We start from the raw sequence: 72,089 nt of genomic DNA on the forward strand, positions 1-72,089 counted from the left end.
CATATTTATTGCATTTTATTCTTATGATGTCTTGTATCATATTTTTAGGTACATTATTTCTGCTTTGATGTTTGGATCACTTTAGTCTTTATATTTGAGGTTGGTTTAATTTGAGTCATGTTTTATTATTTACAGTGTTTCCTGCGAGGGAGCCCTCTCGATGGTGGGCCGTGGTCATAGTCCTGCCTTGTGTGACCCCCAGTTGCTGTGCGTACAGTTTTTCTCTTTCTTTCTTTCTTTCTTTTTTTTTTTTTTTTGTTGTCCTGGTCAAGCAGAATGGAGGATCTGTGTCCCCTGTTATGTTTTACTGTGTCACAGTGGAGTTTTTAAGCTGCCGCTGTGGTTTCTTAGTATTATAATGGATATTTATTGAGTATACTGAGTCGAACAGAACAAACGTTTCCAGAGGGGAGTGAGAAAAGAAGACAAAAGACAAAGCACTAACTGAAAACAAGATGAGAAAAGTCAATCCTTATATACCTAGAACAATGACATATTAGATATGAGTGTTGTATGGGGCAGTAGTGACAGGACAAGATAGGACAGGACAAGGACAGGAGAAGAAGCATGCAGGACAAGGGTCGTGAACCCGGCTGTACAACTGAAGTGTGGTGGGAGTGGCTATGTAAATTATGAAAGTTGATAGGACGAGAGTGTGAGTGAGGGGATACCCAAGGAAATTGCATATTCATGAGTTATTTGTCGCAATAAGTGAGTGGCCCCAGACCCAGCGAAAATGTCCCAGCGGTGTGTGCCTTTGGACACATGCAAGTGAGTTGACACTGTTTTGCATGCACAAGGACTGACAGAAGTGTCCTGCAATTGCTGTGCCTACACCGCGGTGGCAAGAGACCCCACCCGATCAATGGAGAGGCGGGATTGGGCCCAGTAGTCCACCCGAGAGCAGCCCGGCGGATGGGACACGTCCCACACCGAGGGTCCACCGGCCCCACCGAGGCGCCTCAATAACCGGCCAACCGGCGGAGGCCGCAGGGACCCAATGCCACCAACCCAACCACCCCTCCACCTCCAGGAGAGCGCCCAACCTGCAGGGGCCACAATGCAGCCAGTCCCCGCCCAGCCTGAGGGTGGGACGGTCTCCCTTGTTTGTTTGGACAGGAGGGCGGATAGGGGCGCCTGAGAAGAGAACGATAGGGGGGTCATGTGACCCAGGGAGCAGCCGCAGGGCATGAGAGGGGAGGCCGAACGCCAAGCACTCATCCGGCCCGGGGGGCCTGGCCTTATTGGAGCTCTGCCATGAAGCTAGTGAGAACCCACCTCCTCCCCTGTTACTATGGGTCCCAGGTCCTCGACTGGCAGTCACTGGCCCTACCTGTTTCAGTCACCCCCCCCCGTGACGTGCTCAAATCCGGTCCGACACCCGCACCCTCCTGATCCCATACCAGTTCCCCAGGAACTGGATGTATGTGAAAAAATCAAACAAATATGCACTGGTGCTTCTGGTCACTAATTACACAGAAACTCTCCACAGCTTTGACCTGTAGGATCCCAATGTATCCTCATCTTTGTCAATAGGTTGATCTAAAAGGTATAGCCCTCCCAAATAAACATGTTCAACTGGAAAGATAAACAAGCCACCAACATCAACCGATGGCAAAATCTTGTCATTGAGTATATAACACTACAAAATACATCTGCGAAACATAATAACCAAATGGATAACTTTAAGAAAAACGGGTCACCTTTCATTAAAATGGTGAACCTTGATCCTTGATTCTTGCCTACATGGGAATGAATGTCACACAGAAATCCAATGGAACCAAATCATAACTTCTCATCTTTGACACGTGTGCATGCCATAGGGTCACTTACAGGTACTCGAACTCCTATCCTTTTGCTCCGGATCTGCGGTGTGGACCTCTGGGGGACCTGGGCCTGTTCCCCGTCCTCCTCGTGGGTTGGGTCTTTGTGCGTGCTGCCCTCCTGGAGGTGCCCGCTTGCCCCATTCCGACCTTGTCCTCCTCTCCCTTCTGCATGGGGTGGTGTGCCATTGTTGTCGTTCCTCTCTCACTCGGGTTGTGTGGGTCTCCCTCAACTTTCTGGTGTTTAGGCACTACAAAAGCATTTCACCACACCATTCATCATTAGCACTGCCTTGCTCATCTCCCATGTCCTGTTCTACTTGGCGCTTTTATGTCCTCTCTCATCTTGTCCTATTGGTTTGTCGCTGCATGTCCTCAGCGGGTGTCCCCCGTCCACATATCGGAACGCAATTTGACTTTGTAATGTTACTTTTAGTCAAATATCTCGATTGTCTATTGCCTTCTGCTGTGGTTCACACCCCTATTCCCCTTGTCTGTTCTGTCCCTCTGCGTGTACCTGTCTGGACAGGTTTAAGAAAAACAAAAGTATTCAACGATTTCATCTGGAAGATGAGGCCTTCAGTCAGCTGTTCAGGCTTTTCGAGTCTAAACCCCTCAGTTGGACCAATCACAAACATGCGTTACCAGTGCATATTAAGGCAACAAGTGCTTTGACACTACTACGTGTGGCTATATCCAGAAGGTGGGGAGTCTAGGTAAAATCTAGTTAGAAGCAGTGCTGAACAGGTGAGGTTTTAACCTTGATTTAAATGAATTCAGTGTCTCAACTGCTCTCCGGTTTTCTGGGAGTTTGTTCCAGAAATGGGGAACAAACTGAACGCTTCTTCTTCATGTTTAGCTCTGACTCTGACAGAGAGCAGACCTGTCTCAGATGACCTTCGTGCTCTGAAGAAGAAATCTGTGATATACTGTACTTTGGCCCGAAACCATTTCAAGCTTTATAGATGAGCAAGTGTATTTTGAAATCTGTCCTCTGACTGACAGGGAGCCAGTGCAAGGATCTCATGACTGGAGTGACGTGATACATTTTCTTGGTTTTAGTAGGGACTTGACCAGCAGCTTTTTGAATAAGCTGCAGGTGTTTGATAGATTTTTTTAGTCAGACTTGTCATAGCTACTGTTACAATAATCAAGGACAGGTTTTGCCAGGTCCTGCTGAGACTATCTTTTGTTTTCATTTTTAATCCTAGATATGCTCTTTAAATGACAGTAGGCTGACCTTGTAATTTGTCTTCATATGCTTCTCAAAATTGAGGTCTGACTCCATGACTAAATCTAGATTTTTAGCCTGCTGTAGTTTGAAGGTTTACACACCCTGACAGTTTCTATCAGGTCACAGGTGTTTGCTGCATGATATGTAACATGCCACAGAGAAGCATCTCTCATTGCCATTGAAGACTAAATACCTGTAGAGAGGGAAAAGGTACACTAAAACGTTTGTCTATCAGCATTTCTAGGAATTATGTTTATTCAAATAAAAGAAATTATTGTGATTATATACAGAAATAAGAAATAAGTATTTAAAATGTCACCATTTTTCTCACGAAATATATTTCCAAAGGTGCTCTTGACAGGAACTTTTAAGCAGATGTTGGGAACAACCCAAGTAATCCATATATACAAAGAAAGTAGAGCAAATAAGATCAGAAAATGAATCATTAGAAGTGACACAGAAAAAGTATTGAACAAATGAAGAAAGGAACACCTCAACTCTATGAATAATCAAACAGCAATCCAGCCCCTTGTTAGTGCAAATGAATATCAGCTGGTTCAGTCCTAATTGATGGCCAACAAAAAGGTGTGAGTCAAGGCACATCTCATGATGGGTAAGAGCAAAGAGCTGTCTCAAAACAATCGCAAAGTTATTGTTGCAAAACATAATGGCATTGGTTACAGGCGCATATCTTAGCTTCTGAATGTTCCAGTCAGCGTGGTCGGGGCCATAATACGTAAGAGGAAAGGCAATAATACCGCCATAAATCAGGTGCTCCTTGCAAGATTTCTGACAGAGGAGTGCAAAGAATAATCATAAGAGTTGTCCAAGAGCGTAATGCAGTCATGGCCTGTATGAACGGTCATAGTCTGGTCTGATGAGAGCAAAATTGAACTCTTTGGATGCCATAATGCACACCGCATTTGGAGGAGAAGTGGCACTGCACATCACCCTAAAAACACCACACGAACAGTGAAGTTCGGAGGTGAGAACATGGTGTGTTATTGAAGGAAGGATGAATGGGCAAATGTGCCGAGACATTCTTGACAAAAATCTGCTGCCGTCTACGAGGATGATGAAAATGAAACGAGGGTGGACATTTCAGCAGGATAATGATCCAAAACATACTGCCAAGGAAACCCAATTGGTTTCAAAGAAAAAAAGCTGCGAGAACTCTGGGTGCCAGCCAATCGCAGGCCGCACGTAGACAAACAACCATTCACACTCACATTCACACCTATGGGCAATTGAGATTCTTCAATTAACTTACCATGCATTTTTTGGGATGTGGGAGGAAACTGGAGTACCCAGAAAAATCCCACGCAGATACGGGAAGAACATACAAACTCCACACAGGTGAGGCCGGTTTTGAATCCGAGACCTCAGAACCTTGAACCGTGTGCTAACCAGTGCGATTGGCTGGCGAATTTCAAATGATGTTTGACATAGTCAACCCAGAGGTCGGGTCACGCCACGTCTCCTATCATTAGTGCCGCTCCTTTTGCCTGCCACCAAATACATGGTGAAGTGATCAAGGAGCATATGGAACTTGACACTTTCCACAGGAGTTGATTACTGCCATTAGGGTTAGGATTGAATTAGTTGGCTGGGCTATGGAAACTATGGAATATCTAAAGCCAACATTTTCTTGTAAATAGTTACGCAATATCCAAAACGCTGGCTGAGGAAAATAAATTCCAAAACGTCCCCTGTGCGTACCTATATTGAATTGAATACACTACAAAGACAAGCTATTTAATGTTCAAACTGATCAACTTGATTGTTTTTAGCAAATGATCATTAACTTAGAATTTGATGGCTGCAACACGTTCCAAAAAAAGCTGGGACAGGGTCATGTTGACCACTGTGTTACATCCCCTTTTCTTTGAACAACATTCGATAAACGTTTGGGAACTGAGGACACGAATTGTTGAAGCTTTGTCGGTGGATTTCTTTCCCATTCTTGCTCGATGTACAGCTTCAGCTGTTCAACAGTCCGGGGTCTCCGTTGTCTTAGTTTACACTTCATAATGCGCCGCAAATTTTGAATGGTGGACAGGACTGCAGGCAGGCCAGTCTAATACTAGTAGTCTAGTCTAGTAGTCTCTTTTCCTACGAAGCCACGCTGTTGTAACACGTACAGAATGTGGTTTGGCATTGTCTTGAAGAAATAAGCAGGGGCGTCCATGAAAAAGACGTTGCTTGGATGGCAGCCTATGTTTCTCCAAAACCTGTATGTCCCTTTCAGCATTAACGGTGCCTTCGCAGATGTGTAAGTTACCCATGCCATTGGCACTAACACAGCCCCGTACCATCACAAATGCTGGCTTTTGAACTTTGCGTCCATGGTTCTTTTCCTCTTTGGCCCGGAGGACACGACGTCCACAATTTCCAAAAACAATTTGAAATGTGGACTCGTTGGACCACAGAACACTTTTACACTTTGCATCAGTCCATGTTAGATGAGCTCGGGCCCAGAGAAGCCGGCGGCCAGAGAAGCCGGCGGCTCTTGTCTCCGGACTCATCCGACCCTCCTCTTCCCCCGTGGGGGCAGGGTTCTTCTTTTTCTTCACGTGGAGTTCTTCTCTCCACCGCTGTATCGACTTCCAAGTTTCTCAACGACATTACTGTCAAAAACAAAGCTCCACTACCCCGCTTCGAACCCCTCTGCGACGGCCAAATATTCACAAAAATGGACCTGCGCAACGCGTATCATCTCATCCGCATTAGACGAATGGAAAACCCCCTTCAACACCCCTCTCGGACACTTTGAATACCTGGTCATGCCTTTTGGATTAACCAACGACACCGCAGTTTTTCAAACCTTCATCAATGACGTCCTCCGTGACATGCTCAACCGGTTCGTCTTCGTATATTTAGACGACATCCTCATCTTCTCCCGTTCCCCCGAAGAACATCGTCAGCAAATCCTTCAGCGCCTTCTTGAAAACCACCTTTTCGTGAAACCTGAGAAATGTGAATTCCATCTCTCCTCCATACACTTGTTAGGATACATTATTGCCTAGGGACAGTTACAACCGGCCAAGATCCAAGCAGTCGTCAACTGGCCCACTCCCTCCACCCGCAAAGCGCTACATTTCTTCAACTTCTACCGTTGATTCATCCGTGACTACAGCAAGGTTGTCATTCCTCTCACCAGTCTCACATCCACCAGCACCCCATTCCATTGGACCCCAGCCACATCGCAGGAATTCGAACACCTTAAGGGAGTATTTACCAGTGCCGCCATCCTGAGACACCCCGACACTTCCCTCCAGTTTGCGGTGGAAGTTGACGCCTCTGACACGGGAGCGAGAGCCGTCCTCTCCCAGCAGGCCCCGTTTTCCCAAAAACCTCACCCCTATGCCTTTTTCTCCCGTCGCCTTTCTACATCCAAGCGGAATTATGACATTGGGAATCGTGAGTTACTAGCCATTGTCTGGGCCCCAGAGGAGTGGAGGCACTGACTGGAGGGGACCTTTTCTCCCTTTATTTTATGGACTGACCCCAGAAATCCCGCTTATCTCCGTTCCGCCAAGCGCGTTGGGCATTGTTTCTGAGTAGGTTCAACTTTAGCCTCTCTTTCCGCCCTGGTTCCCGGAACGGCAAGCCTGATGCCCCCTCCAGCCCGGTGGAACCAGAGCCCATCCTTCCTTCTTCCTGCTTTGTGGGGGCGGCCAGGTGGAAGCTCGAACAAGTGGTTAAAGAGGCTCAGATGACCCACCCGGATCCCAAGACCGGACCTCTTAACCAGCGTTTCGTGCCCGATTCCGCACGCTCTGACGTCCTTCAGGGGACCCACAATTCCAAGCTCACTTGTCATCCCAGAATCACCCGTACCATTCAGTTCATCCAGCAACACTTCTGGTGGCCCAGTCTGGCTAAGGGCACCCGAGAGTTCATCCTAGCCTGCTCCATCTGTGCCCGAAGTAAAGCCTTGCATCAACCCCCAGCTGGTCTGCTGCGCCCCTTACCCATTCCGAACCGCCCTTTGTCCCACATTTCCCTGGACTTAGTTACCAGCCTGCACCCCTCTGAAGGTAACACCATCATGCTTACCATCATAGATAGATTCTCCAAGTGTGTCCATTATGTACCTCTTCCCAAGTTCCCCGATGCTTTTGAAACCGCTAACCTTCTGGTCCTCCACGTATTCAGACTTCATGGCCTTCCGAGGTCCTTTGTTCTCCTCCCAGGTTTGGAAGAGGTTTTGCAAGGCAGAGGGCGCAGCAGCCAGTCTGTCTTCCGGCCGCCACCCCCAATCCAATGGCCAGATGGAGCGGGTGACTGTCATGATCTCTATCATGCAGTTCCCTTTTTGGAGCTTGGGTGGTGCTTTGTGCCTCTCTCTCTCTCTCTCTCTCTCTCTCTCTCTCTCTCTCTCTCTCTCTCTCTCTCTCTCTCTCTCTTTTTTTTTTCCCCTCTCTCCCCAGCAATCAGCACCACCTTGGCCACGCATCTGTCATCAATCAGCACTCACCATTGCCTGCATATCAGCCTGCCAGGTGCAAGAGTCCGTTGCCAGAGTATTGACACTTTATTGTGGTACACAGGCCGATTCTCGTATTTCCAAGTTTTGTATTCAAGTGATTATCTGACGACTCGCACATGTACTCACCCAATTGTGTTTCTGTCCTCCTCCGGCGCTCCTCCCGTGCCGCTCCAACCACGTCGTCAAACTCTTCTACCACCTCACGTTCCCGCTTCCTGCAGCGTCCTTGTTTGTACGGACCATGATCATGCCTCGGACACCCGAACTCTAAGCTACAGACAAATAAACCATTTGCATCACGACCATAAGGCACATCGTATTAAAAGGCGCAGTCTCAGTTACGGGGTCTATTTCTGTTTACTATAAGGCGCCCCGTCCATTTTGGAGAAAATTGACGACTTTGAAGTGCGCCTTATGGTCGTGAAAACACGGTACTCCCTCCGCCTCGGTCTGCTCTTGGGTCCAACCAAACTGATACGATTTCATATCGCGACACATTCTTATCAGCATATAGTTCTTCAGACAGCATCTGTGACGGTATGGGGGTGTGTTAGTCCCCATGGCATGGGTAACTTCTGTAAACATCTGTAAAGGCACCATTAACGCTGAAAAGTACACACAGGTTTTGGAGCAACATATGCTGCCATCCAAGCAATGTATTTTTCAGGGATGTCCCTGCTTATTTCACCAATACAATGCTAAGCCACATTCTACATGTGTGACAACAGCGTGGCTTCAGAGTAAAAGAGTGCAAGTCCTAGACTGGCCTGCCTGCGGTCCAGGTGATGTAACACAGTGGTAAACTGTCCCAGCATCTTTTGGAATGTGTTGCAGGCATCAAAATCTGAAAAATGAGTGACGAGTTCCAGAAAATCGAAACAATACATTTGATCAGTTTGAAGATTGAATATCTTCTCTTTTTAATGTATTCAACGGAATATTGGTTGCATAGGATTTGCAAATCATTGTATTCTGTTTTTATTTAGATAAGATAACGTGTACTTTTCCATGTCGCGACCTTGTGATCCCTTGTATGATGTCCCAGCAAGTACTATATATTTACTTAATATATTATATTATATTTAGTTGTAGTATTCTTGTTGTTTTCTCAAGGCATTCGTGTGTGTGTGTGTGTGTGTGTCCTTTACCGTACATTGCTTGCAGCCCTATCGCTTTTAAAATGCACTCGTACAAACTTTACAGAGAGTGAAATTAGATTTGAACAATCCATAGTCGACGTGCATGTACAGTTACAGTATGGCGATACGCACAGCCCTTGATGCATGCAGTTGGTGCCAGCACACATCAGTTGTGAATATTGAGGGCGAGAAACCCCTCACAAGCATTTTCACTCGAGCATGAAATTTGCAGAAGATAAATCTGCATGCTGTGGCCAAGTGGAGTTCACCCCCAAAAAAAAAAACAAAACATTTTCATCCGGAGAGCAATATTTGCATGAGTGTATTTCTATTTTCGTTTTTTTTTTTTTTTTGTGAACATAACGTGTACATTGCTGGACTGGTTAGAGCGTCTGCCTCGCAGGTCTGAGGACCGGGGTTCAAATCCCGGCCCCGCCCGTGTGGAGTTTTGCATGTTCTCCCCCGTGAATGTGAGTGCGAACGGTTGTTTCGTTTGTGTGTGCCCTGCGATTGGCTGGCCACCGGTTCGGGGCGTACCCCGCCTCCTGCCCGACGACAGCTGGGATGGGCACCGGCGCGCCCGCCACCCGAGTGAGGAGAAGCGGCTCAGAAAATAAATGGATGGATAATGTGTGATTTTTCCCCCCCCCCCTTGAGTGAGTTATGTTTCTATTGACTACCGTCAATCAGAAGAAATGTTTTGGGATCTATTTCACCAATGTCTTGCTGCCACTGCCCCATCTTGTTCATCGAAAATTCCCCATGCAAAATGGCCTCATTCCTATTTTTTCAAACGAGTTGATTGCATCTGTTTGAATGCAAGAAAAGCTGCACCATTTCACCTCTCTGATTGTGGTTCCTGCCCAGTCGGCCTTCGCCATGTTGCCATTGCAGCGTTTTGTCTTCACTTTGTAATTGTTTTCAATATTAGCCAGGAAATAGGACAGGCCCATTACCAATCATCGAAATATAGTGTATCCATAATTGCGACGCCACGCGATAGCAGTGCAGCTGTACTGATTCTCGTGGGATGACAAGAATTATTATTCATAATCACAGTGTGATGAGTTTCAATCGTACCCTCACTAAATACCATTACGTTCGCGATTTAATGTTATAATGTAATGTATAATATCAGGGTATATTTTGTGTCTTCTTTTTGTTTTGCTTACTTTCACTTGGTAATAAAGGAAGAATGGAAGCCGACTGTATGCCGCAGCCTTGCTGGGGTTGCGTTCCGATTCCAAATCCCGGCGAAAGTGGAGTTTTTGCAAAATGGTGCGACGGCGCCGTTGTGCATTCCGCTCGCTGCAGTTCTGACCTAGATTTCATGCGGACGGGCGCGCGTTTCCGGCAGCTTTCGCAACGCATTTATCTCGGGCCGGCGGTCTGCACAAGCGAACCGATTAGGCCTGTTGGCGCTCGAGCACACCGGGAAAGATTTGCACGCGCTGCGTTTCGCTTTTTCAAAAACACAAAAGCGCCACAGACATTTTGTATTGGCTTATTATGGAGATTTGGAACATTATATGTTGGTGTTGTCTATTTATATATATATATATTTTTTTTTTTTTATTTTATTTTATTTGGGGGAGGTCAGTGATGCAGTTTGGGCCTTCGTATCCAGTAAAATGTATAATCAAAGCAACATGACAAATCAAAGTCACGGGAGCCGCAAATGCAGCACGCAATTATTATCTTCCAATTCATCTTGCTAGAAGTGGAAAATAAATACCGGTCGTCAATATTTCGACTCCAACAACTACTAATACTCAAAAGTCATTTTCGGCAAACTGACGTCATCCTCCATCTTTTCCTCAAAAAAAAAAACAACAACAACATTTTAATCAGTCAATTCTAAGAACTTTTCTTTCAGCTACTACTACAATATTATTATTATTATTATTATTAACAACAATAATAATCATACAAATACGCTGCAATAGCCAAGGCACTAAATAGAATTGTTCTTGTTTCTTTGTCGAAGAAATCTCGTAAAAGTGTTCGTGTTGATTTCGTTGGATTTGTTTTTGATTGAAATAATTTTGGGGCAGCTACTGTATATATATAGGGGGGGGGGCGTGCGTTGGCTCCTCGACGGACGCTTCCGTCGATACCAGCCCCTGAGGATCGTTGCAGTCTGACAGTGATAAATGAGCTCCTCTGTGCAGTTTAGGCGCTTATTTATTTATATTTCCCCCCCTGAAACCCGGGGCCGCCACACGAGCTATGGGAAACATGCTCATACAAAAAAAAAAGTGTTACAAAACAACAACAACAACAACAACTAACTTGCTCACTAACTAAAAGAATGATCTGTTTTATAAAGAAAGTATCACAAGACGACCACGATTTCGGGCATTCTTTTTTGTTTGTTTGTTCCCCTTTACACCGTGCCATGATCCTTCCTTACCCACAAAATGAAATACACACTGACTCAAACGAACAAACCCCCCCCCCCCACACACACACACGCACACACACACGCACACGCGCGCACTCGCACTCGTCAGCCTTCCCAAACAAAGACGCGTCGTGCAAAGCAGCTGCAGCCTTCTTTCTTCTTTTCCTGAATTTGGGAGTCGGCCCATCCATCACGGCTGTCACTATCAATCCAATAACAGCAGACAACTGCAATTCCGTCTCCGATCGAACCGAAGCTGCACACACGTGACCTGCTCCGACAACTCATTTTGCCCCCCCCAGCGCCCACACACGACCTCTCCATCCTTTTCTCTCTTCCCCAAAGGCCTTCTTCACACCAACACACCGCGCTTTGTCCTGTTTTCTTTATTTTGTCTCCATTTGGTTCTAGTGCAGATTTTGTCCCCCCCCCCCCCCCCCCCCCCACACACACCCACCCCACCCTCTGTGTTTTTGGTGACAGAAAAGCAATTAAAACATAATCCAAAAAGATTGAACCCTTTATAAATTCCTTCCGGTTGCGCACACACAGAGAAAAGCATGAAAAGAAAATGCAACAACATCAGTGGGGGTGGGGGGGTTGGGGGGGGGGGTGACATGGCTCAAGGTTGACGATGTTTGCTGGGCTCACAAGAGCATATTTAAAAAAAAAAAAAAAAGAAGAAGCACAAATGTATACAGCACGACAATTAAAATTATGATACATATTTTTTGAAATATGTGTGTGTGTGTGTGTGTGTGTGTGTGTCTATACATTGTTAATTGGACAGGTGAGTAAAGCTTGACAGACTGGAATAAAAAAAAAAAAAAAGAAGGAGGAAAAGGTGTGATCCCTGTGGTCCGCCGTGGTACAAAAATAAATAAATAATTTAAAATGAAAAAGGGGAACATGTGTGACTGCTGTTCGGAATGTCTTTTCTTTTTTTTTTTTCGCGTTGCAGCCACACGCCCCCCCCCCACCCCCCCTTTCTTCAAGTTCATACTAAAGTCTCTTTTCAAACGGCATATCCCCCCCCCAAAAAAAAAGTTCCCGACAGCAGGTGACGCTTTTCCCCACGCGTGATCCTTTCGACGCAACACAAAGATGAGGCGGTCGCGTGGATATGCGGCGGGCGGCCTCCAGCTCCACAAGCTGAATGAAGAAGGTCCCTGAGCCAACCATGGAGGCCTGGACACACAAAGATACAGTCGGTGTGTGCGTGCGTGTGTGAGGTCACAAAATGTCATTGTGTTTTCGATCGAAAAATGCCACACAATTAAAACAGCATATGTGCAAATACCCCTTATGCATGCGGTTACATTTTATTTTATTTTTTTTTATTTTTTTTTACACTGCGGAAAAATGAATTCGCCGTGGTTTGTTTCCATTTTTTTGTGGCTATTTGTTTTTTTTGGTTGTTTTTTTTTTTTATCGACGCAAGACAAAACGAAAAATGAGGACAAAGATATAGAAGATTGAAAAAAAAAAAATAATCCAAAATATCATTTGGAAAAGTCTTCACTTCCAGGATGATCGATTTTTATGGCCCCTCAAAATAAAAACGCAGCAAATATGGCGCCCTTTCTGGAAAGAATTTCAAACGCACCTGATCATTCTTAATCATTTAGATAAATACAAGTACGAGGTATGTGAAAAATTGAACCCCCCCCCCCCCCCCAAAAAAAAAAATCAATAAAAGCCTTATAATTGACGGGCTTTTATTTTTTGCGCTTGTTATCCATTTCAATCATCAACTTTGATTTCAATATTTCAAAAGTCATTGTAATGACATAGAAGTGGTGCTTGGCTAGAGGAAGAAATAACAAGATGGCCGGTTGTTTGTTTGTATGTGCCCTGCGATTGGCTGGCGACTGTGTAGGCGCCAGCACGCCCGGTAAAGAAGAAAGATGCATATTTATCTATATATATATGTATATATATATATATAGTTTTCGATCCATCTTTTTTCTTTATATATATATATATATATATATGGATGTTTCAACATTTTTCTTCTGTATTTTTTCCAATGTTACGCAAATGATTTTGTTTTATATCGTTTTTTTGTGTGTGTTTTTTTTTTTTTGCTTATTGTCGGAGTAAAATTATAGTTCACAGCAAGTTCGCTCTTGGCTTGAAGGTTGTTCTCAAATGACTTTTTTTTTTTTTTTTCCCCAAGGTGTGAATGAAAATACACCAACAACGCGGTTGTCCATTCATATATTTATGAAGCATTGTAAGACGATATTATTACGATTTAATTGCATGTCATAAATTAGCACAACTTCTCTCAGACCCCCCCCCCCCCAGGCTAATGATGTGTCAAAATAATGTTTACACATTTTTTTACACTTCAGCTTATGCGCTTATTCAACCCATTTTTGTCTCCTTTTTTCAGATTGGGTCCAATATAATTAGGTAAAGGTCGAGATGAAATATCCACATTCTGTTCGGCCTCCATCCAAGCAATAAATCATTTCCTATTTTCCCTCCTCCTTTTCTAAAGAGCAGGCAGCAATGCAGACTCACTGATGGATTCCATGCTGGTTCAACGTTATGGCTCTGGCTTTATTGTGCATGGGAAAAAGTGTAATGTTTCTGCAGTCCTGAGGAAATTTACTGCCGCTGTCAGCATATGCTCTCGCTGCAGATGAAATCGGGGGGGGAGGAAAATACACTAGGCTTCATTGAATTGCACTGTAGCTACCCACTCATAATTAAATAAGAATTCATTAGATTCAATCGCCGCCAGATGAATACGGTACAGTGTTTATTCCGGTCGCAAAGCCATGTCGAGCTTTATTTCATTTTGTTGTTGTTGTTGTTTCCCCCCCCCCCCCCACAAAAAGCATCACGATACTGTTTGAACTTCATGAGCAATATTCGGGGGATGATCAGACAAGGAATGAGGCAGCTGTGTTGGCAAAAAAAAAATTGGCCCACTGGATGAAAAATGAAGCAAATGCAGATCCTATTTACATATAAAGAGCTCTATTAATCAAGGTAAGTGTCATTACAGCGTGGCTCATTGAGCAGTGGAGTGTGGCTGTTAAATAAAATTCTCTGTGCTTGGATGCCTTCGGCAGGCAATATGTCTTGATTTGAGAAGTGGCAGGCGCAGTATAAAGCTCGATAGGCGCCGAAGGAGGAGGAAGAGAGGGGCAGGGGTGGCATCAGCCCGGTTCTTCATCGGATCGCAGGATGAGAAAAGATGGAGGGAGAGCAAAAAAAGGAGACGGAGAAAGGGAAGGAGGGCGCGGAAGTGGAGGAATGTGTTGCAATCGCACCGCTTATTATTTAAGAATCACGAGGATCTTTTTTTTTTCTTTTTTTTTTTTTTTAAACCTGGTGTTTCAAAGGGGCGAGGGTACTTTAAGGTAACAATTGTATTGTTATCACCTTTCCTTGACTTATATATATATATATTTTAAAAAAAAACACCTGTAAAAAAAAAGAATTCTATATTTTATGCAATGTTCACACATGCAATTTGTAAGAAGCATAATTATTAGCGGACACACACACACGTCATATTGAAAAACTACTATAAAATGAACACGACACTGGCATTGTCTTAGATCAGTGGTTTTAGACCACTGTTCTAAGACAAAAAAGATACAATATTTTTTTTTCGATAAAAATAATATTTTTTTAAATTATTATTATTTTTTATCTAAAAAAGCTCATCATTTTTGTTTTTAGATAATAAAAAAAAAAAGGTTTAGCTCTCCAAGTACCGCCCGAAGGACTACCATGAAAATACAGTAGTGTAGTAAGCTCAAATGTTCATCCAACATGAGGAAGATGTTTTATTCCCAAAGAAAACAATGTTATATTACTGTAAGCCACAATAACATTATGCAGAGTGTGAACATTCATTTTGGACTTACATCTAGGAAAATAACAATACTTAAATAACGATGCGACGAAAATGCACTGCACGTAGATCTCTTTTTTTTTTTTACCGACAGTAAATCAATGAAAACAAACTATTTAAGAAGATTCATCTATAAAAAAAAAAAAAAAAAAACTTTTTTGTTGAGCACCTTATTAAATTTGTAAATGTTCTAAATACGAATGTATAACCTGCACACACGAAAAAAAATGTTGTGGCAAATTATTTTATATGAAATGAAACACTGTTGGTTACAATACTGCACTAATTACATTTTAACTCTTTTTTTTTTTTTTTTTTTTTAGCACCACAGGCATAAACATTTGGGTTGTCTTGCTTAGAGGGGTTTGTATTTATAAACAGAACTTGAACATGTGCGCCCATGTTGTATTTTGAAAAAGTATATGCCGCCTTCTCAAATTCTTATTTTTCTCTGCATAGTTTCCCGACTTTAATGTTTAAGATCATTAAGCAATGTATGAAACAAAGATAACGCGCATAACTGTCAACGAGTCTCTCACGTCTCTGGCGAGATAGTTTGGCCCACTCGTCCTCGCGGAATTGTTTTAATTCAGCAATAATGGAGGCTTTCCGAGCATGAACAGCCTTATTAAGGTCTTTCCGCAGCATTTCAATTGGAATCAAGTACAGAGGCAACTCCGAAACCTTCCGGAAGGTATTTCCGGTAAAGGGCAGAATTGACGGTTCCATCAATCACAGCAAGTCGTCCAGGTCCTGAATGGGCAGAGCAACCCAGACCATCACCCTACCACAGTCATGCTTGACTGTTGGTATGATGTTGTTGCCCCCCCCCCCCCCCCCCGAAATGCTGTGTTCCATTAACGGCACATGTAACAAGACACACACATTCCAAAAAGTTCCTCTTTCGTCTCATCAGTTCAGAGACTACTCTTCCAAAAGTCTTTAGATGTTGTCCTAGGTTCCTTTGCGATGTCCTGGATGAGTCGTCGCTGTGCTCTTGGGGTCATTTTTCACCACACTTTCCACGTTTTATCCATTTGTGGATAATGGCTCTCACCATTGTTCGCTGGAGTCCTGAAGCTTTACAAATGGCTTCGTAACCTTTTCGAGATTGATAGATGTCAATTACTTGATTACAGATAGGTTCTGTTTAAGTGATTTCTCAGGTCTGGAGGTAGTCAGGCTTGGGTGTGGTCAGAGAAAATGAACTCAGCCTTCCAGAAAATTCATGAGCCACAGTTAATTTGTGATTTAACAATGGGTCAATTACCGTATTTTCACGACCATAAGGCGCACCGTACTAAAAGGCGCAGTCTCAGTTACGGGCTCTTTTTCTGTATTTAACACATACATAAGGCGCACCGTATTATTGGGCGCAGGCATGGTAAAACATACGCTAGCTTAGAACATACGGTAGCATGGATGCACGCTAAAACAATGTTTTTAAAAAGGCAGCGGGAGCAAAACTGATTGAAGTATTTAACAATGTACTCACGTTATTGTTTTGATCCATCCTCATCCACAAATCCATCAAAGTCCTCATGTTCTGCATCCGAAATGAACAGCTGGGCAAGTTCAAACACACCAGGTTCCCTTTCGTACTCGTCTGAGTCAGTCTCGTTGTCTCCTCAGAAATGATGCCGGCTTTTACGAAAGCTCGAACAACAGTGCAAGCAGACATGATAGCCCAAGCATCCAGAAGCCATTCCCAAATTGTGGCGTAACTCGCCCGGCGCTGCCTCCTAGTCTTAGTAAAGCTGGGTTCGTCGTCTGTCATCCATGGCTCCCGCGCCGCTCACAACTTCACTTTGAACGCCCAGCGGTTCGTCAAGCCTCCCGGAATGATGGCAAGCGCCGAGTTATGGTGACTTGAGACGCTTCTCCCGGCTGTTCTTTACTCATGAATCCATTGCCCGAGTTGGTTCCAACTCGGGCCACCTCGCCTTGTTTCCGCGGAAACTCAGCTTCGTCTTCTTGACTTGGCGAAGCTCGTTTTCCTGCTTCCTCCGTCTTGAATTCTCTCGCGGCTGATCGATTCCCATGTTCCTCCGCGTAACTGTTAGCTTGCAGTTTAAACTGTGCTTCGTCAGCGTGTCTCTTCGTAGGTGCCATTGTCAGGGGTCCTTAGCCAAACCGATGCACATACCGAAACTATATACCTACTGGGGGCGTGCCTTTAGCCTCCTCTGTCGAACGCACCCTTCCCCCTTTACGGCCGCATTCTGTCCTCAGTCACGTCCGGCTTTCCTCTATATAAGCATCGTGTCGGCAGGAAATGCTCCCAGTCAGTCAAGCGGAGTGCTCATCAAAGTCACACAACAACATTTACAGATTTTGGAACTCATAAGGCACGCCGCACTATAAGGCGCCCCGTCCATTTTGGAGAAAATGTAAGACTTTTAAGTACGCCTTATGGTCATGAAAATACAGTACTTTTCCCACACAGAGCCAGGTTGCTTTGAATAGGGCCATTTAAAAATTGCATGTTATGATTACTTGGGTTATCTTTGGGGCGGCACGGTAGCCGACTGATGAACTGTTCCAAGAATTCCAAATAACAGGCGGAAACGTTCTTCAATACTATTAGAAGCAGCAATAAAAAAAAAAAAAAAATACCAACACTCCAGAGCACCCTAGTGCGGTACTGGCTGGAATGTGTGTGTCGGGGTGGAGTGGGGTGGGCGTGTTGGTCCTGGTGTTGATGCTGCAGGGCTGGGTTGGGCGGCCCTCTTCGTCTGTGGTTGTCCTGCCTGATGGGCCCGACCTGCAGGAGCCATGCCTCTTAATCGCTCACTGTATATATTTTTCTCATGAGTCACATCTGGGCACACATACATATCCAGGGGATCCTGGCGGAGTGGTATGGGGTCAGGACGGTGCGGGTGTCGGACCAGGTTTCAGCGCGTCAGTGCTGTTTCCCGGTCTGGGTCCCCTGCCCCTTCGCCCTGTCTGCACCCCTGGATTTTAAAGCATCACACACACTCGTTGCCATGTGTTTTTTAATTCACCACATACACCCATCTCTGGGGTATGGTGGGTCTTGGGTGGCGGGGTTTGGTTGTTAGGCAGGAGTGGCTGGCAGACGCCCCCGGCTCACTGGCCTCTCCAGATTTTAATGCACCACACCATTCGGGGGGGAAGGGGGGCTTACAGTCGGGGACCTGGCAATCATAGAAACAGCGGGGAAGGTGGATTCTCACTAGTGTCAGGGCGGTGCTCCTGAGGCCGGGCCCCCGGCCTGGATGACTGCTTAGCGTTGGGGCTCCCCTCTCATGCCCCGTGGCTGCTCCCTGGGTCCACCCAGCCCTTATCGTTCCCTTGTCGGTCGCCCCTATCCGCCCTCCTTTCCAACAAACAAGGGACACCGTCCCACCCTCGGGCTGAGCAGGGACTGGCTGCATTATGGGCCCTGCAGGTTGGGGGGGGGGGGGGGGGGGGAGCGTCTTGCTCTCCTGTGGGTGGACGGGGGTGGCAGGGTGCCTGGGGCGGTGTGGGGGTGGAGGTTGGGGGTTGGCTGGGGTGGTGGCATTGGGTCCCTGCAGCCTCCTCCAGGTGGACGGTTGTCGGTGGGGTCGGCGGACCCCCCTTGGTCCCTCGGTGTGGGACGTGTCCCGTCCGCTGGGCTGCTTTCAGATGAACTCCTGGGCCCGATCCCGCCTCTCGATTGATTGGGTGGGGTCCTCAGCCACCGCGGTGCAGGCACAGCACTTACAGGACACTTCTGTCAGTCATTGTGCATGCGAAAAGGTATCAATTCACTTGCGTGTGTCCACAGGCACACACCCCTGGCACTTTTTCGCTGGGTCTGGGGCCACTCACTTATTGCGACAAATAACTCATGAATATGCAAATTGCTTGGGTATCCCGTCACTCACACTCTCGTCCTATAGACTTTTATCATTTACATAGTCACTCCCACTACACTTCAGTTGCACAGCCGGGTTCACGACCCTTGTCCTGCGTGCTTCTTCTCCTGTCCTTGTCCTGTCCTATCTTGTCCTGTCACTACTGCCCCATACAACACTCATATCTAATGTTTCATTGTTCTACATCTATATAATGATTTACTTTTCTCATCTTGTTTACAATTAGTGCTTTGTCTTTTGTATTCTGTTCTCACTCCTCTCTAGAAACTTCTTTGTGTTCGACTCTGATTCTCCATAAATTCCCATTATAATACTAAGAAACCACAGCGGCAGCTTAAAAATCCCAAACTTGTATCACATTTGTACAACATAAAAACAAAGAAGTTTGTTATTGTTAGGTTTGCGGCTAGGGTTGGGGCAAAAGGTGGTTTAGGATGGGTTAAGTTTAGGATTAGGGGGGGGGGGGGGGGGGGGGGGGGGTTAGGGTTCATGGGAAATATATTAACGCAGCCACACATAAGTCGCGATACTTCTTTTCGTGTCTGGAAGCAGTATGGCGGGTTCTACAGGCATACAACAGCCAACCATAGTGCAGTGCCGCTTGTCCTCTAGCCAGTAATATTGGAGCAGGACATGTCCTGTCTAGAATCAATGTGGGAATCCTAACAACGCGGCAAATACAAACCCCATTCCAAAGAAGTTTGGATGTTGTATATAATGTAAATAAAAATAGAATACAATGATTTGCAAATCCTTTTCAGGCTTTTTTTCAATTGAATACACTACAAAGACAAGATATTTAATGTTAAAAATGATGAACGTTAATGCTTTCTTGTTCCAGAAAAGCTGGGCCAGGGGCAACAAAAGACTGGGAAAGTTGAGGAATGCTCAAAAAACACCTGTTTGGAACATTCCACAGGTGAACAGGTTCATTTGAAACAGGTGAGTGTCAGGTTTGGGTATAAAAGGAGCATCACCGCAAGGCAGTTGTTCACAAGCAAGGATGGGGTGAGGTTCACCACTTTGTCAACAACTGCGTGAGCAAATAGTCCAACAGTTTAAGAATGTTTCTCGATGTACAATTGCAAGGAATTTAGGGATTTTATCATGTACGGTCCATAAAATCATCAAAGCATATAGAGAATCGAAAGAAATCTCTGCAAGTAAGTGGCACGGGCCAAAAACCAACACATAATGCCCGTGACCTTCGATCTCTTAGCATTAAAAACCAGCATCATTGTGTTAAGAATTTTGCCACGTGGGCTGAAAAACATTTCACAAAAACATTGTCAGTTCACACATTTCGTCGTTACATCTACAAATGCAAGTTTAAACTCCGCGATACAAAGTGAAAGCCAGACATCAACAACACCCAGAAACACCTCCGGCTTCTCTGGGAACGGGCTCATCTGAGCTGGACTGACGCAAAGCAGAAAAGGTGTGCTGTGGTCTGATGAGTCTACATTTCAAATTGATTTTAGAAATCATGGATGTCGTGTCCTCTGGGCCAAAAAGGAAAAGGACCATCCAGATTGTTATAGCACAAAGTTCAAAAGACAGCATCTGTGATGGTATGGGGGTGTGTTAGTGCCCATGGCATGGGTAACTTACACATCTGTGAAGGCACTATTAATGCTGAAAGGTACATACCGGTTTTGGAGAAACATGTGCTGCCATCCAAGCAACGGCTTCTTTAGTGATTTCCCTGCTTATTTCACCAAACCACATTCCGCATGTGTTACAAGAGGCTGGGTTCATAGTAAAAGAGTACGAGACTTGTCTGCCAGCAGTCCAGACCTTTCTCCCATTGAAAATGTATAGAGCAAAATTAAACGCAAAGTATGACAAAACGGAGCAACTGAAGTTGCACATAAGCAAGAATGGGAAGGAATTCCTCCTCCAACGGTTCAACAATTAGTGTCCTCAGGTCCCAAACACTCATTGAGAGTTGTTAAAAGGAAAGTTGATGCAACACAGTGGTAAACACGCCTCCGTCCCAGCTTTTTTGGAATGTGTTCAAATGTGCATCAAATTCAAAATGAGTAAATATTTGAAAAGAAAAAAAAAAGTTTTTGCGTTTGAAAATTAAAATATCTATCTGTATAAATGTCTTTGTAGTGTATTCAATGAAATATAGGTTGAAAAGGACATCATTGTATTCTGTTATATTTACCTTTTACGCAACGTTGTAACCGAATTGGAATCAGGGTTTGTACTTTTTATGGTACTGTACTTCTTAACCTTATGATGGATGGCCTTCAACCGCTTGTCAGAATATTTTGTGTAAAGAGATAAAATATGCACTAATGTACTTACTTCACCCTGTTGTTGAGGCTGGCCTCAGTGGTTTGGGCTTACATGTAGTGCCACTGCCCATCCATGCCCATGTTCATACCCATACCCCCCATTGGACCTGGAACAAGAGTGTGTAAAGCAATATAAAGGAAAACAAATAACACCCACACCTAGTTGCTATTTGGGTAAAAGTGCTTTTTCGGATTCCAGCTTAACTGCACAAACCATAACAAGGATACATTATCTCCCATGCATTTTGTATTTCTTTTCTTGAACAATATTCAGTAAGTCATTTGAGGAGGTAGTGGTTAGGAAGTAGACTAAGTGTATTTATCTTTACTGTGAATAGAAACAAATGTAATTTCAGCCATCACCTTATCGTGGTGGATGGGTTTGTGTGTCCCAGTGATCCGAGGAGCTAAGTTGTCTGGGGTTTTATGCCCCTGGCAGGGTCACCCATGGCAAACAGGTCCTAGGTGAGGACCATACAAAGCAGGGCTAAAAGACCCCCTATGATGAATAAATAGATGGTATCATGTTTTCCCTTGCCCGGTTGCGGGTAACCGGGGCCACCCCTCTGGAGCCAGGCCTGGAGGTGGGGCTCAAAGGCAAGCGTCTGGTGGCCGGGTTGGCCCACATGGGGCCCGGCTGGGCACAGGCCAAAAGGGTAACGTGGGTCCCCTTTTTCATGGGCTCACCAGGGGGCTATAATGGTCGAGTGCAGTGTGAGCTGGGCGGTGTCCAAATGCAGGGACCTTGGTGGTCCCATCCCCAGCTACAGGAGCTGGCTCTAGGGACGTGGACCGTCACCTCTCTGGCAGTGAAGGAGCCGAGCTGATGTATGAAGTCGAGAAGTTCCGACGAGACAGTCGGGCTCGTCGCCACACACAGCTTGGGCTCTGTTACCAGTCCTCTCGAGAGAGGTTGCGCTCTCTTCCACTCTGGAATTGCCCACGGTGAGAGGCGCCGAGCAGGTGTGGGTATACTTATTGCCCCATGGCTTGGCGCCTGTACATTGGGGTTCATCCCGGTGGACGAGAGGGTAGCCTCCCTCCGCCTTCGGGTGTGTGTGTGGGGAGGGGGTGGAGGGGGGGGGGGGGGGGGATTCCTGACTTTGCTCACGTTTCGGGGGACATTCAGTCTGAGTGGACCATGTTCCACACCTCCATTCCTGAGGTGGCAGACCGGAGCTGTGGCCGTAAGGTGGTCGGTGCCTGTCGTGGTGGCAAACCCTGAACCTGTTGGTGGATACCAACGGGCTTGGCGCCTGTACATTGGGGTTCATCCCGGTGGACGAGAGGGTAGCCTCCCTCCGCCTTCGGGTGTGTGTGTGGGGAGGGGGTGGAGGGGGGGGGGGGGATTCCTGACTTTGCTCACGTTTCGGGGGACATTCAGTCTGAGTGGACCATGTTCCACACCTCCATTCCTGAGGTGGCAGACCGGAGCTGTGGCCGTAAGGTGGTCGGTGCCTGTCGTGGTGGCAAACCCTGAACCTGTTGGTGGATACCAACGGTAAGGGATGCCGTCAATCCTATCAGGATTTTTTGGCTTGTGGGACTCCAGAGGCAGCTGATGTGTACTGGCTAGCCAAGCGGAACGCAGCTTTGGTGGTCGCTGAGGCAAAAACCCGGACATGAGAGGAGTTTGGCAAGGCCATGGAGAGCAACTTCCAGACGGCTTTGAGGTCCACCATCTGACGTCTCATGAGGGGGAAGCAGTTCACCATCAACACTGCATATAGTGGGAGTCCTGTGGAGGGTGCTCCGGGAGTTTGGGGTACCAGACCCCTGATAAGGGCGGTTCGGTCCCTGTACGATCGGTGTCAGAGTTTGGCCCGCATTACCAGCAGTAAGCCTATTTTCCAGTGAGAGTTGGACTCGGCCAAGGCTGCCCTTCGTCACTGATTCTGTTAATTACCTTCACGAACAAAACCTCTCGGCACAATCAAGGCGTTGAGGGGGTCCGGTGACGTCAGTATTACGTCTCTGCTTTTTGCAAGTGATGTGGTTCTGATGGCTTCATCAAGCCGTAATCTTCAACTCTCGTTAGCGGTGTTCACAACCAAGTGTGAAGCGGTTGGGATGAAAAATCAGGCACTATCGGGCATTTGTGACTACCTGTGGCACTCCTGAAAAACACGGCTGTGGGAGGAGTTCGGTGAGCCATGGAGAACGACGTCCGGACGGCTTTGAGGAAATTCTGGTCCACCATTCGGCCTCTCAGGAGGGGGAAGCAGTGCCCCATCAACACTGTGTATAGTGGGGATGAGGCGCTGCCGGCCTTTACTCGGGAGATTGAGAGTCGATGGGGAGAATACTTTGAAGACTTCCTCAATCTATTGACATGCCTTCCGATGAGGAAGCAGAGTCTGGGGTCTCTGAGGCAGGCTCTCCTATCTCTGGGTTTGAGGTCACCGAGTTGGTTAAAAAGCTCCTTGGGGGCAAGGCCCCGGGGGTGGATGAGATTCGCCCGAAGTTCCTCAAGGCTCTGGATGTTGTCGGGCTGTCCTGGTTGACACGCCTCTGCAACATCGCGTGGACACCTGGGACAGTGCCTCTGGATTGGCAGATTGGGGTGGTGGTCCCCCTTTTTCAGAAGGAGACCCGGAGGGTGTGTTTCAACTACAGGACGTTAACACTCCTCAGCCTCCCTGGTAAGGTCTGTTCAGGGTTGCTGGAGAGGATGGTTCATCAGGAATGATGGATGCCTACTGGACGCCTCCCTGATGAGGTGTTCTGGGCATGTCCCACCAGGAGGAGACCCCGGGGACTACCCAGGACACGCTGGAGAGACTAAGTCTCCCAGCTAGCCTGGGAACGCCTCGGGGTCTCCCCAGAAGAGCTGGATAAAGAGGCCGAAGAGAGGGAAGTCTGGGCTTCCCTGCTAACGCTCCTGCCCCCACGACCTGACCCCGGATAAGCAGAGGAAAATGGATGGATGGAAAATTGTTGGGGGTAATTACAGAGTGACTTCTTACCTCCGGGTCGGAGACCCATATGCTGCTGGCCATCGAGGACAAAGCCTCCCATTGGTTGGCCATCTGGACTGTAAGCTGTACCCTGACTCACTGAGAGAAGAACAGAAGAAAAAAGAAAAAAAACGTCAATCGGACAAAACATGCATTACACCTGTTTGTAGAGCCGTATGAACCTTCTCTGGCTCTGAGAACTTCAGGGAGTGGTCTCCTGCTGGTGCCCAGAGTCAGTAAACACGGTAAGGCTGTCTTTCAGTTTTATGCTGCTAAAATCTGAAAGAATCTTTCAGAAGATATGAGACAGGCCTCAACTCTGACAATGTTCAAATCCAGGCTAAAAACAGTTCTTTCCAGCGTGCATATGAAAACTGAAAGTATTTTATCGACACTCTCTGATTTTAATTCATTAATTCAATTTATTGTCATGTTACTGTAAAGCATTTAGAATTGCCTTGTGTAGCAGTTGTGCTTTACAAATAAACTTGCCTTGTCTTTTATTCGTACTAAATTACAACCCCAATTCCGATGAAGTTGGGACGTTGTGTTAAACATAAATAAAAACAGAATATAATGATTTGCAAATCATGTTCAACCTAGATTTAATTGAATACACTACAAAGACAAGATATTTAATGCTCAAATTTATCAACGTTATTGTTTTTAGCAAATCATCAGGAACTTAGAATTTTATGGCTGCAACACATTCTCAAAAAGCTGGGACAGGGTTATATTTAGCACTGTGTTACATCACCTTTTCTTTGAACAACATTCAATAAACGTTTGGGAACTGAGGACACGAATTGTTGAAGCTTTGTCGGTGGAATTCTTTCCCATTCTTGCTTGACGTACAGCTTCAGCTGTTCAACAGTCCGGGGTCTCCCTTGTCGTATTTTAGGCTTCATAATGCGCCGCACATTTTCAATGAGAGACAGGTCTGGACTGCAGGCAGGCCAGTCTAGTACCCGCACTCTTTTACTACGAAGCCACGCTGTTGTAACACGTGCAGAATGTGGTTTTGGAATTGTCTTGCTGAAATAAGCAGACGTTGCTTGGATGGCAGCATATGTTTCTCCAAAACCCGTATGTACCTTTCAGCATGAATGGTGCCTTCACAGATGTGTAAGTTCCCCATGCCATTGGCACTAACACAGCCCCATACCATCACAGATGCTGGCTTCTGAACTTTGCGTCCATAACAGTCCGGATGGTTCTTTTCCACTTTGGCCCGGAGGACACGACGTCCACAATTTCCAAAAATAATTTGAAATGTGGACTCGTCGAACCACGGAACACTTTTTCACTTTGTATAGCCCATCTTCGATGAGAGAAGCCGGTGGCGTTTCTGGGTGTTGTTGATAAATGGCTTTTGCTTTGCATAGTTTCAAGTTGCATTTAGGGATGTAGCGCCGAACTGAATTTACTAACATTGGTTTTCTGAAGTTTTCCTGAGCCCATGCGGTGATATCCTTTACACATGGATGTCGGTTTTTGATGCAGCGCCGCCTGAGGGATCGAAGGTCACGGGCATGTCGGTTGTCGGCCTTGCCGCTTACGTGCAGTGATTTCTCCAGATTCTCTGAACCTTTTGATGATATTACGGACCGTAGATGATGTAATCCCTAAATTCCTTACAATTGTACGTTGATGAACGTTGCCCTTAATTCTAAGTGAACTTGCTAAAAACAAAATCTTGTCTTTGTAGTGTATTCCATTAAATATAGGTTGAACATGATTTGCAAATCATTGTATTCTGTTGTTATTTATGTTTAACACAACGTCCCAACTTCATTGGAATTGGGCTTGTAAATTAAGATAAACTGTCTCAACATCTCGTACTGGTTTTAATAGCAAACTCAGTTCCATCATTTACTTTATGATCAGTTTAACGCTGTAGAAACTATATTTTACCTGCTCTGTTGGACTGGTCAATCATAGGCTGGACTATTCGCCTCCTTGCATTGATGAACCTGGAAATCAAATGTATGTCATAATAATTTCAATTTCCCCATTTCATAAGAGCATTGAACAAAATCAATTGCTTGAAACAAACTCATTTTCCTCAGTTAAGAAAAATCACAGGTTTTCATTTGAAAATATATATGTTTTAATTACTCAATTTGATGTAACAGTCATGCTGTCATTCATAGCTTTACATCGAGTAAAAAATATCATTTCAATTCAAACATTTGGGATCCATCCTTACATGTGGCAGTTTTCGAAGAAGTGAAAACCCACGCTGTGCCTCCGGGGACTTCTCTAATAATAAGCTTCACTTCCATAGATGAAATTTGGTGTATTAGAAGCTTGTCGCATAACTTTGAAAAATAATCCATCGATTCACATTTTGCCACAGGCTAAAATGTGACTAACTGCTTTGCCAATGCTTTTTCATGAACACATCCCCAAGGCAGCATAACGAGTCTAAATGCATTGACGTCTGCATTAGAGCTTCCCAAGCTTGTTGATCTGAATGTGTGTTGCTATTAAATGAAATCTGGAGAGCTGCCTTTACAATGTATGGTACATTTATGAGGGATTACACTATAGATGCCATAGACATGGAAGGAAAGCATTTCGATTTTGTTGAAATTGTGCGGATGTGTTGGGCAGCGGGGCAGCACCACCCTTCCTCAAAGCATCCCACCATACCACTCGTCAGTACGGGGGGAAATAAATCGTCCTAAGAAAATTGCTATTGTGGCAGGCTGAAACTTAATATATCGAGAGAGAGAGCAAGAGCAATGGCTAACACAAAAATATGGTACAAATTGTACAAATAAAATCTGCAATATAGGGGGACAGCGAAGCAACCACCGTCATAGAGCAGAAGATGTACTCCCTGACGATAAGTTGCAGGGACTCATTGCTCCAGGGCTGTTTCCAGACATGCGTATCCTGGGACTACAGAGTCTCCGGTCTAAAATGATCTATGAATTGAAATGCACAAAACCGCTTTTCGAGGCACCTACCAGTTGTTAACCTGTAGAATGGTGAGGCCTGTGTCTTGTGCAAGTTGTTTCTTCTGTTCCTCTGAGGGATACGGGTGCTGTGGGGGGATAAGAAACAGTGATTCATTTTAATATTCCCAATTAGCAAAAGTGAAACTCATACAGGCTGTCACATGCCCTAATTCCTAGATATGATTGTGCAAGTGGATTCTTAAAAAAACAACAACAACAGTGCCTGACCATTGCTTGGCCCCGTTAAGACTTCGGGCTAAAAGCACGTGGCTTTGTGTGACATTATTTGACATTATTCGACATTGCTTGACAAACGATCGGATGGGATGTAAAGAGGCACAATAGTGTCTTTTGTCCGGGGCCCTGGTAAGGCCAGGCCCTCCGTCACCCTTCAACCCCTCCCCACCTCACTCCATCCCCCTATCCTCTAGCCGAGTCGTGTGCCTGACTTTCTGTGTGTGAGAGACAGCGATGGAGATGGAGGGAGGAGGACGGCAGATGGCAGACAGAGGTGACCCATGTAGTGGGAACAGGGTCGTGGGCCAGTCACCATTCTGCTGCTGTCAGACCATCAGCTGCCTCCTGTGGTCATCAGTGAAGGATGAGCTTCCGAGCACTTCATTTTCAACTTCTTTTCGGGTTTGGTTAAAAAATACTGGATGTGCACACTCGTCGATAAGTCGACTTTTGTATTCTGCATCGACGTTTAACGCTTGAAAACGACTCATCGCTAATCACGTGTTTTTGGCAGCTCGTCTTTCAGTTGGCCAAATTACAGAAGACTTTCACATCTGCGGCCGTCGCCGGACTGGAATATAAAGCTCTGTGGAGCAGCAAAATGTCGTAGTAGACAAGAATAGCGGTTACCCTCGCTATCTTGGGCCGCTTCAATCGGCGCTAGTCTAAAAAAAAATTTAAAAAAAAAAAAAAAATATATATATATATATATATACATATCAGGCATGTTGGACGACCGGTTAGCACATCCACCTCACAGTTCTGGGGATCGGGCTTCAAATCCCGGCCTCGCCTGTGTGGAGTTTGCATGTTCTCCCCGTGCCCGCGTGGGTTTTCTCCGGGTACTCCGGTATCCTCCCACATCCCAAAAGCATGCAGGGTAGGTTAATTGAGGATTCTAAATTGCCCATAGGTGTGAACGTGAGCGAGAATGCTTGTTTGTTTATATGTGCTCTGCGATTGGCTGGCAACCAGTTCAGGGTGTACCCCGCCTCTCGCCTGAAGTTCATGTACAGGGCAATATCTCATATGGTCCAATAGTGCAAACCTGTTGTCAACTCAATGGGACCTAATCGAGATACAGTACCTAGACTGCACAAACATCACCTGAATAGACAAACACATCTTGGGAAAGAATCATTTTACCTTTCTGAGAGTGAGGCTATCAGTGGATTTCCAGGGCGTGATGATCCAAATCCAAAGTTTGGCATTGGTCTTTGAATGTAAGGTTGCATGGAAACCAACAGTTTGACCAGGCTAATGAGACGATAATGAACAATATAATGAATCGAAACCTTTACAACTGCTTTCTCTATAGCTTCCCCCGAAGGGGATCTTTCAAGTCTCTTCAGAATGGGCGACAAAAGCATGAGGCTACGACGGAGGAGCCCCGTACCCTGTGACCAACCGTAGGCCTCACACAGCAACCTCTGACAAAACATAATCCAGCTCCATTCACAACCTCAACAGCTGATGAATGCTTGATCGCTTGGGTGTTGCAATGGGCCTTTCAGAAGCCAAAGTCTCCTTGCACACTTTTCATTGGCACATCCTGCCACGGCGAACACTTTTGCTTAACAAATTAGACCTGAAAGAGGATGGAGAACAGAAAGGGGATAATTCAATTATCTTCCTTTTTTTTTTTATCTGGAAAATATAAAGGTGGGCTTTGGCAAGCTCGTGATTACTATTAGTACAGGATCCGTGTGGGCCTATGATAAACGAAAGAACTTAGAGCAGTGATTTGCAACCTTTATGGAGCCAAGGCACCTGTTTTACAATTGAGAAACCTCACGGCACACCAACAAACCAACATTTCACAGAAAGTGGATACATTCATTACTGTATGTACTTCCTGCCATCGAACAGAAGAGCATGTATTTGTTGTGTCTGTCACGATGCCTCGCTGGCAAAAACAGAATTGCATAACATTTTATAATTGCTCACGGCACACGGGTGTGACCCAGCACACTGGTTGAGAATCACTGACGTAGAGCTTACGACTCGACTCGTTTGAGAGCGTGAAGTATCGAAAAAGACTATCGATATCTGTATAAACCATGTAATAGTTGTTACAAAATGAACATTGACATGCCGGTCTTTTCTCCACTCTACAGTGGATCAAAGATGAACAACAAATTTGAAAAACAAACAAACAAAAACAAAAAAAAAGCCTGTCCACACCAACTACCTTGGAATAGGAAGAATTCGCATTTTTAAAAAATGTTGCGGACAAAGGCAGAGATTGATCCGTTTTGAACTGTATCACGTACTGTGTAGTAAAAAGTATGTATGTATGAACAAATCCAGCGTCGGGCTTGCCGTAACTCCGCAAGGAGGATGGCTAGACCTGGTTTTGGTCATTTTGTGGACCCATATAAAAGTGGGATGTATGCACCGGTGTCGGCGTCATCGAAGCCGACTTCAACCCTGTTCTTCTTTGGTTCCCTTAAAACGCAGCGCAATAGTCTTGCTTGGAGATGTCTCTACGTGCAGGAGAAGACACAGAGATCCGCGCGTGACTGGATCGTCGAACGTTAGCGGGTACCCTAATTAAATACAGAATGAGCCAGTAGAAACCACTCAAATATTTGCGGACCTCACGTATCTGTATCCCCTTCAACCATCGTTCGTTTACACCTCCCCCCATAGCGGCGTGCCGCCCAGTAAGTGGGATGATTGCAATAATAACATTGATGATAATACTAATAATGTGTTCAACGAATTGATTTCTACGATAATTAAGAGGGCTGGATGCCCGCTGTTGAAATAAGTCTGTCATCCACCACCGATGTCCGAGGAGCTTGCTTGCTTGTCTATCTGCCCCGATCAAATTCATGAAAATCGTGTTAGAGCACCGATGCCAAAACTTAGATGTGGTCCTAATAGGCGTAAATTCAGACAGACTTTCGGACAGCAAAATCTCACTTCGCCAATTGCATCTCCAAGGGCACGCCCTCGGTGTGCCAACACGCTGACAAACGGGCAAATAGGCTCACGGGTCTCGCGTGAAAATCAAAATGCGGCGGTTTTTACGCTGACGCGCACTTGCGCATTCTATGAAACCAGAGCCTTTGCGGTAGAAATGCTTAGCGGATAAGATTTTCCGATACAACGGTGAAGCGAACAGAACTGTGTTGTTTCGGTAGAAATGTGGCTTTAGTTTCAGGATGCCTTTGGGAAACACCGTGAATGCTCATTCAGGTCAGGAGGCGAGAAGCATGAGAATTTTCCGATGGAGAGCTCGAACCCTCTAGTGGCTAATCGTGATATAGACAGAAGAACAATTCTTACTGTAAGGTGCTGGAATAGCCACGCTCTCATTATGTTTGTAGCCACTTTCGGGAAGATGCCTCTTTTCTTCTGCCTCTTCTTGTCCTGGTCATCTTCATCTCCTGTTCCCGGTGATGCTAGGCTATTGTCGAGGCCATCTCCTACGATTAAAAAAAAACAAAAAAAACAAGAGGAGTCATGTTGCGAACTCGACATTTCATTTGCAACCTTATACCTCGACTTCATCCTCGTCTGCCCCCCCCAAAAAAAAAAACCCCACACAGAAGGAGGTTGTATTTTTGTGCGGAATGGGAACACAAGATTCTTCCTCTCACCTCTGTTTGACTCCCCCGGACATCGGATAATGAAGAGGAGTTTGTAGTGTGGGAGCTCAATAAGACCAAGAGCTATTAATACAATCTGAGTCACTCTCTTGACATGAAGTAATGACTGCAGGAGTTGTGCGCCCAACGTGAAATAATGAACGCTCATTCAGGCATTGCGCTACGTGTAATGTTATTGTAACCGCTATTTGAAATGAGACTAATGATTCCCTTAGAAGAAAAAGGGGAGTAACAGAAAGGAAGTGTGATTTGTGTGCAAAGTGCGAAGCCAATAACATCAAACGCTGTCTTGTTAGAAGTTGCGCACGAGGTGCATGTTTGGGTGCTGAGGCAAAATGAGGGTGGGTGAGTTGGCGGGGCCGGGGACAGTCAATTCATCGCCCTTGTATTCCCATGTGTTCAGTGAACAACAAAGCCCATCCCCCCCCCAACCCTCACCCCTGCGTCATAATCGTCTGTGTCTCTGGATCCCGCCATTAGCGGCATCCTCGTTTGATTTCGGAAGAAAGGTGGCACGGATCAAGGCAGGAGGCTTCCCTCTAAGCAAAGATTTCCGCCCCTGCTTGCCAACTCTCTCCATTTTGCAGCGCAAGGGCCACTCTGCTCCCTCTCTGGCATTAATTGTGTATCAGCCGAGATGATTTACTTTTAACAGTGGTGGTTATTTTTTCTTGCCCTCGGGGCAGAGTAGCCTTGAAAGCCTGCCTGGAGGGCATGTGAATAATGCATCTGAGAGACTCCTCCCCTGAGGCGGGACAGAAACCCTACTTTTCTTAAGATTTGCCTGAGCATGTCTTTTTGTTTTTAGCGATGCATCAATCAAGCGCATCTATATAAGCCATATTCATGAATAAATATTTCAGCTAATGAATATTGACATGAAAAAGGACGTGGACCATGGATGGGGGGCGGGGGGCATCGGGGATTGTGGGAGTTTTGACGGATGGCACGCATCTCTGAGTCACGGACAGTTAGCGAGATGACGTGGCCTCGGTCCTTTATTCAATACAATACAATACAATACAATATAGGCTTTTAAATAAAATCCATATCGAATGGATATTGGCTTTTTCTAAAAAAAAAAAAAATAAATAAAAATGTAATCAATAATTAAAACAATTTCAAAAAGTTATTGTCCCGTGCACTGCTTCAGTTTTGAAATGAAATATACACTGTGTTATTCTACAAATGACCAATTAATCAGCCAGACGATTTTATCGGCCCTTTTCAAATCGGTAAAAATCAGCCACATTTCTTTCCCGTTCTTTTTCACACATTACGACATAATAAAAATAACAAGACAATGACAATACAACAAACAAAGATACAGGAAAAACAGAACAAAACGAAAACAGACCAAAAGATCGCCGTCGAACTCTCTCATTCTATGACATCGTCATTGAAATACTCTACAACTCTTTCAAAGTTGTTTTTACATCTGACAAAGGTGTCTCTGGTTTTTATTTTCCATGTCATCACTTCACGGCAAAGACAAGAATGGAGTAGAAATAATGTGCTTCACTGTAAAAGGGCATCACGCCTCATGTTTACTCATTACTTTGCTTATTTATTGCATGCACTTATGGCTTAAATCTTAAGAAAAATGCATCCGTCAATGCTTTTTTTTTGCATGTTTTTGTACTTCAAAACTCCTCTGTTGCAAAATTCAACAAATACTAAAGGGCAATGTGTTGCAACACAGTCAAATGCTCTGCCTGTAATTCCTATGTTTGGTGTCAGAAGTGCGAAGGGATCAAAACAGAAGTCATTTTAGTCATATGTTTTCGAATTCATCGGAATTTCTTTCTGCCAAATATCGGAATCGGCATGGGTCTCAAAAATTCTATCTTGTTTGGCCCCTCCTCTGTATCGGCTTATCCATTGCGGCTCTTTGACTCCTTGTCAGTTGTCGTGTAAACCAAAACCAAAAAAACGTAAAGAAGGAAAGAAAGAGAGAGCCTTGGCTCAGACTAATTACCTCTATGTATGGCATGTCACCCCCCCCCCCTCCCCCTCCCCACTTCACCCTGGTCTACCTCCTCTTCTCTTCCTGCCTCATCCCTCTTTCTCGCGCTGCGGAGAGGAGAAAGCCGCAGGGCAGATCTTCTGCAACACTAATCGCTTCTGACTGCTCCCTGGCAACTCAGCCAATCTAAGCAGTGTGTGACGGTTCAGTCTCAAAGTCGTACACCCGTGCAATTCTGCCGAGCCCCTGCTCTCATCCCCCCCCCCCCCCCGCCTCCCATTACTCTATCTTACGCACCCACCCAATCAGGCGGCGCTCCACACTGCCTGCCAGTGTGGAGCGCGTGACACTGGAGGGTGGAGGTGAATGGGGTGGGCATGACTGCAGGCATGGCTGGAGTATTGCCCTGGGGCGATGAAGAAAAACATACACAAAAAAGCAGCACCCTAAGATATGAGGAAGAGTCTTGCCCTTTTTGCACCCTTTACCGCTCTTTTCAGCAGTGATATATCGACACTGTCTGCATAGCCTTTTATTCGACACAGCAAACATTCCAAAATATCGTGAGACTTTCGATCCTCCGGCTGACATTCGTGATGCTTTTTCCTGGAGACTAAACGGTTCATTTGGCAAAATGGAGGCAATTGTAACTGGGATGTGAGGAAGACAAAAGAGAAGAACATTTCATTTTGCATTATTATTTAATCATATCATATTACCAGTTCAAGGGTGTACGCCGCCACTCGCCCAGCATCAGCTGGGACAGGCTCCAGCATGATTTCTTCCTCTTTCAAACACTGCTACGGTGTGACGAGCGGTCAGTGGATAGGGTGTGAAAAAGACAAAGTGGGGAGCACTTAGCAGAACCGATTGCCGTACCCCATTTGCATCAGCGATGCAAAGCCAGCACGCCTATCTAATGAGCTCAGCAGGTCCCTGATCCATCATCAGTGACGCCAACCGGCTCTTTCCCTTATTAGGCGTGATGCACAGCTCCAAATGGAGCATTCTGGACTGTTTCCAAGTCTCAGGGAAAACCTCTGTGCTGGGATCTGACATTTCAAGCCAAGTCAAGCATTTTTTGCCAACTGGAATAAAAACGGGAGCAAAAGGTAAGCAGTGAAAACCTCGCATGATTAACGATATTAAAAAAAAAAAAAGAGAGAAGTCGTAGTTGAATTTGTGACGTGACCAAGCGCATAACTCAATTCAAATGTCCCCGTTGTAATGAATCGAAATGCCACGAATCCGTTCCAACCCCTTGAAAGCCAATAGCAATGTATTGTCCATCCATCCATTCTCAACACCGCTTATCCCGGTTAGGGTCACGGGGCGCCGGGGCCTATCCCAGCTGACTTCGGGCGAAACCGAACCCTACACCCCCCGAACTGGTCGCCAGTCAGCCGCCAGGGCGCATAACAGACACGGACAACCGTCACTGAGTGGGAACGGAACCCGCGCTTGCCCGCACCAAAGTCAGCCGAGTGGACCACGACGCCATCAGTGACTGCAATGTATTGTACAATATCAATATAAAAACATAATAAACGACAATGTCATTAGTGGTGTAATTAGGTGTTATTAAGCCAACAGTCTCACACGCACACACACACACGCACGTGTGTGAGAGTATCGAACCTAACAATAGAAATGTGACCACTAAACACGTATTTCTTTCCATCTCCCTCACCCTCAATCCCACCTCCTTCACTCAGACTCCCCCCCCACCCACCCTCCCCCTCCTTTTTAGAACACGCACGCAGCCAGGACATCAGCGCCGGGTAACAGTGACGCTGTGACGTCAATGACATGTCAGCACCCCTCCCATGACCCATTCCATCTTCCTTACTTCTGGCTTTGAGTCTGACAGAAAAATTCAACACATCCTGTTCCTCGCAATACATTTTTCAATAGAATTATACACAATCTTTTCGACCTGTCTCTGTTCTGCCTTTTGTTTGATCTCCCTCTTTGTGATGGACATTTGAAGCTGCTCCTTGTCCTCCCCCAGACTCCTTCCGAACATTCCTCAGATAGCTCAGCCCCCTTAGCTGCGGTCAACCCTGGGGGTTGAGGTATCAAAGGGAGTCCCCTTTGCATATCGCACAGTTTACAAGGAAACAACCGAAGGCTGGGAGGCCGCAGAGAAGCAGGCGGCCAGAAGCCCGACCACCAGCCACTCGTGGATGGGATCGTTCTCCTGTGGTTAAGCCAGGGCATTAAGCCAATTGCCACGACCGCCGCGGTCCCAAACGACATCACGCGTGGTCGGTCGGTGCTGGCAGAACATGGGGGGAGTTACTCCTCTCGGTGCTGTAAAGATAAGACAAGCATTTGCTGCAATAGTTACTCATAGGAAAAAAAAGATTTGGGAATTATTTTTATCGTTTGCCCTATTTTAGAGGAGGTCGTTGGAACCGGAGTTCGCTCTGAAAAAGGAATTCCTATGGAGAAACACAAACTTGAAAGTTTGCTTCATAGCTCGAACGATCACAAAACTGAATTCACATTGTACATTGTACATGTGAATGAATATAAACCATAAAATTTAAAAAACAACTATAAAATCTACCCAATAAATGCAGGGTAAGAGTTTGCAGTCACTTTAACTGGGTGACTCGAAATAATATCCAATATATTGTCAAAAGTATTCTCTTACCTGCCTTCACTCAGATAGGAATTAATCCCTTGAGTTTAAGATGACATTGAACCACCCTCTGCACTTATAACATCTTAAACTCTTCTGGAAAGGCTTCCACAAGGTTAAGGAGTGTGTTTATGGGAATCGATGACCTTTTTTTCCCCCCAGAAGCGTATCCGTGAGGCGACACACTGGCGTTGGACGAGAATGCGGTGCACCGCACATGCAGCCGAGTATACACACACACACACACGAGTCGAGTGTATGCGCGTTCGTCGTCAGGCGACACATCAGGCCATCAATGCGAGATGGCTCAGGTGGTAGAGTGGTCGACCTCTAACCTGAAGATTGTGGGTTTGACCCTCGCGCCAAATTTATTTGTAGTACTCATAAAATAATGTCATCAGAAATCCGAGGTCAACTTTAATCGATCGACTTAAGTATTTCATACCTAAGGGTGATCTTGACCCAAAATATATTATTTTAAATAAATATACCCAATCAAAGCGGCTGGAAATTCTTACCCTACATTTATTTGGTAGATTCTACAGGTTTTGTTTTTTTTATAGTATCGAATGAATATACAGTCGAGTGGACTCGAGTCACATGACTTGGACTCGAGCCATGAATTTGATGACTTTAGACTCCACATAATGTTAAAAGACTTGCAACTCGACTCGGACTTGAACATAATGTTGATCATTACAACGGACATTTCTCAGGTGACAATGTCCCACAATATTTATACTACAACTGAATTTGAGGTTATTTTCTATTAACAGTAAATCCCCCGATGGGCACATTCAAGTAGAGGAAATGCCTAGGAGGTCACTCTTTCCCACACTACCGAAAGTAATGGTTTCATTTTTTTAAAAACACAACAACAACAAAAACAGTGTAACATAAATCACAAATTAAATAGGACGGTTAAATCAGGAACAGATTCCACGAAGTGCTAGTAAAATACACAGAACAGACAAAGGCAATTAACGTAACAATAAGGACGTTAACGTCCTTCTTCCTCTTCTTTCCCTTCCGGCTTGTCGCCACAGCGCGTCAACCTTTTCCATGTCGGCCTATCTCCTGCATCCTCCTCGCTAACGCCAACTGCCCTCATGTCTTCCCTCACGACATCCATCGACCTTCTCTTTGGTCTTCCTCTCGCTCTCTTGCCTGGCAGCTCCATCCTCATCACCCTTCTACCAATATACTCACTATTTCTCCTCTGGACGGGTCCAAACCATCCAAGTCTGCTCTCTCCAACTTTGTCTCCAAAACATCCAACCTCGGCCGTCCCTCTGATGAGCTCATTTCTAATTTTATCCAACCCGGTCACTCCGAGAGAGAACCGCAACATCTTCATGTCCGCCACCTCCGGCTCTGCTCGCTGTCGTCTCTTCAGTGCCACTGTCTCTCATCCGTCCATCATGGCTGGCCTCACCACTGTTTTATAAACTTTTGCCCTTCATCCTCGCAGAGACTCTTCTGTCTCATAACACACCTGACACCTTCCTCCACCCTTTCCAACCTGCTTGGACCCGTTCCTTCACTTCCTGACCACACTCACCATTGCGCTGGACGGTTGACCCCAAGTATTTCAAGTCCTCCACCCTTGCCATCTCTTCTCCCTGTAGCCTCACTCTTCCCCCTCCATCCCGCTCATTCGTGCACACATATTTTGTTTTACTTCGGCTAATCTTCATCAGGACGTTAACATGAATTATTACACACAAAAAACACATTGCATTGTGGAAATCGTGCAGCTTGACATCATAGGCTTGCATTCGTTAGCATTAGCAGCTAGATTTGTGAGCGATCGCACAAATAGTGGGATGGCCGTGCGCTGTCTGGGCTTCCAATTCATTACAGTCTGATTTAGTCCGGTGCAGTGTTGTCAAAAATCAGTCGTATGCTCCGTTTTTGGTTCACTTCATTTACGGATCAGCACACAGCTAGCATCTATCCGACATGAAGCACAACATCAATGAGATGCAACATCTCATTTGTGACAGGTGTTTTTAATGTCACTTCAGCAATAAAATGAGAAAAAGTCCTAGCATAGCATTTTTCATAGAATACTATCGATCGGTTTTGAAGCGGTAAAAACTAAGCACCCCAACCCCCCAGACGATTGACTTTGAAGGTGCAGAATTTGTTATCAGCCCCTTAGATTTCTTATAAAGGTTTAATGGATTTTTGTCCAATTAATTTTGACAAATAAATATCAATTTTTAAATACAGTGGGTGCGGAAGGTATTCAGCCCCCTTGAAATTGTTGACTCTTTGTTATATTGCAGCCATTTGCTGAAATCATTTCCGTTCATTTTCCTCATTAATGTGCACACAGCACCCCATATTGATAGAAAAAAAAACAGAATTGTTGAGGTTTTTGCAGATTTATTACAAAAAGAAAAACTGAAATATCACACAGCCATAAATAAGTATTCAGACCCTTTGCTGTGACACTCATACATTTAACTCGGGTGCTGTCCATTTCTTCTAATCATCCTTGAGATGGTTCTACACCTTCATTGGAGTCCAGCTGTGTTTGATGACACTGATTAGAGTTGACTAGGAAAGCCACACCCCTGTCTACATAAGACCTTACAGCTCACAGTGCATGTCAGAGCAAATGAGAATCATGAGGGCAAAGGAACTGCCTGAAGAGTTCAGAGACAGAATTGTGGCAAGGCACAGATCTGGCCAAGGTTACAAAAACGTTTCTGCTGCACTTAAGGGCCCTAAGAGCACAGTGGCCTCCATAATCCTTAAATGGAAGATGTTTGGGACGACCAGAACCCTTCCTAGAGCTGGCCGTCTGGCCAAAATGAGCAATGGGGGGGAGAACAGCCTTGGTGAGAGAGGTAAAGAAGAACCCAAAGATCACTGTGGCTGAGCTCCAGAGATGCAGTCGGGAGATGGGAGAAAGTTCTAGAAAGTCAACCGTCACTGCAGCCCTCCCCCAGTCGGGGCTTTATGGCAGAGTGGCACGATGGAAGCCTTTCCTCAGTGCAAGACACATGGAAGCCCGCATGGAGTTTGCTCATAAAAAACACCTGAAGGTCTCCAAGATGGTGAGAAATAAGATTCTCTGGTCTGATGAGACCAAGACGAAACTTTTCGGCCTTAATTCCAAGCGGTACATGAGGAGAAAACCAGGCACTGCTCATCACCTGTCCAATATAAATACAGTCCCAACAGTGAAGCGTGGTGGTGGCAGCATCACGCTGTGGGGGTGTTTTGCAGCTGCAGGCAGGGACAGGACGACTGGTTGCAATCGAAGGAAAAGTTTAATTCGGCCAAGCACAGGGATATCCTGGACGAAAGCCTTCTCTCCAGAGTGCTCACGATCTCAGACTGGGCCGCTGGTTCACTTTCCAACAAGACAGTGACCCTAAGTACACAGCTAAAATAACAAAGGAGTGGCTATAGAACAACTCCGTGACTGTTCTTGAATGGCCCAGCCAGAGCCCTGACTTAAACCCAATTGAGCATCTCTGGAGAGACCTGAAAATGTCTGTCCACCAACGTTCGCCATCCAACCTGACAGAACTGGAGAGGATCTGCAAGGAGGAATGGCAGAGGATCCCCAAATCCAGGCGTGAAAAACTTGTTGCATCATTCCCAAAAAGACTCATGGGTGTATTAGCTCAAAAGGGTGCTTCTACTAAATACTGAGCAAAGGGTCTGAATACTTATGGCTCTGTGATATTTCAGTTTTTCTTTTTTAATAAAGCTGAAAAAATGTCAACAATTCAAATTTTTTCTGTCAATACGGGGTGCTGTGTGTACATTACCGAGGATAAAAATTTAACAAATGATTTTAGCAAATGGCTGCAATATAACAAAGAGTGAAAAAATTAAGGGGGTCTGAATACTTTCCATACCCACTGTATATGAAAAAATATATATATTGGCTCTAGTATGGCTCAAAGGACCCCTTATGATGAGAAAAACACTTGGACTTCATTTTCCACGGATCACCACCCTTCTGGAGCCAGGCCTGGAGGTGGGGTTCGATGGTGAGTGCCTGGTTGCTGGGCCTGCACCCATGGGGCCTGACCAGGCATAGCTCGAAAAGGCAAGGTGGGTCCCCATTCTTATTTGCTCACCACCACATGTGGGAGGGGCCAAAGGGGGTCGGGTGCAACATGAGCTGGGCGGTGGACGAAGGTGGTCCGATCCTCGGCTACAGAAGCTAGCTCTAGGGACATGGAACGTCACCTCTCTGCCAGGGAAAGAGCCTGAGCCCGTGTGGGAGGTCGAGAAATTTCGACTGGATATAGTCGGGCTCGCCTCGACCCACAGCTTGGGCTGCGGTCCCATTCTTCTTGAGAACTGTTGGACTATCTTCCACTCTGGAGTGCCCCATGGTGAGAGGCGCCAAGCAAGTGTGGACATATATATTGTCCCATGTCTCGGTGCCTCGTGCATAGAGGGGGTGCTGGAGATGCACCCCTGCTGGGTACTCCCTCATTCTTCTGGAGGATTTCTATTGGCACCAGGACAATCTAGACCGCAGTTCAAGGAGATCCTGCCCCGAGTAGAGGAGTTCAAGTATCTCGCGGTATTGTTCACGAATGAGGGAAGAATGGAGTGGGAGATTAACAAGCGGATCGATGAGGCGTCTGCAGTGATGTGGACTCTGTATCGGTCTGTCGTGGTAAATAAGGAACTAAGCCAAAAGGCGAAACTCTCAATTTACCAATTGATCTACATTCCTACCCTCATCTATGGTCACAAGCTGTGGGTCATGACCCAAAGAACAACATTGCGGATCTTATTTTGTTCCTTTCGGCTTGTCCCGATAGGGGTTCCGACAGTGTGTCATCCTTTTTCATGTCGGCCTACCTCCTGCATCCTCCTCTCGAACACCAACTGCCCTCATGTCTTCCCTCACGACATCCCTCAACCTTCTCTTTGGTCTTCCTCTAGCACTACTGCCTGGCAGCTCCATCCTCATCACCCTTCTACCAATATACTCACTATCTCTCCTCTGGACGTGTCCAAACCATCGAAGTCTGCTCTCTCTAACTTTGTCTCCAAAACATCGAACCTCGGCTGTCCCTCTGATGAGCTCATTTCTAATTTTATCCAACCAGGTCACTCCGAGAGCAAACCTCAACATCTTCATGTCCGCCACCTCCAGCTCTGCTTCCTGTCGTCTCTTCAGTGCCACTGTCTCTAATACGTCCATCATGGCTGGCCTCACCACTGTTTTATAAACTTTGCCCTTCATCCTAGCAGAGACTCTTCTGTCAACAACAACAACAAAAAACGACACTTTCCTCCACCCGTTCCAACCTGCTTGGACCCATTTCCTCACTTCCTGACCACACTCACCATTACTCTGGACAGTTGACCCCAATGATTTGAAGTCCTCCACCCTTGCTATCTCTTGTCCCTGGAGTCTCACTCTCTCCCCACCCCCACCCCTCTCATTCATGCACATATATTCTGTCTAATCTTCATTCCTCTGCTTTCCAGTGGATGCCTCCATCTTTCTAACTGTTCCTTCACCTGCTCCCTGCTTTCACTGCAGATCACAATGTCATCTGCAAACATCACGGTCCACGGGGATTCCAGTCTAACCTCATCTGTCAGCCTATCCATCACCACTGCAAACAGGAAGGGGCCCAGGGCTGATCCCTGATGCAGTCCCACCTCCACCTTAAATTCGCCTGTCACACCTACAGCACACCTCACCACTTCTGCTGCCCTCGTACATGTCCTGTATTATTCTAGCATACTTCTCTGCCACTCCAGACTTCCGCACGCAGTACCCCAGTTCCTCTCTGGGTACTCTGTCATAGGCTTTCTCTAGATCCACAAAGACACAATGTAGCTCCTTCTGACCTTCTCTGTACTTTTCCATCAACATCCTCAATACTAATCATGCATCAGTGGTACTCTTTCTATGCATGACACCATACTGTTGCTCGCAAATACTCACTTCTGTCATGAGTCGAGCCTCCATTACTCTTTCCCATAACTTCATTGTGTGGCTCATCCACTTTATTCCTCTATATTTCCCACAGCTCTGCACATCACCCTTGTGCTTAAAATTGGGCACCAGCACACTTTTCCTCCATTCCTCAGGCATTTTCTTACACGCTAGAATTCTATTGAACAAGCTGGTCAAAAACTCCACAGCCACCTCTCCTAGATGCTTCCATACCTCCACAGGAATGTCATCAGGACCGACTGCCTTTCCATTTTTCATCCTCTTTAATGCCATTATAACTTCCCCCTTCCAACACACTTGCCTCTTCTACTACATTTTACTACATTTTCCTCATTCATCAACTCCTCAAAGTATTCTTCCCATCTATCCAGCACACTGCTGGCACCAGTCAACACATTTCCATCTCTCTGCTTAATTACCTTAACCTGCTGCACATCCCATCTCTATCCCTCTGTCTGGCCAGCCTGTATAGATCCTTTTCTCCTTCTTTAGTGGCCAACCTGCCATACATGTCATCATATGCCTCTTGTTTGGCCTATGCCACCTCTACCTTTGCCCTGTGTCGCATCTCAGTGTATTTCTTTCACCTCTCCTCAGTCCTCTCAGTGTCCAACTTCTTCTTAGCTAACCTTTTTCCTTGTATGATTTCCTGTACTGTGAGGTTCCACCACCAAGTACTCTCCTGCCTGCCTCTCTGATCACCTTGGCCGGAGCGGTCCAGTCTTCTGGAAGCTCCTCCCGTCCACCGAGAGTCTGTCTCAGCTCTTCCCGAAAAGCTGCACAACACTCGTCCCGTCTCAGCTTCCACCACACGGTTCTCTGCTCTGCCTTTGTCTTCCTCATCTTCCTCCCCACCACCAGAGTCCTCTTACACACCACCATCCTATGCTGTGTCGCCACACTCTCCCCTACCGCTACCTTACAGTCGGTAACCTCCTTCAGATGACATCGTCTGCACAAGATGTAATCCACCTGCGTGCTTCGACCTCCGCTCTTGGTGGTCACCCTATGTTCGTGCCTCTTCTGGAAAAATGTGTTCGCTACAGCCATTTGCATCCTTGTTGCAAAGTCGACCACCATCTGTCCCTCCAAGTTCCTTTCCTGGATGCCGTACTTACATATCACTTCTTCATCACCCCTGTTTCCTTCACCAACATGTCCATTAAAATCTGCACCCATCAAGACTCTCTCTCTCTGTGTCTGGGATGCTCAGAACGACTTCGTCTAGCTCCTTCCAGAATTTCACTTTCACCCTGGAGGTCACACCCTCACCTCTCTGGTGAGGTGTTCCGGGCACATCCCACTGGGAGGAGGCCCCAGGGACGATCCAGGACACGCTGGAGAGACTATGTCTGTCAGCTGGCCTGGGAACACTTTGGGATTCCCCCGGAAGAGCTGGACGAAGTGGCCCGGGGAGAAGGAAGTATGGGCTTCCCTGCTTAAGCCGCTGCCCCCATGGCCCGACCTCGGATAAGTGGAAGAAAATGGATGGATGGATAATAAAAATATGATATATATTAAATATAGAAATATACATGAAGAAATATTACATATATTAACATATTATGTCTTTGTTGTCAGAATGACTCGAAAGGACTCGAAACTCAAGGTGTACAACTTGCGACTTTGACTTGGGACTTGCCCGTCTTGACTTGGGAATTGACTCGGGACTTGAGCCTTACTTGTGACTTAGTCCCTCCTCTGACTCCCTCCTATTCGGCAATTGTGACTTCACCCATTCAGGAAATCTCCCCACAGCTGCAGAAAACCCTTCAACTTGTGTTTTTCTTTGACATGGCAAAACAAATTTCAAAATAATTGTTCTTATTTTTTACCACTATCACCCAAGGTCAGCTGGGATAGGCTGCAGCCCACCCATACTGAAAATGGATGGAAGGATGGACGGATAAAATATACATATGAGATTGAGTCACCCATATTGCTTGACATGATAAATTCAAAAAGGCAGTAACAGACAATCACAGCAATAAACTCACAAAACGTTACGTTTCTTCAGGTCAAAATGTGACACATTTAGCAAGGTCAATGCATCTGGTTCAGTTTAGGTAAATATTGGGCAAATAAAGAAAATGTGAGTCACTGACACAGGTATATCGAATGACTTGAGATGTCCCGACTATCGTGGTTAGGTTTGTGGCCGCTGTGATGTTCAGTGTCGCTTCCACATGTCACTACGCTACGCTAACGTGACATATCGTATTTTGGACGCAACACACATCCATCCTTCAATTTCAGTTTGGCATCACATTACGTGTCCACATTTCTTTTGCGGGGTTGTAATGCCGCTACATCGGTTTGCTAAGTTACCTGTATGGCTTGAGAGCACGTTTCCAAAGAAAACTTCACTCAGCTTCGTGAAATGGTTTTGCGCTTGTCCACCAGGTTAGGGCAGGGCGACATTGGCAAATGTATGCATGTTGTCTGACAAGAGTGACCATCCATTTGAGCGTGCCGGCCGTTAAAGTTTCGGATCAGAATTCTGTGGTCTACGAATGCCTTTTAAACGGCACTTTCTGTCTCTCGTGCTGCGTTTGATTCTTCTGTATCGTGGCCGGAAAATAAAGCCGAGGCCCAGGGAGCCTCGGCGTGTAGCATATGGCCAGCCCTGCTGCAGCAGTCGCAGCTCTGATCATTCTGTTCTCCTCTCTTCCCTTTGTTTCATATACATAAAATGCTCTGTCCTTACATCCCCACGGGGGGTATTCTGCACCCCCATCCTCAATGTATTCTTTTCCAGGTCAAAAGGCCATGGACCTTGAGGTTTCCCCCACTGTCGTCTCAAAAAAGCCTAAAGGAAAGAAGCTATTCACACTCGGGCTGGCTTGACTTTAAGATAAGCGACGGGGGAAAAAAACAACTGAAAACTATCCAGTAAGAACATGCTCCTCTAAACTCGATGAAGCTAACAATGTGATTTTTAAAAGTGTTTGGTGTCATATCAAAGCAAAGATCGTGATCTGTTTCTGATTGTCTACTTAATCCTCTCAGTTTCTCTTGTCTTGCAAAGCATCCTCCCATTGTCCTTGTCAATGCTCTGCCAATTGATGCCTGATGGGCAGAGGGTGGAAAGTTGCTTTAAAGTCCATTCTATTTTTTTTTTTTTTTACTGCGGTCAAAGGGGAGAAAAAAACAAAACAAAAAAAACAAGCCATAAAACTCTTATAGCCTCCAATTAGCACATCGGAAATCACACAAACTGCTGGGATATTCGGGCAACACGAGGCCCACGGACTGAAAGAAAATGCACAGTTAGGAGATCTCTTTATCGCCGCTAAATGAGTCATAGCCAGGACACCATTGTCAGAGGTCTTCATTAATTAAGCCACTTTTGGTTCGAATACTGTCCCAGGGCTCTGATTTGTGACGAGCTGCCCAGGCCAACCAGGAGGGACGAAAAAGAACATTCGGCTTCGATTTGAAGAGCAATGTTGAATGTTAAAAGACAAGCGGAACAGTACAGTACGTCATTGACAAACCCATAAAACAAGAAGTTCATTCTGAAGTTCCTCAAAGAGCATCTCCTCTCAAAAGACCAACAAACAAAAACACTTTGACCAGTCTCTTTGGATGGTACAATTTATAGTAAAAAAAACACACAAAAAAAACAATGTTTCAAACTATTTGCCACTGCCGACAATAACTCGTTCTGTCACTTTCTCACCCGACTTTCTCTGAGTCATCAGAGCATTTTTGAAATCATACATATTACAAATGTATTCCAAGGAAACACCTTTGCGAGTGTCGTCCTCCCAAATCTGATTTTAAATATATGGGTCATTTTCATATACAGTCATTTGATCAATAATGGTACAGACATGGCCCACTGAATTAATTTCCTTTTGAAAATCCATTAGTATTACCGATATGAGTATTTGAATTATTGCCAGTCGTTATCCATCAAAAGGTCATCGTTGTTTCCAAGAAAAGAAAAGAAAAACATTTGTTCAGTAATTATTATTATTATTATTTTTTTTTCAAACTTTGGATTTCAAAATGTCTTTACTGTTAGGTGTTTGAAATTACGTTTCCTGATTTGCAACATGTTTTCTAAAGATGCGAATTCCATTTTTGGATGTATAGCATTTTTCTCCGATTTGCTTAATATCCCCTTTCCATGAAAACTAACACCGATGCTTCTCTTTTAAAAAAAAAATAAAAAAAAAACGCCTGTTTTTGTCACTCGCGCTGTTCTTTAACGTTCATGCCACTGGAGAGAGCCTCATTATGTTGTCGCAATACACCAGAGAGATCTGTGACAAGGCAGCCATTTTGCATGTCCACAATAACAAAACAAAAAAAATGAGGTTCTTCCCGAGATAGGAATGGATATGTATGAATTTGTGGACGTGTCGGAACTGTTGCATGTCTTTGCCGTTATTACGGTTGCAGGAAGACAAGAGTGTCATGGATTGAATAAGTCGTGTAAATTGTCCAACTCGCGCAATTTTTACGAAGCTGTTTCCGTCTTTACCATGACGCACTTTTGTCTTTACCGCTCTAAAAACAAGTGCGTTTCAACGGGCCGCCCCCTGTTGCTTCGTCAATCGGGACTGCCTTTACCCTGAATAACGGAAATTTCAAATCATCGATAACGTTTTGGAAATAGGTCTTTAAGCGTGGCTCTTTCAGCACAGGATACGTTGACCTATTTGAAAGCAAGACGGCATGAAAAAAAAACTGCTAAATTAGATCTCTACCGTTCTTGATCCAAAAAAATGATATGAAAATGACCCATGTGCAATTGAAGATCATGGTTAGATGAGGTGAGTACATGAACTCTCGTGAAAGAATTCTATTGAGTGGCCTTACAGCAGGACCCGAGCTTCGGAGGGGTCACCGAAAATGCAAAGCTTTGATATGGAGGAGACCTGTGGGCTCTCTTACCGAGTTCACTGGTGTTGTCGCCGCTCTGAGAGACGTGTCCCCCACTAGATGGTCCTGGGGTTCCGACCGAGGGTGTGGAGTGGGCGTCGTCCAAGTCTCTCCAGGATGCTGGGTTCTGAGAGGTCAGGGTAAGGTCCACACACCGGGGGACAGGAGATAAGAAAATAAAAGTAAAGAAGAGAGGAGGGAGGTGGGAAAATAGATGAGGAAGGTCCAGTAGGTCCAGTAAGAGGTCCATTATGCAGTTTTACAAAGACAGCTGCAAAGTGCGATTAGCATTGCAAGTTAAACAGCACATGAGGGGGGGGGGGGGATTACCATTCTGCCTGCGGTGGACTTTAAATGAAACGCCGCAGAAAAAGTATCGTTCTAGAGGATAAGCGGCTAAGTCTGCAGCATGTGAACCTCGCGACGTCCTGATGGTTTCTATCAGCGGTTTAAGGGAGGAGCCCTGTATTTATCGGGAGCCTCGGTCAGTGCCACTCAGACCGCTATAAGCCCGAGCCGAACAGCAGATCTCCCACTTCGGCCTCTTTGCGTCAGCTGTTTGCCTGATGGTGATCAGATGAAGGGCTCGGCAGATGACAAGAAGAAGCATGAGGACAAAAGCGCAGTGCGAAGGAGGCCTCTCGACGATGGCCCCTCTTTTGTTGCCCGGCCAGAAAATAATTACGACTCCTCTGTAAACGCGGCTACTCAAACAATCGCCATGTGTTTCCACATTTATCCAGCAAATGAAGGCCTTATTTCCTCGCGTACAATCGATTCAAAAGCGATCAAAAAGAGCACGGGGGACAACGTCTAGAGGAGCTCCGGCCTCATTCTGTAGCACGGACAGAATGGCACAACAGTAGATTCCATTTACACTGAAAACGTGCCAAATCACGGGCAATTAAGTCCGACGGTACTCCGAGGCGGAAGCGGGGCAACAAACGTCCGGCCGCGAAGGACGAACGCATAAAACCGTGCTCTTGAGGGAAAGTACTAACCGCCACAATGGGAACGTTTTTGGAAACGAGTCTCGGTGGCGCTGGGCAAAAAAATGGGCTAGAAATACTTAAGCCAGTCAGTAAGCTATTCAGTAGCACCTTGCCTTTCATTTAGGCTCCATGACACGACAACTAACTGCGCAATTCAGAGGACAGCGGTACTGTCTGACGACCTGAAAAAAAACAAAAAAACATCCGCTAACACCTAACCCCCCCCCCCCCCCCCCCAACAATCGCAGGGACCTACGATTAAATGCCGCAAAAAAACCAGGACCGCTAATGATAACAGCGTGTTGCTATTGAGCGGTCAAAGTTCAGAAATGTGACGACAGCGACATAATTACAAACGTCGTCATTCGCTTGGGGGGGAAAAAAAGCGGGAGTCGAGTGCGCTGGGGTTTGAGGACGATGCGCCAAATGTCGGGGCGGAGGTGTATCTCCATCGCGACCCGAAATCGAGCACAACGCTGGCGGCCGCAAAGTGTGCCACGAAGGATTCCGATCAACGTACCGCCGATCTCACGTTAAAATGATTGCAGAAAACGATACGGAGCTGGAGTTATTCCAAGAAACGTACGGCATGTTAAGTTGAGCAACCAAGCGTTTTGTAACCGCTTTAAAAAAGGGTTATTGTTTCGATCCCACGCGCGGGCCTTCCGAATGATTGCGTCCACTGATCGTGTCGTGACGCGGCAATGAACCGACGACGGGGGGGGGTCAACGGCGGGAAGCTGCTCTCTATAAGACGACTTTTACGATGCAGGGAACTCACATGATCTGCAAGCTTGGCGGAAGATCCCGACAGATCGTCAAAGTCCGACTTGCAGACATCCCGCTCCTCGATGACCAAGTCGATGGGCATTTTGCCTTTCAAGCAGCTGATGTACCGATGGCAGAAGTTATCGCAAAGCTCGTGGACCTGCGATAAGACCCCATATGGTTTTTTGGGGAAAAGTTGATTTCTTCCACATTTTTCACAGGACACGCACACACAAAAAAGATTGAACATGGAACTGAAAAGGGCTTTCCTCCGCTTTCCTCCCGCATCCCAAAAACACGCACGCTCGGTCGATTGAAGACTCTAAATTGACCGCAGGTGTGAATGGTCGTTCGTTTCTACGTGCCCTTGCCATTCATTGGCTGGCGACCGGTTCGGGGTGCGCCCCCGCCTCCCGCCCGAAGACAGGCCGGGATGGGCTCCGGCGAGAAGCGGTGAAGAAGATGGAAGGGTGGATGGAACCCGAAAGGATTTAGTCACCCCTGAGCTGAAAAGTAACAATTTGGAAGTTATCCGGAGGAATACTGACCATTCATCCATAAAAGCACTTGTCAGGGCGAGGGTCATGACATTTTTATGATTATTATTAGAAATTGTTGGGTTAAAAACAAAGCAATCGGCGGTCATTCGAACACAAATTGCTGGCTCAAAGGTGGACTGACCAACCGCTTGGGTCCATTCGACCTGACAAACTGGGCTCGGCGTCGTTTCAATGAACAACGCGACCGTTCGGGTCGAAATAACTTTTGGAAAATAATTTCGTGCAAATTGGCTTAAGCCCACATTGTACGCGTCGTTTCATCACGTCCATACATTATGAAGCACACAGGACAAGGTTTAATATTGACAAACATAAACCAATAATCATACATTTGAAAAAAAAGTGACTACGGGAGGCTTCAAAATGAAAAATGCGTAAACGCTCGTGGATGCATACGGCCAATTTATTCACGAATTGCTCCATATGTGAGTGTCAATATTTAGTTTGCACAGAATATTGGTATTGGTTCGCCTCCTTATTTCATTCATGTGTCATTTCGAGACGCCCAAAATAATACTGACCTTCTCTAATTCCAGGAGATGAAAGCGCAGCACTTGGATGGCTTGAATCATCTAAATAGACACGCAAAAATAATAATAAATCAAATGAAAGGAAACGGCCGGCTCTTTGTGAAACTTCATAAATGCGCGCTTGTGGCTAAAAACAAAAAAAAACAACAACAAAAAAAAAAAACAACAACGATTCGAATAAGGGTGCGATCGAGACGAAAAGGCGACTTTTCTCACCAAGTTGTCCAGTTCGGGGTTCGAAGAAAAGAGCGGCTTCTCTGCGCGGATCTGAAGGTGCACAACGAGGGAAAGAAGGTCATGCAGCAAGAATATTTGGAAGTCGTTTTCATTTTTTTTGGGGGGGGGGGGTTGTATTCCTTTTTTTTGAATGGTGTATTTTATTTATCGGAATTGTCGTCGGCGTCCACTTCGCTGACCTGTTTCGCAAACACTGCAATGTCTTCGTTGAAGGAGTCCGAGGAGCACACGTCTCCGCCGGCCGCTCCGGGCTCTCGGGGCGTGCACGTCGCCAGCTCGCACTTCTCGAACACGAGGGCCAGCAGCGGGAATAGAGGGTGGCTGCAAGACAACCGCGCGCAAGCCCCGTTAAGACCGGCGTCCGCGGCGGCCCTGCGCCCCCCGAAAGCAAGTCGCGGACCCCTTTAACGAGGGAGTTCATGACCCGCGCGACGCGCTTATTGAAAGAGATGATTGGTTTCGATCCTCGGGAATTTGTCTCGGCACCAATGCTCATTGAACGCTCAACAATCTCGTTTGGACTTCGAAATTGCCCAAGTGGTTTTCCACGGCGTCTCGCGCTGCGATAATCTAGGATGTTTTTCCAATACCCATAAATCTGGTCCTTGTCCCTTTTCAGCGCGTCGTTGACGGCGCCGCCCATGCCGGCTGGCATGATGCCATGCGGTGCGTGGGCCCCGTAGTGCTGCGTGGGATGCGGGGGCGGCCCGTGGCTCAGGTGGTGGACCTGGGGTAGGGGCCGCGGGGCGTGAGGGTCTCCGTACAGGGACGCCGGGACTCCAACTCCGTCCATCCCGCCTCCGTAATGAACCAATTCCTCGTACTTGCATGGATAATGATAGAAGGTTAGATGAATAGGAATTCTTATTTTCTTCACGAATTGAATTGAAGAGAAGCAAAAAAAACAAACAAAAAAGTAGTGGTGTTTTGTTTTTTTTTTGCCCATATGACGACATGATTCAATCGATGTTCAACTATTCAACATAAACAATTTCAAACAACCGTCTACATTTTGGGGGGGAGAAGAAAACACCCCAAAAAAAAAAAAGTCGTGTTCGTTGACTTCATTGGAACGCGTCGCGTTAGTTAAAATGTGTGAAACCGACATGATTGTTTTCGAGGGCAAATCTTCCTTTTTCGGTGTACATATTTACCGCGCGTCCAATAATGCCTCAAAGTACATTAAGCGTGAAAGGTCGCGCGACTTACCCTTTGCGCCATCCCCGCGCGCGCGCAATTTCCGAGCGTGTCAGGAGAGGCGACGGCGAACGGCAGCGATGACCCGAAAAGTATATTCCCAACTATAATGATATACTCCTGTGTGACAATCAAGAGAAAGTGATCAGAGGGGAGGAGGAAACATCATCCGCGGTCGCTATTCAATGGTCAACTCGATCCCTGCGCTCGTCCGGCGAGTGGGGGCGCGCGCGCGATGGGTTCGATGTTGGGTCGGAGCATCAGTTGGAAGCGTGGACTCTCCGACTCTCGTGTCGGGGAGAAGGTTCTGGGTGCCCCCCGTGCGTGCCCGCACGCTCTCCGGTCGCAGATGGGCCGAGGAGGAACCCGGTGGGGGCTGGAGACGGCCGGCCCACATTTACTGCGAGAAGCGATTAGGCTTTCCGGTTCTCGCCTCCACAATAAGGCAACGGCGCGACGCCCAACGGATTGCTTTGATTTGAAAATCCCACATCGGTTCCGGTCAGCGAGCGTGTTCACCGGGCGACAACGCTGCAGCCGGGCTCCAGACGGGGAAAAAACTGCCGGAGGGGTTTTCAACTTTGCTGAGGCCTCCGAAGCCAGATCGACTTGCGTGCGCACTCTGCAATCACTCATTATTTAAACCGAATTAACATGCCATTTAAATACAGCATTCCAGTCATAATCCTGTATTATTATATGTCATAGAATCATATATATGTGTGATATAATTATAACACGTATAATGATTTTCGTATTGTATTATTTTGCTCCTGATGTTAATTAATAATAATTATCGACACATATAACCTTCCGGAAACGGTCCACTGCAGTTGCATTTCTGTAACATCAAAATTGCAATAGTGCTGTTTATAATGTATAGTGTGCATTTATATATATATATATATATATATGTTAAATCCTAAACAGCCCCCCAATAATTCTCACATGTACTTGATTTCAAGCAATACTGTAGAAACATATTCCCCACGACTATTTGATATGCCATGTGTGTGAATTATTTAAGGCATATATATTTGAATTAGAAATGCACTAACTATAAGGACACAAGCAAAACATGCCCCATGCCCAGGGGCTCCATCGCTCCTCATTGCATATTATTTCCATGCCGTTTGGCTGTTTCTTTCTCCCTATGTTCTCGTTCTTTATGTTTACCTAATTCTACCCCCCCCCCCCGAAGAACCTCCCACAAACCGGGCCAGCCAACGTGATCTCGATGAATGCTGATTCCGGGTGTCATGCCCTGTTTTACATGAAATAAATTACCATTTAGTCAGGGAAATATGCATCTTTCCCACCACATCACCAGAGAGGGGCCAGTGCATCACCATCCTTGACCTCTTCTTCTACCCCACCCCTTATAGACCCCCCCCCGCCACACACACACTTGGTTCTTCAAGTTTCCTTCCACACCCCCTTCTCCTCCATCGTCAGACAGTCTCGGTCTCGCTGCCTCTGTCGCCCGTCATCTTGTACCCCAGTGAGAATCATTAGCATTGTCAGAACTGACTGAGAAAGGAGGCCAGCAGAGACCTGGGTGGAAGAGGAGCGTGGAGGGGGGGGGGGGTTGGGATGGTGGGGGTGGGGGGGGGGGGTCGGTTGTTGTTGGTGGTAGAGACAGGGCATGCGATAGCTTAGAGACAGGGCATGCGATAGCTTGCAAGCACGTATGAACCAACGAGAGGCCGGAATAGAGTCCCTCGTGATTGACACGAAACATCCTTGTTGCTTGGCTAACGCTGAAACGCCGCTTCTGGGCCCTCACGTACGAAAGGTGCGTACGCACAAAAACGTTGGCGTCCGTTCTACTTCACGGCAAAAGTTCAGATGCATCAAGAGTGACGCGAGCGTGGAAATGTGCGGTGCCTCGCGCCAACTGCGTGGCTGGGGTACGCACGTTTCTGCAGCTTGCGGTGATATGGGGACACTTGGAGGTGATGCTGGGAAACGGTTCTCACAGATCTGCACACCGGGGACACATGAATAATTAGCACTGATGAACAATTCATGCGCGGCAACATTTGATTTCAACAATGTAAAAGAAGCAAGGACTCTGAATTCACTTGTTAAACAGTGTATTTATTAAATGAATCACTGATATTTGTGTGGACACCTAGGCGATCATTTACGGCGCCTCCTGCCCTCACAATCGCGTCATGACTGCAGCACATGCTCTGGAAAAAAAAAAAAAAAAGTCCTTTGAATTGACTTCATTTGAACACGTTGCACATGATTCAAATGTGTTTCAATTGACATCATTTACCCCTCTTCTCCTAAAAACAAAACGTGATTTATTTATTTTATTTTTTTTGTCAGTGTGCGTGTTCTCTCCGGTGTATTCAAATAATAAATGGAGTCATCAAAAAGGAGTCCAAGTTTTTGATATCCTCTTTGATATGCCGGTGTGCTTCTACTTGAATTCCAAAGATCCATTACAAATACCACAACATTGACGCGTGAACTTTTATCTCACAAGGCTGAGCGGAGGTGACTGTGTGAACACATTTGTTAGGAGTTCTAAAAAATACATGGTGTTCACCTCGTGGGGTCATCAGTCAGCCACACGTGCTCCCACCAGCCCTGAGAGAGCAGCGTCACAAACCATCGCAGCGATTCTCTCCTCGAACGGGGCGAGGCCCTCCGCGCCGGTTCTTCCGCCGTCCTCCGCTTCACGTCCACCTTAATGTCTGACCACTTCTTTTTCAGGTCAGCGTGTGCGCGCTATTCTGTCTCCACAGATTTGACAGCCACACACGCGCTGTCCCATTCACTCCACTTGCGCGTGTTGTTAACGCCGTGGGACAGCGTGCCAAAAAGGATTATCTTGCGTGCCGCCACTTCATTGAGTAACTTCACAGTCAGAAAAAAAAAATTTTTCTTTGTTACCTTGCTCATAAGCGTCACGGTGCAGGACCGGTTAGAGCGTCTGCCTCACAGTTCTGTGCACCGGGGTTCGATCACCGGCCCCGCCTGTGTGGAGTTTGCATGTTCTCCCCGTGCCTGCGTGGGTTTTCTCCGGGCACTCCGGTTTCCTCCCACATCCCAAAAAACTCATTTTCCTTTTTTTCGGATCACGCAGCGATCGGCATCTCAGGTGCAGGGTTGATTGAAATATGATTTGCATAATCAAACGTGGGCGTGGACAGGGAGGGGTCGGCGACTCCAACACGTGCGCTCATGTCCACGTCGATCGGGACGTACGAAGGAAAGGTGCTTGGATTCACGAGTACGCAGAGTTTCATACATCGGAATATTTTTGCGCGTACGACGTTTTCTGGATTTGAGCGTACGCCATGTTTCAGTAGGAAATCCACGCAAGTCTTTGTACATGAGGTCCCTGGTCTTTAAACAGACACACCTTAACCAAATGTTCCCCGATTACCTGTCACGTACGCGGTTCGGGCGAAGGAGAGTAACGCAAGGCAAGAAGATGGTGGACCCAATGGCAGGGAGGCAAGGCAGGAGTGCGGGAGTCTCAAAGTAATAATATTGAATCTTCAAAAAGGGAAAACAAGGATATTGGATAAAGCAAAAGTGAACGAAGTCCCACAACAGATAATCGAACCAAAGTAACAAAGAAACACTTGAATATCTAAAACTGGAAACAAACTATGACCTGCGAGTAAGACGAGGAATAGATAGGGAAAATGACACCTGACAATGACATACCACAATGATGAGGACAACTGGCGACTATGACACGGCAAAGACGTGTGACGACGACAATGAACCGACAAGAACTGAAAGAAACCAGGCAACTCAATACAAACACATTGACGAGACAACGAGTGGCTGGAGAGAGCTGATTGGTCGACACAAAGTAGACGAGAACAGGTGGACACGACAACCTAATGAGCACACGACAAACATGGAACAAAACTAAACACAACCCAAACCAAAAGACAGACCATGACATTACCACAATCGACACATCATTGGAAAGCGTTTTTAATGCCTTTTCAGAAAATGTATATGACTAAAAAGACATGGCTGTGCCACTTCCAATCAGTTTCGTGTTGGAGGTAACACATTTCAAGAATATCGAAGGCAGAATATCAAGAGAAAACATCGGACTATTCTGAAAAGCGGTGTTCTAAATCCTATTAAACATCTGTGGAAGGAGATGAAACATGCAGTCCAGTGAAGGCACCCCTTCAAACCTGAGATAGATATTTTGGCCTTCTCCCCATGATCAAACTTCTCCAGCTGTTGAGAAGCAGAGATTCACGTTTGGTTGCAGTGATTACCTCAAAAGGTTGCGCAACAAAATATGAAGTTATGGATAAAATAATGGTTTCCCAGCTTGTGAGTTGTCTTGTTTTTGCATTGCTCAAAATCCAGATCACTTGGATTATGGACACCGTGTTGTTTCCATTCCCGGCACTGCCTTATGTTAGCCCTGGTCAGTTTTTGGCCTTTGAAAAGGATTTTTTGCTATGTTGGCAAAATAGTTCGTTGTGTGGCAGTTAGGCTGTTCCACTCGTCCCGGGCAAACCGTGCAGGTGCATCTCCCCCCCCCCACCCCAAAAAAAAAACAGGAAGACGATGCCTCTGGGAGGTAAAGCCCATACAAATGAAAAATTGATGAAACAATGTACCCGTTTTTATTGCTTTTATTGATTCTTACCTAATTTCTGTTAACGCCCGTGTGTAAGTGAGCTTGCCAGTGACCCAGTGATGTGGTTAGCAAAACCCTTTACCCACTTGATTACGGAGGCACACAACCCTCATCAAAAGCACTGATCTGCATTTACAACTTACATAAAATTGGATTAATCTATATCCAACAGTCTCTTGTATTCATTTCACAGCGTGTCTTGGCTGAGCAGACTCCAGTCGTTCAAGGGGTAATTATTATTTTTTGTGGATCCAATCAGATTTCAGTTTCTGTGTGTGTTGCCATATGAATCCCAGGGTCTTCAGACTCAAGACTTCTGGCCAATACCAAATACACACAATGGAAATGTCCGTTTCTTTTTTTTACCAATCTGAACCAATCAGATTTCAGATTCTATAAACAACTCCACAGAGCAGGCTCCCGGTGATGTTAGAATTTTTCCGTCCTCTGTTTGGTTTTTGAGCTACTCGAGTGGATTTTCCCTACATATTACGTGACGCTGGTGGCTGAGCAAGATGATGAAATATGATGGAAATTATGTTTAAAAATTTTCAAGACAAACCGGACATCGTTGACAGTAAGTCAGATAATGCTTGGACAGTAGCTGGTTTGCATGTTTCAATCCGGTAAAGGAGTTATTCGCCACTTCAACAGCTAAGATGGCTTGGACCCAACACGGCTAGCAAAAGAGGATGGAGTTGGTCTATAGACAATACGACTCCAAAACAAATGGACAGTTTCAAAAGAGAGTTTTAATACACGGGCAGAGGTCGGCACACAGGCAGGCAATCCGAAAACGGAGACAAGTATCCGAAAACGTGAGGCAAAAAGGCGAGGTCGCTAATCGGAACGGGGTCGAGTCTTACTGCGAGTCTGTGACGTGGAAACAAGGAATGCTGGAACGCGACGACAAAGTACAACGAACTGGCGACGAGAGGGAATGAGACAGGAGGGTAAATGCATGGGGTAATTAGGGTAAACAAGGCACAGGTGGGGAAGATGCTCTCAGGTGCAGGTGTGTACGAGACGGGCCGACGACAACACAGTCCCCTCCACCACGACAAGGTGATGGCTCAGGGAGGGGTGGAAGGTATAATTGTCCGAGTGAAACTTGCCATGTTCAAGAAAAGTTTGCGTTTCGTCTTTTGCACAATTGCAAGACGTAATGGCATTGTCAGGTATTGCTACTAATCGGCAAGTACTCAAACTAGGGCTGCACTATAATGGAGAAGAAGAGAAAAAAGACCCTTTTAATCTGCAACATATATTGCGATGTGGAAAAAAATACAGGATAACATACTCGTGACGTGAAAACCAGCACGCATTTCTTTTTCCCTCTTTATGTTGCCGTTTATGTTGTTGTTCATGTTTACAGTCGTTTCAGTAGAAATAATGCAAAAAAGTATACCGAGTCATTTGTGTGAAGTCTACCAGTATTTAAATGCGCTGTAGTAGTACCACTAGTATTAGTATTAATAGGTAACAGTCCAGACATGGAGTTGAAATTATTAATTTTCTTGCCCAGTTATACTGTATTGCCATTACCACATTCCTAACACTCAAATTTTTAATCAATCTGTTATTTTAACATAATATGTTTTCATATTTCTATATTTGAGTGCATTAGTTTTAATGACACACATTGTTGTATACACCTGAAGTCTGAGTACCCGTAGCTCTCCAACCCACCCCCAAAATGTTATCTGTGGCGACACGCATTAGCTTCATTCTGAAAAGCAATACAGGAAACGCAGCTGGTGCACAAATTTTCCCGTGTCCTCATTCATAGCTGTCATACAAGGAGATAAGAACATAACAGTCCGGTCCGCTCCACGTGTCATTTGTAGTGTTGCAATTCACCCTAACGTAGGCGCTAATTTTATTTGTACGTCCAATCAGGTCCCTCTGCTGGTCTTTTTTTAATATTAGAGTTGATTCACTGCATATTAAGTACACCAATATGGCAGCGGACCCTGCGATGTGACTAGTTCACAAAAGTACATCGCGGTGACGATGCGCAAACAATATGTCGTGCAGCTCTAACTCAAACTAAAAGTACTTGTACTGGGTCTGAAAGAAAAGTGGCATCGGTGCATCTCGAGAATACCATACACATTGCTCTCCAAAGGCTTCAGTGGTGGATTGTTTTATACGTCATTGCTTTACGCAAAGTTTGTCAACGCCAAATCTCTGCCCCCAAAGATGACTCATCAAATAGAGCAATTCTACAAAGTGGATTCACCGAGAAAGCGCAATTAAGCGAGACACAAATGTTAATTTACGAATGGAAAACTATGACATCGGAACGAGTTGTCGCCTCCCAACTTAAAACCTACCGCACATCCAGGGACTTATTTGAACCATACCTTGGAGTCACCAACGACCTCCTCCTCTCTTCTAACTCCGGCCAACTCCGCATCCTTATACCCCTCGACCTTACTGCAGCTTTCGGCACCATTAACCACATCACTCTCCTCTCCCGCTTGGAATCCTCACTCAGTATCACTGGCAATGTTCTTTCCTGGCTAAAATCCTATCGGATCAACATGAACAACTGCACCTCCTCCATTGCTCCTCTGATCCACGGTGTCCCCCAGGTTTCGGCGCGTGATCCCATCCTTGATATCCTTTGTCCATCACTCTCTTTCCCTGCTGCTGAAAACTCTCATCCATGCTTTGATCATCTCCAGCCTTGATTGCTGCAACAGCATTCTTTATGGTTTATCATCCAAAGTCCTTAACAAAGTACAGTACATTCAAAATTCTGCTGCACACCTCCTCACTCACATATTACTTCTGTAAAACTCCACTGGCTCCCTGTCCCGCAACGCATTAAATACAAAGCCCTTCATAACCCGGCACTGTCCTACCTCAAAGACCTGCTTCCCACCCCTTGTTCGATGCAAACCTACTTTCCCCACCACTAAGGACCAAGCATTGAACCTGGGGCAACAGAGCCTTCTCCATAGCTGCCCCGTCCCTCTGCAACACATTCCTAAAACACATACGTGACTGCACTGCTCTGTCCCTGTTCAAAACCCTCACCAAAAGATGGCTTTTAATGTTTGACTTCATGCATCTGTTCTTCTTTATACATCTGGGGGTTTTTTTGAATCTGCTTTTATCCTGCACTGTTAAGCATCTTTGAGAGTCTAGAAAAGCAAATTACAAATCAAAAAATATTATTGTTTTGATTATGATTATATTGAAGCGATTAAGCAGATGAAACGGTACAAAACAAAACTTTACAGAGATCAGACAGAACCACGGCAGAAGGAAAATGCCAATAACAGACATTTACAACGGAATCTATACTACACAAGGATAGAAACACTCACAGAAACAGAAAAAACAGAAGTACTTATATTTATCAAACAGACGAACAAAATGGGCGGCACCGCTTATCCTCACGAGGGTCGTCGGCATGCTGGAGCCGATGCCAGCTGACTCCGAGCGAGAGGTGGGGTACACCCTGAACTGGTCGTCAGCCAATCGCAGGGCACATATAAGCAAACAACCATTCGCACTCACATTCACACCGACAGGCAATTTAGAGTCTTCAATTAACCTACCATGCATGTCTTTGGGATGTGGGAGGAAACTGGAGTACCTGGAGAAAACCCACGCAGACACAGGGAGAACATGCAAACTCCACACAGGCGAGGCCAGATTTGTATCCGGGTCCTCAGAACTGTGAGGCAGACGTGCTAACCAGTCGTCCACTGTCCCGCTCAATCCAATACATACAACTAGCAAAACTCCACTTTTAATATACAAAAGAACAACCAAAAATAAAAACTAATAATCCATCCATCCATTGTCTGAGCCGCTTATCCTCACAAGGGTGGCGGATGGCTGGAGCCTATGCCAGCTATCATTGGGCAGGAGGCGGGGTACACCCTCAACTGGTTGCCAGCCAATCTCAGGGCACATATAAACAAACAACCATTCGCACTCACATTCACACCTACAGGCAATTTACAGTCTTCGATGAACCTACCATGCATGTTTTTGAGATGTGGGAGGAAACCGGAGTGCCCGGAGAAAAGCCACGCAGGCCCGGGGAGAACATGCAAACGCCACACAGGCGGGGCCGGGGGTTGAACCCCGGTTCTCAGAACTGTGAGGCAGTCGCCCACCATTCCACCTAAAATAATAATATTAAAAATAAATATAAAAAGCAATATACTGTATATTTCGCAAATAAAATTAATTTTTGTAATCCTATTTGACCTAAAACAGGAAAATTTCAGTCTGACAATTGACTGAATCTGCTGTTCCTGTTGTGTGCAACTTGGCCTCTTAGGGGCAGTGTGGTGCAATTGCATGCATGGAGCTACACGTTTGCAGTAAAAAAAGAAGAGAAGGATGTCACGATCTTCTTGTCTTTTCGGCTTGTCCTGCCATAGACATGTCATCCTTTTCCATTTAAGCATACGTATATCTCCTGCATCGTCTTCTTTAACATCAACTGCCATCATGTCTTCCCTCACTACATTCATCAACCTTCACTTTGAGAGAGAACCTCAACATCTTCATTTCCGCCACCTCCAGCTCTGCTTCCTGTCGTCTCTTCAGTGCCACTGCCTCGAATCCGCACATCATGGCTGGCCTCACCACTGTCTAATAAACTTTGTCCTTCATCCTAGCAGAGACTTCTGTCACACAACACACTTGATACACGTACCTTCCTTCACCAGTTCAAACCCGCTTGAACCCATTTCTTCACTTCCTTACCACACTCACCATTGCTCTGGACGGTTGACCCCAACTATTTAAAGTCCCTCACCCTCGCTATCTTTTCCCCCTGTAGCCTCACTCTTCCCCCCCAGGTCTCTCATTCATCCACATATATTCTGTCTTACTTTGGCTTCCAAAGGACTGGACCACTACAGCCAAAGTGATCAGAGAGACAGGGAGGAGAGTACTTGGTGTATCTTCTGGCAAGAAAGGAGAGAAGGAGACTTGGTGGTGTAACCCCAAAGTACAGGAAATCATACAAGGAAAGAGGTTAGCTAAGATGAAATGGGACACTGAGATGCCCGAGGAGAGGCGAAAGGAATGCGACGTACGGCAAAGGTAGAGGTGGCAAAGGCCAAACAAGAGGCATATGATGACATGTATGCCAGGTTGGTATGCTCGTGCCCATTTTTAAGAACAACGGTGATGTGCAGAGCTGTGGGAACTATCGAAGAATAAAGTTGATGAGCCACACAATGAAGTTATGGGAAAGAGTGGTGGAGGCTAGACTCAGGACAGAAGTGAGTATTTGCGAGCAACAGTACGGTTTCATGCATAGAAAAAGTATCACCGATGCCTTATTAGTCTTGAGGATGTTGATGACAAAGTACAGAGAAGGTCAGAAGGAGTTACATTGTGTCTTTGTGGATCTAGAGAAAGCGTATGAGTACCCACAGAGGAACTGTGGTACTGCATGCGGACGTCCGGAGTGAGAGAGAAGTATGTTAGAATAATACAGGACATGTATGAGGGCAGCAGAACAGTGGAGAGGTGTGCTGTAGGTGTGACGAAGGAGTTTAAGGTGGAGGTGCATCAGGGATCAGCCCTGAGCCCTTTCCTTTTTGCAGTGGTGATGGATAGGCAGACAGATGAGGTTAGACTGGAATCCCTGTGGACCATGATGTTCGCAGATGACATTGTGATCTGCAGTGAAAGCAGGGAGCAGGTGGAGGCACAGTTAGAAAGGTAGAGGCATGCACTGGAAAGGAGAGGAATGAAGGTTAGCCGAAGTAAGTAAGTATATATGTGCATGAATGAGGAGGTTGGAGGGGGAAGAGTGATGCTACAGGGAGAAGAGATAGCGAGGGTGGAGAACTTTAAATACTTGGGGTCAACAGTCCAGAGCAATGGCTAGTGTGGTAAGGAAGTGAAGAAACGGGTCCAAGCAGGTTGGGACGGGTGGAGGAAGGTGTGTTATGTGACAGAAGAGTCTCTGCTAGGATAAAGGGCAAAGTTTATAAAACAGTGGTGAGGCCAGCCCTGATGGACGGATTAGAGACAGTGGCACTGAAGAGACAAGAGGATGCAGAGCTGGAGGTGGCGGAAATTAAGATGTTGAGGTTCGCTCTCGGAGTGACCAGGTTGGATAAAATTAGAAATGAGCTTATCAGAGGGACAGCCAAGGTTAGATGTTTTGGAGACAAAGTTAGAGAGAGCAGACTTCGATGGTTCGGACACATCCAGAGGAGAGATAGTGAGTATATTGGTAGAAGGATGATGAGGATGGAGCTGCCAGGCAATAGAGCTAGAGGAAGACCAAAGAGCAAGTTGATGGATGTCGTGAGGGAAGACATGACGGCAGTTGGTGTTAGAGAGGAGGATGCAGAAGATAGGCTTACATGGAATAGGATGACACGGTGTGGCGACCTCTAACGGGACAAGCCGAAAGGGAAAAAAAATATCTTGTCAGCCAACTCCCTGTCATATTCCCAACATTCGAAGTCCCCACATTCAGGTCTAGGCTTGGTGCGTTCCTCTTGTCTTTCTGCCAAAGAACCCGCTTTCCACCTCTGTTTCATCTTCAACCCACAGTAGCTGAATTTTGGATGAACGCTCATACAACCCCAATTCCAATGAAGTTAGGACGTTGTGTTGAACAAATAAAATTTGTTTTTGTTTTTTTGACAATTGTGCAAAAAGATGCAGAGTCCTCTCGGAATATATTGGAATAGTCCGGTGCAAAGACCATTGTGCAAAGGGCGCCGAGACTTCAAGGAGTGTATGCGGTTTAAAGTGACGAGTAGTGCGATAGTCTGGGACAATGATGGTTGTGCAAATGTTACAGATACTCCTCAATCGGTGTGCAAATGGAGCAGATGCTACTTTGGCACGAGTGGCCAGTATATGCAAATAGTGCAGCGTGGCGAGACAACTACAGTGAGTGCACGAGTCATACATAATTGGCCCCACAGAAATGTGACAACGAACTCAAGTCAAAAAATTGCCGGCTTGTTGTAATGGAATTATATAATATAAAACGAAATGTTGCATTTGGCAAGATCTTTGTACCTTTGGATCATTTTGTCACTTTGTCACATTTAAAATGTCAAAAAATGAATAAAACCGATTTTTTCAACCCAATCTCGATCAGCTGAAAATCACATGATCGACCCCGATATTCGAATGCGATCGGATCGGGACATCCCTAATTGTTGACATATAGTACTCATTATAGGCGTCTAGTTTTCACGAGCTGCGAGGAATTAGTGTGGTTCCTAGTTCCAGATTTGTTGCCATAGACGAATGGCTTGACAAAAAAAAAAAAGTCACCGTATAGCATGTTCCAGACTCTCGAGACGTGTTTTGTATTCCTCATAGTTAACACCGCCACCATGACGCTCTCTGTCTGCGCAGCACTCTATGCACAGTAGACAATAGATACTGTCTAACCATCATCACCGTGGCCGCCACATTCAACATCGCAGCCACATAGGCACGGGATGCACGTCTTATGCAATTGGATCTAGTCATATTGTATTTCTGTGACCCGGAAATACGTCAGTCCCATTACTCTGTCTGCATTATGCCACAGCACCAGTAAACAACAGCAGCCAATTCTGGAACTAACAGACTTTGTCAACGGCAGTAGAAGTGACAAATGGAAACTATTTATGGAAACATTGTTCGGTCTCGACGGTCTGTTTTAGGAGATATCCATTACATCGCGGTCCGTTATATCGAGGTTCCATCGTGTGTATATATTTGTAAATTGTGAATAAAACAATAAAACTACCAATTAAAATCCATGCCAAGTCCTGTAAAGGGTCTCACAAAAGAAGTGATGTCAAATGATGTGCTGAGATTATTAATTATGGCTCTAATCGTGGCCTGTCATCCCTTTGTCTTATACTAATGGGTCACTGCTTTCTTGTGTGGGAGCTAAGACACACACAATGAGCCTGCGTGTGTGCGTGCGTGTGCGTGTTTGTGCGTGTCTGTGCTCCTCTAATGATGAGCCTGTCATTGTTGATTGGTGCGCCAAGGTGGCAGACCAGACTAAACCCCCCTCAAGTCCACATTCTGTATATCTATTTTTGTGTGTATTCATGCGAATGTGTGACTTCGTGACCCAGACTGGTGTGTGTGTGTGTGTGTGCGCTCTCTTCCCCCAGTCTGGGTGTCAGTATTAATGAGCCCAGATTTCATTTCCGATGAGCGATTATTTGACTGTTCATTTGGCTAAGATTTATGACGAGGTCCTATATCTGTAGCCCACAGCACTGCTCTAGTCTTTAATAATGGGAAATGAACACATTAATCACCCTGTAGCAGTCAGCCTCACAGAAACATGGGAGCGATAAGCAATCTGCAACACTGGACACGGGAGAATATCGTTGCCTATTCAAAAAAAGCCTTATCAAGCACATGGTGCTAAGAAAAATTACCTCTCTAATTGAATATGATTTCGCACGCTGAAATAAATCTACCAAAGTCGCACCGACATACGAACACACACTTCGGAGTCACATCAGAATCCTAGCATAAGATAACAACAACAATGGCAACAAACCCTCAAGGTTTAAGGAAGGTGGAGGACAAACTGATATAGCTCAAGTAAAACTCCATGTGTCACTGACAGTTTCATTATATTGAGTGATTCCATAATTGCAGATTGAGTGAATGCACCATCGCCTGTGTCATGTTTAAATATCTTCTTATTATTATTATATATATTTTTGAAAACCCAGCTATGGTTACTGTTTCTATTCGTAGTTCTAACTCCCTATTGTTTGATGTGGTACGATTGCTAATATTTTATTATATTAGTATTTAACCATTTATTGGGGAATCCATGAAATACTTGGAAATTCATGAAAATAATTGTTGTCCATTACAAGGCTTTTCATTATGCTTTTTATTGTAATAAGAATCATGATATAGATTTTAGATATGCCAAAATAACTTTTTCATAATGATCATTTCCTTCCTTTGATGACTGGCTGAGGGGGGGGGGGGGGGGAAATTAATAATAATAATAATAATAATCACACTGGCAAAATTTACCAAATATGATAAATACACTGCTGACCAAACAGAACATATTTAAAGACTAGTCTTATTTTTGCAAAAAAAGACTTTGGGGAGAGTATTATATGGACTGAGGAGACGAAACTTGAGCTTTTTGGAAGGTGCGCGTCTCATTACATCTGACATGATTCCAACAGTCAAACATGGTGGTGGTAGTGTGATGGTCGTGGGCTGCTTAGGTCCTTCAGGACCTGGACAACTTGCTGTGATTGATGGAAGCATGAAATCCTGAAGGAGAATGTTCACCCAATCGGTTTGTGACCTCAAGCTGAAGCGAACTTGGGTTCTGGAGCAGGCCACACTGCCATTAGCGATGATGAAGAGAAAGGTGATAAGGCGAGCGGCACCGTTTGCGAGGAACTTTGTTGTGTGCCACAGGCTCGCAGCTGGGCTCATCTTAACTGAGAAAGGAACAAATCAGTTCATGACGTGAGTCCATTTGGCACGTTTACTCAAAAGATTAGTCCGTTTGAGTTTTTCGTGAACAACAACACGACTTGAGCCCGGTCTAATCGCTGCGCTCCCCCCCAAAACAAAAACATAAAATTGCGCAAAAAAAAAAAAAGCACACTGATACAATCAAAGCGGTTGCGCATTTAATATTTTCAGTGCACATGTGCACTTGCACACCAGTTATGTGCGCCCTTCCTATGAGTTTACCCTTGCTAACACATTTCCAAGGCTCTTTAAAACTGTGTGATGTCTACCAACTCTGGGCGCTGGAATATTGTACCCCACCGTGCGCCCATCTCCTGTAAAATAGAGGATTGACTGCGTATAGTCAACTTTTAACGAGAGTCAATTGCTGAAGATTCGTGCGCCCTAGACTGGAAATTAACTACATAATATTTATTTTTTGAATACAAATCCACTAGAATGCAAAAGGAAAAGCACTTCTTATCCAAAGAGAGCAAAAAGGTCGTGCCACCGTACGCAATGAAAAACAGCACTGGCCGGCCGCCGAGCGGTTGCGCATGTATTGCTTACAATGGGAGAAATCAAATGCAGTCAAATACAAGAGCTTGAAAAACACACTTTTAAATATGAGTAAAGTACGTATAATTCTAGATTTTCTTTTTTTTTTTTTTTTTTTAAATAGAATTAATATAGTCATGGAAGAAAATATTAGGCCTCGTTTCTTCAATTCCTTGTTTATTTTTAATTATTCATTGCATTTCGGGGTATCAGTGTCTCGCTCAAGGACACCACGGCTGTGAGTCTGGGAGATGTTGGCGGATGGTCCAGTCAGGGTCTTGAACCTAGATCCACCCCCCCACAGTGGCAGGCGATGATCTTAACCATTGGGCCACGGCTGCCCAGTTTGATATAACAGCTGATATCTAACGCTCGCCATTTTCCATCGTCTTCTTGATTATAACCAAAATGATATTTTATAATCCAATTAAGCTTTCGTTCTCTTCAAGTAGAATGCCTTTAGTGGTACCAGGTATTACCATGAACAAGAAATTGAAGAAACAAGGGTAGGCTAATGTGTGTGCGAGTTGACACATTGCGTCTCAATAAACCAGACATTAAATCCTAAATATCAGCAACTTCATAACGTGTCACAATTACGGTCGTTGAGGAATAGCTGATTTTGATTGCTTGCGCGTTCGTCTGTCGAGCATGATTCAGCGAAGCTGCGGGGTTTAATTTAATGGAACATCGAGAGACGCGACATCAAATTGGGTCCATTCGTTTTCATATAATCAGACACGTTGGCACAATGTGCGACTGCACTTAAACTTAACGACCGGATGACATAAGAGTGAACTAAATCGCACATGGTCAAAATACATGAGCCTACATCATATACGAGAGAGTCCAATTATTTGAAGTCATACATTTTAACTAGTCAATGAAGCGCAAAGACAAGTGTACAGTAATTGTCACAAAGAAATATTATTTTTTGCAGGCTCTGGCACAGAACTGGTCATCAAGTCAATGCTGGCTTCTGCCTTGAATTTGGCTCGTTCTGAAAACAAAATGTTTTTCTGTGTGTGGTTCAATTGCACCATCTACAGGCTAAATTAGATGGTTAGAATTGTTGACATTTTTGCAGATTTATTAAAAAAGAAAAACTGAACTATCACACAGCACTGCAGTCTACTTGTCTGCCTTCTGATGGGGGGCATAGAAAGAGATCTAATGTCTCTGGCTTTGGCATCGTCAAATAATCCACTGACTGAGGGCACTAATGTCCCGGCCTTAACAGGATCATCTTCAGGCCACAAAAATGATGAGTAGCAAGTAAGTTTACAAAGCACTAAAACTGCACTTTGAACAAAATATAAAAAAGCTGTCAGTATTTGGTATTAGTCCATGAGTTAGTGCATATGGCTAAAAAAACCAAAAAAAAGCATTATTGTATATCACCAAAAAGATAACGGTGCTTTCAAGAGGATGCTCTTCTCTGTCCAGAGCTGGATCCCTTTTAAATGACGACCCCAATTCCAATGAAATATGTGACGCTGTGTTAAACATAAATAAAAGCAGAAGACAATGATTTGCAAATCATCTTCAACCTATATTTAATTGAATACACAACAAAGACAAGATATTTAATGTTCAAACTGATCAACTCTATTCAAGTTTAACTCTAAATCTAAGGCCGTGGTCCTCAGTAGGAAAAAGGTGGAGTGCCCTCTCTCAGTCGGGGATGAGATCCTGCCCCAAGTGGAGGAGTTCAAGTATCTTGGGGTCTTGTTCACGAGTGAGGGAAGAACGGAACGGGAGATCGTCAGGCGGATCGGTGCGGCGTCTGCAGCGATGCGGACTTTATACCGGTCCGTTGTGGTTAAGAAGGAGCTAAGCCGAAAGGCGAAGCTCTCGATTTACCGGCCGATCTACGTTCCTACCCTCACCTATGGTCACGAGCTGTGGGTCGTGACCGAAAGAACAAGATTCCGGATACGAGCGGCCGAAATGAGTTTCCTCCGCAGGGTGTCCGGGGTCTCCCTTGGAGATAGGGTGAGAAGCTCGGTCCACCGGGAGGATCTCAGAGTAGAGCCGCTGTTCCTCCACATGGAGAGGAGCCAGATGAGGTGGCTCAGGCTTCTGTTTAGGATGCCTCCAGGACGCCTCCGTGGTGAGGTGTTCCGGGCACGTCCCACCGGAAGGAGACCCCGGGGACGACCCAGGATACGCTGGAGAGACTAAGTCTCTTGACTTGTCTGGGAATATCCCCTCGGAAAAGCTGGAGCGAGTGGCTGTGGAGAGGGAAGTCTCGGCTTCCCTGCTAAAGCTAAAGCTACCGGTCTCCCAGATGTCCACACAACTGGGAATGACAATTTATGGTTCATCTTTATCAGAAGTCATGGTTAGAAGAGATGTTCAAGAGATTTTTTTTTTTTATTTTTGTCTGAGTTTGTTGTCACATTTCTGTCGGGCCAATTATATACTACTCGTGCACTCGCTGTAGTCGTCTCGCCACGCTGCACTATTTGCATATCTGTTGTTGACCAATACTGGCCACTCATGCCAGAGTAGCATCTGTGTCATTTGCACACGGATTGAGGAGTATCTGCAACATTTGCACAATCGACATTGTCCCAGACGATCGCGCTACTCGTCACTTGAAACCGCATGCACTCCTTGAAGCCTCGGTGCCCTTTGCACGATGGTCATTGCACCGGACTATTGCGAGATCAGTCATTCCAACTGCTCTAAGTGCTAGAGGACTCTGCATCTTTTTGCACAATTGTCAAAAAAAAAAATTAAAACAACAATAATTTGTACCGGGATTACCAGGTAACTTGCAATGTCTCCAAAGTGCTCTGTCAATTGACTGTGTGTTGTCGTACTAGAGCGGCTCCAACTACCGGAGACAAATTCCTTGTGTGTGTTTTTTTGGACATACTTGGCAAATAAAGATGATTCTGATTCTGATTCTGAAGAGACTTCGTTTGGAATGAACGACCAGTTCCCCAAGGAAATCAACGAGAGGCGTAAAATCTTGTACCCGTTGATGAAGAATTACCGTGAGAAAGGCAAACGAGCGTGGCTAGTTGTCGACAAGCTATATGTCGACGTCACGCCCTAGCTCCTCTCGATAAGTACTTCTTTTGATCTGTTGGCGTTATGCATTGTCAAAAGTGTATTATCCTTTGTTTCATTCTTTCCACTTTTGCTTAGACAAACAAAAAAACGGAATCATGCATGCCACCAGCTTGAGTTCTCACTCCTGTCTGCTTTTCCGCTCTGCTTGTTTCCACACGCACAGAACACACAAGTCGCTCAAAACTCTTCTTGCGCACTACAAACAAACCACCACACACCATATTATCCCCTTGTCACTTTGTTTTCTATATTCCATGTTTGTCCATGACCCTTTTATGTACCCTGGTTTTGCTGTACTTAAATAGAACACTTCTATCACCCACTCCAAATAACATTTGTCAACACAATACCAAAAAAAAAATCTCTCAAAAACTGTCAAACAAACAACAACAAAGAATGCATAGTACCAAATCTATTTAAAATGATGATACACGCACCCATTATATGTCACAGACTACTTTTTACAATAAATAGTACAGTAGCCAATCCAGAAGGCCGATACATAATGATACAGGCTGCAATAGTTAACAAGCTTTACACAATCGTCAATGTATACGCTCCTAATAAAGATGATCCAGCCTTTTTTCACATGCTCTTTTCGTTTCGTTTTATTATTTTTTTTGTCACACATAATGTCTTTTGTAGTTGATAAGAGTTCGGCATGTGTAACCAATTTGCCTGTTGACGATATCATGCGGCGGCACGGTGGCCGACTGGTTAGAGCGTCGGCCTCGCAGTTCCGAGGACCCGGGTTCAATCCCCAAGGTCCTCCAAGCCTGCGGGGAGTTTGCATGTTCTCCCCGTGCCTGCGTGGCTTTTCTCCGGGCACTCCGGTTTCTTCCCACATCCCAAAAACATGCAAGGTAGTTTAATTGAAGTCTCTAAATTGCCCGTAGGTGTGAATGGTGGTTGGTTTGCATGTGCCCTGCGATGATGACATCCTTCTGTTTTACTCTTGCTATTTCAGTGAAATAATAATGAAACGCTGGGTTGCTCTGTTAGTTAACCCTTGCACCCGGTGTGCCAATCTGCGACTATCATGGGCCAAAATCCCATTTGCATCTCTTGGATTCCATGGTCCACTAATATTATGCCAATCTGGACCCATGGCTGCCATCCAACACTTGTTGGACTTCTGCATCATCCAAGTTATATGATGGCCTTAAATGTTCCGTTTCCTCAACAAACTGCTTTATGTGTCAGTCCTTCTAATGTGGAGGCGGCGGTAATTTAGGATAAAGGGGGGCAGTTACACCTCCCCCGTTTTCACTTACTCCTGCAACTCTCTCTTCTCCTCGACACTGACCCTGTTTGATCATCCTCCTTTCTATGGAACATTAATTGTTCTTTTTCCTTCTCTACACATTCCCTCTCTTATTTTGTCTACGTTCTCTTTCCGTTCTCTCTCTCCCTCTCAAATTCTCATCCAGTATTCGGTTTCCTCAAAACCGTTTTTCTTTTTATAATTGATTCCTGCAACGCGGCTATTTTTTAGTGTATTTAACCAACCATTATAGCCGTGTTCAGGTATCCATGTGTCTAAATATGAAATTTGATCAGGATCCATTTTTGTTTTTTTCTTTGAATGAACTTCCAATCTTTACACTGCAGTGTATCCCTGGGTTTTATTTGACTACTTCCTTTCCCCATTTTAGAGAATTTGGTCCAGTTTGTCAACTTGTAGGATGTTCTAAAAACTAGTTTCTTATCAGTAGGACAGCAACTCAAATTTTCTGTTGTGGTAATTCTCACTTCCACCTTTTCAGGTGGAGAATTCTTGCCTTTGCATCCACACCAATCTGCTGTTTACAATCCCACTGTTTTATATGAGATAAATACCGAGTGTATTTTATCTCCATTCATTCAGTTCTCAGTCACACAAGCGCCTTATTACTGCGATTTTCACGGAATTTAAGTGTACACAGGACTCCGCCGTCCTTTTTCTACGGAATTTATCAGACTCCGCCGTCCCTCATTTACCTGCCATTTACTCGTATTCACAGGGTTTTCCAACACGCAGTGACCTCCAGTCATTAACGCACAATGACATCCAGTCATTCACTTCCCCCCCTTTAACTCACCACTGTTGTCTTCCCTCCATCTTCCGCATCAGGCGCCGTTGCTCCAATCCACCGGTGAGTACCGCAGTGACGTGGCAACTCAGGTTCACCAATCAAACGACACGAGAAAGTCACATGTCCGCACACAAAGTCTTCTCTTGGGCAAGATATTAAAAGCACCCAGGAGTGGTTTGCCTGTGACAGCCTGTTCCTGCTCAACTGGGGGTGGCCTGGCATGGCCATAGTCCAGTACCCTTGTGAATAGCATGTGCTGAGTCCATCTGGCTGGATACAAGGTTAGACTGTCCCTTTTTCTTGGACATGTTGAACTTAGCAGAAGATAGAGGGTTATCCAAACAGCAAACGAATACTTTGACACCATAATCCAAGGTCCTATTTGATCTTTGGATGACGTTTTAAGCAAACGCACAGGACCTGCCAAACTGTGTGGCTGCACCCCGGGAGCCATCTTGTTTTTTTCAGCAACTTAGCAGAAGATAGAGGGTTATCCAAACAGCAAAGGAATACTTTGATAGCATACTGCTGCAGTGAAAAATTCAAAGATAACATCGTGAAAAAAGGCAACATTTAAGAAGAGAAATGCAAAAACAAACTAAGAAAAACGCTGCTGGTGGTCAAACGCCGGCCGTGGTAGTCCCATTTTGTGCTGTTACACAAAAGAGAAAAGCATCTATTATATAGCTATTGTGTTGCTGGGTTCCAGGAATGTCTTCTTTTTTTGAGACCTCATCTGAAAGGTGGATTCACAACGATAGAGTGTGTCGAACGTCAGCCCACTAGCTCAAACCTAAAGGTTCAAAAGTTCTGCCGAAATCACAGGTCGTCATGTTACAATTTAGTCAATAAAGGCCTACTATTGGAGCGAAACGGAATGCTTTGACGGTCGGCGCTCGGCCCCACAAAAGTCCAGAGACTTGGGGGAGACCTCCCCTGAAAGCTGGATTCCCAATAATGGGGTGTGCCACGTTTCAGACCACTAGCTTGAGATTAGGCACCCAAAAGTCCCGCCAAAATTACATAGGTCGTCATGGTACAATTTAATCATTCAACGCATACTACTGGAGCTAAACGGAATGCTATGACGCTTGCCTTTCAGCCGCACGACCTCTGAGAGGCTTGGAAGAGATCTCATCTCAAAGCTGGGTTCCCAAGGATTGTGTGTGTAAATTCCTAGCCCGCTATCCTGAAATTAAGCGACCTAAAGTTGTGCCTAAGTCATACAGGTCGTCATGGTACTGGAGCGAAACAGTGCTTTAACGCTCACCGCTCAGCCCCACTGCCATCCAGAGACTCTGGGGAGGCCTCCCCTGAAATCTGGATTCCCACCGATCGTTTGTTTCAAATCTTAGCCCACTAGCTCAAAAGTAAGCGCTAAAAAGTTCTGCCAAAATCACATAGGTCGTCATGTTACAATTTAGTCAATAAAGGCCTACTACTGGAGCGAAACCGAGAGCTTTGGCGCTCGCCGTTCGGCCCCACGACCTCCGAGAGGCCTCCTCTGAAAGCTGGATTCCCACCGATCATTTGTTTCGAATCTTAGCCCACTAGCTCAAAAGTAAGCGCTAAAACGTTCTGCCAAAATCACATAGGTCGTC

The 72,089-nt window shown here is 45.5% G+C and overlaps 1 protein-coding gene across 1 annotated transcript; it reads right to left on the reverse strand.

The window, feature by feature from the left end:
• Positions 1-11,931: 11,931 nt before the first annotated feature.
• meis2b (Meis homeobox 2b) lies at positions 11,932-51,141 on the reverse strand. The gene is made up of 13 exons (XM_061704148.1): positions 50,680-51,141; positions 50,061-50,293; positions 49,650-49,791; positions 49,450-49,500; positions 49,225-49,275; positions 48,157-48,303; positions 46,396-46,510; positions 30,596-30,735; positions 27,074-27,150; positions 26,013-26,071; positions 24,108-24,197; positions 21,152-21,248; positions 11,932-12,280 (listed from the first exon to the last, which is right to left on the reverse strand). Exons 1-12 carry the CDS (start codon positions 50,689-50,691, stop codon positions 21,190-21,192), a joined length of 1,176 nt encoding a protein of 391 aa, XP_061560132.1. The 5' UTR covers positions 50,692-51,141; the 3' UTR covers positions 11,932-12,280; positions 21,152-21,189.
• Between the last annotated feature and the right edge of the window lie 20,948 nt (positions 51,142-72,089).

This window comes from Phycodurus eques, chromosome 18 (assembly GCF_024500275.1).
Source record: "Phycodurus eques isolate BA_2022a chromosome 18, UOR_Pequ_1.1, whole genome shotgun sequence".
NCBI classification, from domain to species: domain Eukaryota; kingdom Metazoa; phylum Chordata; class Actinopteri; order Syngnathiformes; family Syngnathidae; genus Phycodurus; species Phycodurus eques.

Coding starts and splice junctions, on each gene's coding strand:
- meis2b (XM_061704148.1), bottom strand. Junction 49,501..49,649: donor TTGCAGTGTTTGCGAAACAG/GTCAGCGAAGTG, acceptor GTGCACCTTCAG/ATCCGCGCAGAGAAGCCGCT. Junction 26,072..27,073: donor ATTCTACAGGTTAACAACTG/GTAGGTGCCTCG, acceptor TTTGATTTCCAG/GTTCATCAATGCAAGGAGGC.